This window comes from Aedes albopictus, chromosome 1 (genome assembly GCF_035046485.1).
Source record: "Aedes albopictus strain Foshan chromosome 1, AalbF5, whole genome shotgun sequence".
Classification (NCBI taxonomy): Eukaryota; Metazoa; Arthropoda; class Insecta; order Diptera; family Culicidae; genus Aedes; species Aedes albopictus.
This window is the reverse complement of record NC_085136.1, coordinates 39,665,894-39,737,982: the sequence shown is the minus strand read 5'-3', so window position 1 is coordinate 39,737,982 and position 72,089 is coordinate 39,665,894. Positions and strand designations below refer to the sequence as shown.

Below are 72,089 nucleotides of genomic sequence, written 5' to 3'. Positions count from 1 at the left end.
GCTGATGGGCTGGGGTGTGGAGAACGGCATGAAGTACTGGCTGGTGGCCAACTCCTGGGGTGAGGACTGGGGAGACAATGGTTTCTTCAAGATCGTCCGAGGGGAAAATCACTGCGGAATTGAGAAGGACGTCCACGCTGGTCTGCCGAGCTTCAACAAACACTTGGAGTTTGAGGGAATCCATTTCTAGGTGTGTGAAATCTAAGATGACAATAAAAACGTATCTTTGAAAGCTCTTTTAGTGTGTACAGCTATTAATTTGTTGATGACAAAAAGCAGGTGCACACGTATTCCGATAAACTTGGTTCATGAGGGCTCAAATAACATTCTGATGTCGAATGGACTGGAGCTGGATGAGGTCACGAGAATCATAATCATAAATCTGAAATGATATTGATTAAATGTTATGGAGGTTCTCAAAACCTTCACGAATTTGAAAAATTCTCTGGTATATTTCCTTAACGGCTTTCAAAGCCGTGCTCTTTGAAAGCGGCCTCCTAAAAATTTGATTTTCATCGATACTTATCCAGCTAAAAGGATTGACTCCAAATTACTGATAAACCAGTCATCTCATTTACAGTAACTACGCAACAACTACCCCATCGGATTCAATTTTACGTCACTTTTATGATGGAACCAATGAGCCGAATAAAACAAAACTCAAACAATCACCTTAAGGGCATTTTTGTTGCCTCCGAAAATAAAGGACCGGCTCTGGGTAGTAAAATCCGAAATAAGAAAATGGCAAATAAAAATGATGTAAAAATTTCCTAATCCCCTCTTCTTGACAGCAAAAGTTGTGACCACTCCCGTGTCCCATGTCCGCCGAAGCTGTTGTTGCTGTTGCTGCACCCTAACATAGAGGATCTTCGTCTTTCCTGTGCTGCACCCGTGTGCAAATGAAAATAAACAGTTTCATAATCGTAATAACCTATAAAAAGGAAACCTTTTTTTCTGTGCCTTCAACGGCGGTACCGCGGCGAAACAAAAGGCCTCCTGTCGCGAAAGGAAATTGGATCATTCCTATGCCCAGCAACAGCGGTGTGACATCAAAGTTTCTTTCCATTCTCCTCCAGTGGAATAAAGTGTTAATTTTGATTTTGCGACGTCGTCCTCGGCCGGTAACCCTTCAGCTTTTTGAAGGTTTTACGATCGGAAAAATGCTTCGTTTATGATAATATTTGCTTTATTAAGAAAGAAAAGTTCTTTAGGCTCGGTTGTTGATGTCATTATCGTCAAAGTCCTCCGTGGATGAATGGAAAAATGCAAATGATCCAATAAAAACGAATCCGTACCGATTTTTAGCATGACCAGCAGGCTGAAAAATAAGTAAATTTCAAATGCGTTTTATTAAAACCGAGGTGCGGTGGTGGTGACACCAACGTTAAAGGAAGTCGATTTCATCAACTTCAGAAAGGCCGAAAAACCAATTTTTGGAAAGTGAAATCCCATAATGACACGTTTCACCTCCTAGCAGTTCTCCTAGAACAACCGGGTCATCAACTCCGGAAACCGCAACGAATCTAGTTCGGTACCGCCCCCTCCTAGCGCATACGGTAAATTCAGCTGCAACTGTCGAACAATTTAGCTTTCAATTGCCACCTCCGCGTCCTCCAGAGATCCTGGAACAGAGATATCAAACCGCACGCTCACCTGTGCTGAAACCTGTAATCAATCATGGACGGGAGCTGGAGACCCACGTGTCAGGCTTCCACGCGCGCCGTGGCGGTGGACACTGCACTGCTAACCTGTAATTTGGTGGCCGAAAATTGTTGCACCTTTCGGGAATTGACCACACGCCGCATCGAAAAAGCTGATTGTTGACCGACATCAGGCACACAGTTTCCAAGATGGTCATGTCACGGAACATTGATTTCAAGGATGGATAGAGCTCCTACCATAGCAGCAAGCAGCTCAGAATTGATGACTACTCTGCAGTTCTATGCATAGTTATCCCATGTTAGAAACTACAGGGTGCGGCAGGAAAAAATGCGAAAAGTTCAAGGCACTATTACACGCTAAATATGGGATATATATGACTATTTTTTCATGACAGTGTATCAGTCAATGTCTATATTCTAGCACTGAAAAATAAAAATGAACACATTTGATGTTTAACATGTGATAATGTAAGCCTAATAAACGGATATCAATAAACTGCGCGCCCAATGGTCATTAAACAAAACGACTATAACAGTAACAAAATTAGCTCAAATTCGATGAACAACCAGACCACACTGATCCAGAGCCATGTAGTTTCACATACCAGATGAAATAAGTACATATATTTGATGATATTGTAGAGAAAATCAAAATTTTTGTTTTATCAGATGCGAAATTTAGCGACCTGTGCGATTTTCTGCGGTTTGAAAATTCTGGTTGTCTTCATCTTCAGGCGCCGCCCTGTAAAGGTTAGTGACCAAAATGGGAAATTTTTTAATTTACTTTTCAGAAAACTAGCCTATTATAGATCATGGAACGTTGAAACATAGATTGGTTAATGTCAAATGGACGAAAATGAGGTTTGAAGTTGAAAAACACTTTCGCATTTTTTCCTGCCGCATACTGTAGAATCTGAGATAAACGCAATCAAAGTTTTAATACGTTGTTTGTTCTCAATAAGTTCTCAATAAATTCTCTATAGATTCGCGCCGAACCCACCTTGTTCTAGTACTGCAATTGAGTGCTAGATGGTAGTAGTAGTACTTGAAAAGAGTAGCATATATTGAATACTTGAAAGTAGTAGTAAGTAGCTAGCTTTCCTAGAATTATAAATTATAAAATAAAATCATTCCAAGTTGAAATCCCAACGAATAAAGTGGTCCAAAATTGTATCCAACGTAATCTCCAAAGTGAAATAAAGTAACAGTTAAAGCTCCAGAAGTTTCCGTTATCCAAGAAGAAAATCTCCTAGTGGCGGTTAGTTGAACTTTGTGGACAGTGAAATAGTGCTTTAGCCGATAACACCACCTCCACACGGTGTAAGGCTACCCAACAGCCAGTGTCCGATTTTCATTCCGAAGCAATTTCTCCGGAAATCACGAACCTGCCCCAACATATTTGGTGCCGTGACCAGGATTCGGTTTCCGTTTCGTCATTGTGTCCGTGATCCGAGTGACCTTCAACCGCCATCGCGAGAAGACATCGCTATTGAAATTCCGCCATCATTTTCTACCGATCAACCGCCATTCCTCCGAAGAAGATTCCCGAGTGTTCCAGAAGATTAATACAAGGCCTATTGAAATTAGGCACACGGTACGTGTGATTCCACAGTGCGCAGTTATTATCCGCGGGTGCCTTGAGATTTTTCGATTTTCTTTCCACGCTTTCAACATCCGGCCATCGAGAATTCCCGCCAGTGAACGCAAGAGTTTTGCCCGTTTCCGGCCCACTCCCGCCGGTGAATAGAAGTGCCGTTTCCCGTTTCCCGCCCTCGAGAGTGCTACCGAATACCCAGAGGCCATTCCGTCGCCATTTCCGCCAATCCAGCCAACCCTCCATCGCCGAGAATCCGCAGTATCCAGAGGTGTTTTATAAGAAATACAAGGCATTATCCTAGCCTTGAAGAGGTTAGTAGTATTCCAAAATCCCCCACGCCATTTGTCCGGCTCTACCGGGTCTCTTTTGTGTGCATCCCCATCTAGAACCGCCATTTTGTTACGCCGTACCCCAACCGTTCCGTCATGGAGGAACAACGCCAGCTTCAGCTAACCAACCGCCGCACGACCCTCATGGCTTCACTGGGGAGAGCCGAGCAGTTTGTGTCCAAATATCAAGCCGACCGTGATCAAGCCCAAGTGCCGCTACGCATCGAGAACATCGACAACGTGTGGATGGGACTGGAGGATGTTCAAACGCAACTTGAAGAACTGGAGATCACCGAAGAAGGTAGGGAACAGAACAATCAAATCCGTTCCAAATTCGAATCCGTTTACTTCAAAGTGAAGGCTGCTCTAAATTCCCTCTTACCCGCTAATCCAATCCAAACTCCAAGCGCAATCCCTAACCCTCCCGCCAATTTGCTTTCTGGCATCAAGCTTCCGACCATTTCGTTGCCAGAGTTCGATGGCGACTATAATCAATGGCTGGCTTTTCATGACACGTTTGTTGCCCTGATACACTCTAACGCTGACGTCCCCGACGTGCAAAAATTCCATTATCTCCGCGCCGCCTTGAAAGGTGAAGCGGCTCAGCTGATCGAGTCGATCGCAATTAGCTCTGCCAATTATACAGTCGCCTGGCAGACGCTGACTACCCGCTACGCCAACGACTACCTGCTCAAAAAGCGCCATTTGCAAGCCCTCCTAGATTGTCCCCGCATGAAAAGAGAATCCGCCGAAGCCCTGCATAGTCTTGTCGATGAGTACCAACGCCACACCAAAATTCTCCGCCAACTCCAAGAACCCGTTGATCATTGGAGTACGATGCTTGAACATCTGCTCTGCATCCGCCTTGACGATGGCACCCTGAAGGCCTGGGAGGATCATGCTACTACCGTCGCTAACCCAAACTACACCTGTCTCGTAGATTTCCTACAGCGTAGGATCCGTGTTCTTGAATCGATGTCCGTCAACCACCAGTCGCATAACTCGCAAACGCCCGTCAATCAAGTCCCTCTCCACCGAAAGTCGATATTCCACAAAGTTGCCACCCACACCGTCGCCGAGGATCAGCCCAAATGCTATGCCTGCAATGAGTATCACGTTCTCATTAAATGTCCCCGCTTCGAGAAAATGAACGTGTCAGACCGCATGAGACTAATCGACAACAATCGTCTTTGTCAGAATTGTTTCCGCCACGATCACTTTGCTCGAAACTGCCAATCAAAATATTCCTGCCGACACTGCCAAAGAAGACACCACACCCTATTGCACACCACCCACAGCTTCAATGAGTCCACTCCTCAAGCACCATCATCGCGATTCGCCAATCAACCCATTCATTCAACCAAGCCGTCGTCGAATCGAAACAATGCTCCATCCACTACCTACACATGCGCGAGCTCCACCTCGCACGCAAACGATCCCGCACCGATCTCGAATTCCAACGTTTTGCTTTCCACCGTCGTTCTATTGATTATCGATTCGAATGGTGATGCTCATCCTGCACGAGCATTGTTGGATAGCGGCTCTCAATCTAACATAATGAGCGAGAGACTGTGCCAAATGTTGAAATTGAAGCGACATGTCGTAAACATCCCCGTCCATGGTGTAGGTGAATCAGCTTCTAATGTGAAGCACAGCGTCCACTCTTCCATTCGCTCCAGAAAGAACGACTTCCAGATCGACCTCGATTTTCTGGTCCTCCCTCGTGTCACAATAGACCTGCCCGCTGTGACATTCCCAGCCAGCAACTGGCGAATTCCAAGCGATTTGTTCCTAGCCGACCCCAGCTTCAACAAAACCGGAGCAATTGATTTGCTTCTGGGAGCGGAACATTTCTATAATTTTGTCAACCCTGGGACAAAAATCGAACAGGATCAGAAGCATCTGCTTGTCGAGAGTGTCTTTGGATGGATTGTCGTCGGAAGAAACCAATTTGCGTCCGCCCCACAGCCCACCGTATGCCATGTGTCCATATCAGATCCCCTCCATGACGCCGTTGAACGTTTCTGGAAAATTGAGGAAATTAGTAACACGCCCAACTACTCCGTCGAAGAGCAACAATGTGAGTCGCATTTCTCCGAAAATGTCACCCGCACCACCGAAGGTCGATACATGGTTCGCCTTCCACGTCACCCCGATTTTGATCACCTGCTCGGTGACACAAAGCAAGTCGCCATGCACCAGTATCTTTCACTCGAGAGACGATTAGAACGAGATCCCGATCTGCAGCAGGAGTACCAGAATTTCCTCTCCGAGTATAAATCCTTGGGTCACCTACGCATTGTTCCTTCAAACGAACCCGAACCTCCGCAGTCCTCCTACATTCCCCATCATCCAGTGGTGAAGGAATCAAGTACCACTACAAAGGTCCGAGTGGTATTCAATGGATCGATACACTCCACTACTGGCTACTCTCTAAATGATGCCCTACAGGTGGGACCAGTCGTGCAAGATGAATTGCTCACTCTCGTTCTCCGCTTCCGCAAGTACCCGATCGCACTTGTCGCCGATATCGAGAAAATGTACCGGCAGGTACTAGTTGACCCAAGAGACACTCCATTGCAAAGGATCTTCTGGCGATTTCACCCTGATGGCCCCATCGAAACCTGTGAGCTAATGACTGTGACGTATGGTTTGGCCCCGTCATCTTTCCTGGCCACTCGTACCCTGAAGCAACTACACCAAGATGAAGGAGAAAACTACCCGCTCGGAGGTCCAGCCCTGGTGAAGAGTTTTTACGTCGACGATTATATAGGAGGCGCCCAATCCGTCGGTGAAGCAATCCAAACACGGCAGGAGTTGGATGAGCTGTTATCCAAAGGAGGATTCAAGCTGCGAAAATGGTCATCGAATGATCCACGGGTGCTTGAAGACCTCGATCCATCCCAAATCGAAACCCAATCATTCCTGAAACTCGACGCCGACAAACCGATCAAAGCACTTGGAGTAGGTTGGGAACCCCTGACTGACAAGCTTCGCTTCGACACAGCCTCCGTCGAAATTAATGGTCCATCAACCAAGAGAGCGATTTTGTCCGGCGTGTCCAAGCACTTTGACCCTCTCGGCATTACCGCTCCAGTCGTTATTCGAGCCAAAATGCTGCTGCAGGAACTGTGGCTACAACCATGTGGGTGGGATGACGAAGTTCCCGATGTCATCGACGAGAAATGGAAGTCCTACTGCTCCGACCTGGTAAAACTGTCCACCTACACTGTTGATCGCTACGTTTTCCGTCCAAACTCCACAGTAGAACTCCACACGTTTGCCGACGCTTCCGAGCAAGCATACGGAGCTTGCACCTACGCAAGATCCACCGATCCCAATGGCCAAGTTCACGTCCAACTAATAGCGGCCAAATCAAGAGTTGCCCCACTCAAACGCCTTTCAATTCCACGCTTGGAACTATCAGCCGCCGTGCTTGCTGCTCGACTACACGCTAAAATCCTCGAAGCACTCGACATGTCCATCGATTCTTCCTACTTTTGGTCCGACTCGTCAGTCACACTCGAATGGCTGCGCTCCCCTCCACATGTTTGGAAAACATTCATCGCCAATCGAGTATCGGAAATCCAAACTACGACCAAAGGATCGGAATGGAACCATGTTGCAGGAATCCACAACCCGGCAGACCTAATTACGAGAGGAATGAAGGTGGAGGAGTTTCTGAGCAGTGATCTGTGGCACTACGGTCCATCCTGGCTGCGTCTTCGAAGAGAACAGTGGCCAATGTCATCAAAAACGGGCAACCTTCCTGACGACATTCTGGAGAGGCGAGTAACGGTGGCGGCCGTCCAAACCAGGCCAACAGTCAACGAAATTTTCCTTCGAACATCATCCTACCTGCGACTGCAACGGGTAACTGCCTATTGCCTACGGTTCATCAACGCTTGCAGACGACGAAGGTCATCCGATCAACCAGAAGGAAGCACCGTACTCACCGTGGAGGAACTGGCGCAATCTCGCCTAAAGCTGGTAAAGCTAGCCCAAGAGGATTCGTTCGCGGAGGAATTTAGGGATTTGGGTAAAGGGAAGCCAGTTTCTAAACGGTCCAATTTGCGCTTGTTGAGTCCATTTCTTGATTCTGACGGAATCATTCGAGTCGGGGGAAGACTAAACCTTTCAGAGCAGCCATACCACACCAAGCATCCAATCCTACTCCCCAGTTCCCATCCATTCACACGTTCTGTTGCTACCTACTATCACCTCAAACTGCTGCACGGTGGCGGCCGTGTAGCATTGGCAACAATGCGGCAAGAATACTGGCCTATCCAAGGGCGACGACTGCTCAACACCATCCTGCGACGCTGCTTTCGATGCACACGCGCATCTCCAACACCGGCAACGCAGCAAACAGGGCAACTACCACAGCGGAGAATAACACCGAGCAGACCATTCACCGTGACTGGCGTCGACTACGCTGGTCCACTGTACCTGAAGCCACCACACAAGCGAGCATCCACGATCAAGGCCTACGTTAGCATATTTGTTTGCTTTGCGACGAAAGCGGTACATATCGAGCTGGTTAGCAATCTCTCCACCGCTGCTTTCATTGCCGCTCTTCGCCGATTTGTGTCTCGCCGTGGTCGCCCAGCGCACATATACTCCGATAACGGCAAGAATTTTGAAGGAGCACGGAATGAACTGCAACTACTACATCAGATGTTGCACCGCGACCAATCAGCAGAAGAGATCGCCACTGTCTGCGCGACCGATGGAATCCAGTGGCATATGATACCACCGAAAGCCCCTCACTTCGGAGGGCTATGGGAAGCTGCGGTTAAAACGGCGAAGAAGCACCTTCACCGGCAGCTAGGCAACATCACCCTATCCTACGAGGACATGTCAACGATCCTGACGCAGATCGAGGCCTGCATGAACTCAAGGCCTCTCACACCGATGACCGAGAACCCGGACGATCTGGCGATCCTTACACCAGCACACTTCCTCGTCGGCTCTTCGCTCTCCACACTACCAGAAACTGACGTCACGACAATTCCACTCCACCGGCTGGACCACTACCAGAAGCTCCAGGAGAGAGTGCAACGATTCTGGCATCTGTGGCAGACGGACTACCTGCAGGAACTACAGAAGGAGGCCAAGCGAACAACACCAAACAACGCTTTCCAGACGGGAAGAATGGTTATTCTCGTCGATGAATCACTGCAACCTGTAAGATGGCCGCTAGCGAGGATCATCGAAGCACATCCAGGGAGCGACGGATTGATTCGCGTCGTAACACTGCAAACCAATAGAGGGACCATCCGAAGACCTATCACGAAAGTGTGCCTACTACCCTACGATGTTTGTGAACCTGAAAGCGAAGAAAATTGTTAAAAAATGTAGAAAATTTTGCTAAAATTGCATGCACGCTGTCGTGAGTTGAGATGACCAGACAATTGAATTGTTTTGACAGTACAAAAGTCAGAAATGAAATTAGAAATTTCAGGTGGCGGCGATGTTTGTTCTCAATAAGTTCTCAATAAATTCTCTATAGATTCGCGCCGAACCCACCTTGTTCTAGTACTGCAATTGAGTGCTAGATGGTAGTAGTAGTACTTGAAAAGAGTAGCATATATTGAATACTTGAAAGTAGTAGTAAGTAGCTAGCTTTCCTAGAATTATAAATTATAAAATAAAATCATTCCAAGTTGAAATCCCAACGAATAAAGTGGTCCAAAATTGTATCCAACGTAATCTCCAAAGTGAAATAAAGTAACAGTTAAAGCTCCAGAAGTTTCCGTTATCCAAGAAGAAAATCTCCTAGTGGCGGTTAGTTGAACTTTGTGGACAGTGAAATAGTGCTTTAGCCGATAACACCACCTCCGCACGGTGTAAGGCTACCCAACAGCCAGTGTCCGATTTTCATTCCGAAGCAATTTCTCCGGAAATCACGAACCTGCTCCAACATACGTTTTTTGCTTTTTTTCGACAAAGTGGTACTACGAATTGTGATTGAGTTTTCATAATACTGTGAGAAATCATTTTTTCATATTTATGCCCGATGTATTTTGAATAAAACATTTATACTTATATTGTATTTTTTTCTCGGACTGTTATGCCTACAAATGTGGTTCTGAATGCGAAATTTCTTATAAGGATAGTGAGTGGGTTAGTGTGTGTGAGATGCCCCAAGATTGAGTGAGTGAATCAGTTATAAAGCTTAGATCAGAGAGCTATTCCGTGAATTTGAGTATGTTAGTAAGAGAACATGTGAATTAGTGAGCAAGTGTGTATGAAATAGCGAGGAAATGAGTTAGTGAGTCAATGAGTGGAGCAGTGAGTTAGTGAGTTGATTAGTTCATAAACATATGAGATCTGTCGTTGGAGTAAGTTTATTGCTGAGTAAATAAGAGAGTTAGCCAGAAAGTGAGTTGTCAAAAGATTGATGAGCGGGCTTGTAAATGAAGGAGTTGATGAGTGAGAGAGTGTGTTAGTTTCAAAAAATGAGTTAAATAATATCTCAATGAGAGAGTGGGTTAATGAGTGAGTGAAAGAAAAAAAAAGTAATCTAGTAAATTAGAGAGTAAGTGATTTAAAGTGGGGGGTTTAGTGAATTAGTAATGAATAAATACGTATAAGATTAAGTGAGCGAGTGATATAGTGAGTTAGTGAATTAGTGAATAAGTGAGCTTGTTAGTGAGTAAAATGTGTGAAGCTTGTGAGAAAGTTAGTGAATCTGTTAAAAAATGAGCCTGCGATCGAGTTAGCATAATAGAAAATAAATGAGTGAGTTAGTGAGCCTGTTAGTGAGTAAATAATTAAGAAACCTAGTACCGCGGGCTCGCCTAACATTGGTCTAATATAAGACTAACTTGTGAGACTGTTATGGTAACTTTTTGACTTACTGATGTTGTTTCTCGAGTTCTTTCCTTGTCAAATATTTTACCCTTTGTACTTCAGGCCTATGTTAGGCATTTTTTGCTTTGAACTGTTAGACGCCTGTCAGGAATTGTGATAGAGCATGGTTTAATTTTCACTACGACAACTTTACTTCCATCATGAACGGGAACTACAGGGGGTGGCCAAAATGTTTGGGATAGGCAATTTTTATTCTCTCACAGAAAAGTTCAACATGATGTAACTTTTCATAGAGTGCATCGAATATTCTCAAACTTTGACTGTTTATTGACCTATTATATGTGCATCAGTGGTAGAATTTTGAGCTTGATTGGTTCATCTTTTGCGAAGTTATAACTGATCTGGTAAAACACTATTTTTAAGACTATCAATTTTTGAACTGTCATGTCTCGAAGACCAGTAAACCGAACCGAATAAAATTTTGAGCGATTATCAACAATATAATAATGCTTGAAAATTTATCAGAACATAGATACTTTTTAAACTTTGAAAAAAGTTATGATGGTTTGACATTTTCACCCATTTAGAGGAAAATAAGTAAAATTCACTATACTGCACAAAAATTACTAAATGTGTTCTTCCTTTAATCCAAATAGGCTCTAATATATCTTTTTATAGATATCTTATGAACAGAAGTAGAAAATCTTTGGATATTAAAAACAAAATTTTATGACATAGATGTTTAAAAAATGCATTTTTTCGAAAAAGATCCAAAAAATGTCAATCCATCATAACTTTTTTCAACGTTTTAAAAGCACCCATGTTTTAAGTGATTTTCAAGCATTAATAAATATATTGTGGATAAAAGTTCAAAATTTCATTCAATTTGATTCACTGGTCTCCGCGATATGACAGCTAAAAAATTAGTAGTCTCAAAAATTGTGTTTTACGAGAACATTTGTAACTTCGCGAAAGATTAACCAATCAAGCTCAAATTTGTACCAATGATGCACATATAATAGGTTGACAAACAGTCAAAATTTGAGAATTTTTGATGCACTCTATGAAAAGTTACAGCATGTTGAACTTTTTTATGAGAGAAAAAAAGTTGCCTATCCCAAACATTTTGGCCATCCCCTGTAGATGTGAGAAAATCAGCATAAAATAATCCGCAACCGGCTTCTATCAGTTCAAAGCTAAAAATACCTAACGATGAACAAGTTGCCAAAGTAAATAATAAAAAAATAATATCTATAAACAAATATTTCTCAAGACATGCCTTTGGGATGCCTAGAAAGATTTTTTGTTCCTGCCTACAGAGAATCATAAAAAAAAACTCACTGCAGAGTCTCTCAGGAATTTCTTCCGGGATTATTTAAAAAAATTCCTTTAAGAGATTTTGAACAAAAACATTTCTTCTCCTTCAAATATGTCATCGAAAATGTATTCATAGGTTCTTTTTGCATTTTCTTTGCAGATTTTTTTTTCCAAAGATTCTTTAGTTGATTCTTCCGTATCAAAATGTACCAAAAGGTATCAAAATGAAGTCCTAAAAATCCCAAAAAAACAACAGTGACTTAGAAAAAGGTGCTTTCGAATAAACTAAAAAAATCAACAACTTTTTGAAAATTTAATACTTCAATAGTTCAATAGTTTTGGTTTTCCTTACAGAGACTTAAGGAATTGTTTCAAGATTCTTTCTAAATTTTATTCATAGATTATGTCAAAATTCGGAAATTTCTCTGGAAAACTAGTAGAGATTGCTTCAAGAATTCCTCCAGAGATTTCTTAAAAAATTTCTCCACAAGTTCTTCTCAGAATTCTTCCTAAAATTCTTTGTTCATTCCTCCAGATATTCCATAGGGATTCCAACAGGAAATAATTCTGCAAATTCATTCAAAAATTGCTGCAGAAGTTCCGTAGAAAATAACTCCAAAAATTCCTACAAATTATTGAAAAATTCGCTCACAAATTCTTAAAAAAAAACAACAACTTATCTCGTTCTCTCCTACAGATATTCTTACAAAAATATTCCCGGATTTTTTTTTCAAAAATGTGTTCACCAATTTCTTTGAAATTTTTTACACCAATTCCTTTGTTTTATTCCTCCACTTCGGAGATTCCTAAGAAAATCACCCAGAGTTTCCAACGAAGATCATTTCCAAAAAATCGCCCACAAACTCCTTCTGGAATTAAATTGTACATTCTTCCTGATGCTAATTTGGATTTTTCTTTTAATATTCCTTAAAAACTTTTTTTTTTAATTCTTTTGAGATTTCCTGCACAGATTTTACATCACCAGAAATTCATACGGGAACCTCTTAGGAGAGTTTGTTTATTCCAAAAAATCTCAAGATTCTTAAATTTTGGAGAATTTTAAGAATTTCGATGCGTTCCTCCACAAATAACATGTTCATGCCATTAAGGGATAATCATAGGAGTTTATGGAGGAAATCATTAAGACATATGTGGAGGAATATTTAGAAGAGTCTCCGTGGGAATGAACAAAGGGATTTTGGGAATGTCCCAATATTTTTCCACATAATTGCTTGGAAAATTTCCCTACAGACATTTTCGTTCATTTTTTCGTCCACATATTTAAACAAAAATTTTTTCAGAGATTAGTTTTAGAATTTGCTTTACATATTTTTCAGATATTTCTACGAATTTTTCTAGAGATTTCTGAGAGAATTTCAGAGATTAATACTTCCAGTGAATCTTTTGAAAATTACAGAATGATTTTTTCAGTAAATTTATCAAAATATATTTTTGAAAATTCCTCTTGAGATTATTTCTAAAATTAGTCCACAGATTACACTAGGAACTTTCCCACAAGTTCCCTCTATATTTCCCCCGAAGATTATTTTAAAAAAATCTTTCAAAATTTAATTCAGAGGTTTTTTTAGGTTTTGCCCTGCGACATTTCCGGAATAGCTATTATTAAGGTAAATACTTCAGAAAAATGTGTAGGATTTACTCCTTAGAATATATTTTGTAAAAAAAAATCACAAATTATATTATATTTCTTCAAGAGTTTATTCCTCAGGAAATTCTATCGAGCACTTGTCCAGAAATTTCTTCGAAATTCATTCGCAAGTTTCTTTAAGAATTTCATTGTTCACTCCTTCAAAAATTTTGTCGAGAATCTCTCCAGAGAGAATTTCCCAAAAGGTTTCTTCCAAAAATTCCTTCAGCTCCATATATTTCTAAGCAAATTACTCCATAAACTGGAATTATCTCAAATGTTCATTCACGGATTTATTTAAGACTTTTTGTCACAAATAACCTCGTTCTTTTTCCATTGATTGTTAATGGAATTTTCTCGCAGAATATTAAAAAAAGTGCTCATATTCGGGCAACAATATTTTTCCACAAATTCCTTCGTTTATTTCTGCTGAGATAGCTCTGGGAATGCCTTCAAATATAACATATAATATTATTTATAGGTTCTTCCGGAGTTACTTTCAGGCAAGTTTGGAGATTCCTTCATACATTTAGAAAATTCTGGGAATTCTTCAATATATTGATAAGGCAATAAGAGATTTCTTCTGAAATTCTTCAGAGATTTCTTCTGAAATTCTACATATGTGTATTACATAAATCTTAAGGAACAACTCCAGAACTTTCGAAGAATTTCTGAAAAGATTTCGTTCGTCCTCTGGAGACTATTTCTTAAATCCATTCTCAGATTCCATATGGATTTTTCCACCCATTGTTTCTTTAATTCATCCTGAGATTATTTTAAGAATTATTTAAAAAAAAACTTTGAATTTTTTTAGAGGTTAGTTCGAGATTTCTCCCTGAGCTATGTCTGGAATTATTTCACAAATTTCACAAGAGGAAACCTACGGGGATAACCCCTTGGATTACCGACATACATGTATCAGAAATTCACCCTCAAGAATGTTACCACAAATTATTTTGTTTGTTTTTTATACCTGAGCATATTTCTCCACACATTCTGTCGAGGATTTCTACAGAGTTTGCCTTGTTAATTCTTCCAGAGATTTCTTCGAAAATTTGTACACAAGTTCCTTCAAGAATTTTTCTTCAAATTCCTTTGTTCAGTCCTGCAGAGAATATATTTTCAAAAACTGCTAAGGGAATTTCTCTAGATATTCCTTTCTGAATTTCTCCAGTTATTCGTTAGAAAATTACAAAGAGCCTTAGACATTATTTCAACAATTCATTCATATATTTTCTTAAGAATGTTTAAATAAATCATCTTGATCATCACTTTAGAGGTTATTTTTGGGATTGCAGCAAATATTATATGGAAAATTTATTCAATATTGCTCTTGATCATCACTTTAGAGGTTATTTTTGGGATTGCAGCAAATATTATATGGAAAATTTATTCAATATTGCTCCACAGATTTCTTGAAGAATTTTCTCAACAACTTTTTCAATTTTCCAGAAATTGAACATACCGAGAATTCTGAGACAGTTACTCCAAAGTTTCCTTCGTTCACTCTTCCAGTGATTCTTTTAAAAATTTTCCAGGGTTTTTCGAGAATATCTCAACAGATTATTTTGAAAGCTCGTTCACAAACTCCTTAGTTTATTTCTCCAGGGATTTTTTGGGAATTCTTTCAAAAATTCCGAAGAAAAATATTCAATGGTGTAAGGGGATTCTCTTAAAAAAAATCGAGAATTATTCCATAAATTCAGGTATTTATCAGAATATTATGACAGGAATTTATTTGAGAATTACCGCGAAATTTTTTCGGTGATTTCCTGTGGATTTTTTTATTCCTCAGGAGCTCATTTCTAAAATTGATTCGTCTAGAATTTTCCTACAAATTACTGGATTCACTCCGCAAATTCCTCGAGAATCTCTAATTGGAATTTGCATAAAACATTCTTTGAAAAATTACTCCTGTTTGATCTTGAAAAACTTTCCACAAATTCTTTTGTTTTTGTTTGCGAGATTTTCTAAAGTAATCCATTTCACTGGAATAATCATTCGTAAAATTTCGGCGAAATAGAGAGAGGAATTTCTGAAAGAATTCTCGAAAGAAAATTTCTAAATGTATCCTTGAAAGGTTTTTGGCAAAGGAACTCCTAAGGGATTTTTTGGGGGAATCTTGAAGAGATATTCGAAGCAATTTGTGGAGAGAAATTCCTCCACGAATTGCTTCGAATATCTCTTCAAGATTCAAGAAAAACAAAACGCATTTGTTATGCAGAAATTTGAAAAAAAATTTAAAAAAATCGGGAAATTTGTGAATTTAATAAAAAATCAGTATTTTCTTGAATATTCTTTTGCATTTTGATTTCATAAAGACAGATAACCTTTAATATTTCTTTCTTAGAATTGATTCTTGCTAAATAATCTAAAGATTTCTCCGTAATTCTTTGTTAGTTTTCAAAATTTTCTCCGAAACTGTCAAGAAGGTTATTAATGGCAAATTCATAGAAGATGCTGCTATAATTACCATGGAATATCCAATGGATGAGCTCTTAATATAATTCCTAGGTGAATTATTGTCAAAATTGCGAAGGAAGCTCAAGTTAATTGTGAATAAAATTTTGAAAGAATTTTCAAAACTAAAGTACTGCGGTAAATTCTGTATGGAGTACAATTAAACATTCTGAAAGAAGGTTGTTGGAAATACTAAAAAAAAGTCAGAGAAGAAATTGTCGAATTGTATAGTATTAAAGAATTCTTCTCGGAATATCTTGTTCCCTTCGATATATAGAAGCAGTAAGTGCAAGCTTTTCAAGAGATACAAAGTTCTCCTAGGCGAACTTTACCCAAACCGTTAATAAACGTTAAAACAACTCAATGATTCGTCACCGTCCAGATTTTCACCTAAACCAATTCGTTACAACTGCTATTCCTCTTTTTTTGCCATTCCCTCCAGATTTCCAAAGCCCATTGCCTCGCCCACCAAGTGTATCAACTCTCCGTCCCATATTGACACCACATTGGCTTTCCCGTTCCAATTGTCCTGTGCGAGTCGAATCGCACTTCATAAAACGAGGTCGGAACATTGTTTTAAAAACACCACCCTGGAAACAAGACATCAGTCAACATCGGAACGGAACCGGCGATAACAGTTTTATGGCACCCTACCGGAGAAACCACCCTCGAAGTCGTCTACCTGAACGTCGTCGGTAATCAGTTGCAGTCAGTGACCAGCAATGGAAATGTTGTGTCGGGTCTTGAAAACAAAAACGGCGACAGCCGGCATTGGCTAATTGATGCTTGGTCACTTCGGGGAGGTCCTACCGGGTTGTCTCAATATTTGCCGTTCGATGCAGCTTGAAAACAAAGTAGAGTGAGGTGCCACCCAAAAGAAGGAAAGCGGTCGGTGAAATGACAAAGGACGAAGCCGTTTCGATAAATACAGTCACCGTGTCCTTTCCGGCACATTAGGCACGCAAACTAATCGGAGCATGAATGTTCGATTTAGTTCTTGTTTTTTTTCTTTCTGTTGAGAAACTGTGGACCTCCCAAATGTGAGTCAGAATAGATATGGCAGCTCAATCAATTGACAAGTCAAATCATTGAATAGAATCCTTTCTTACAACGGGTGTAATCAGTGAGAAATGATTTATGGTGATTAAAAAGTCGAGTTTTCGAGGGGTCTAACACTAACAATTGATTGATTTTAAAGTTTCTTATCTTATCAAATATTTGATTTCTGTGTTGAATTACTTCGATGTCGAAAGAACTTCGGAAAGAAAATAGAAGTTATGTAGCCTATTTCAGCAGACATCTGTAGACCCCTTGTTTGAAAGATTCGCCGCGATCGCTTCGACACTGTCATAAATAATTCCCGCAAATCGAATCATTTGTCATTCAATCGATTTATTTCCCAGGACTGCCGTCTGTCCGTGTTGCCTCCAATAATGTACCACTATATTTGCCAATAACATCACCCAACATCATTGGTAATGCCATTCTGAAGCTAATGATGGTGAATTTTAAAATTGAAGATTCGCTTTTAGCTGTTCTCTTTGAGCTGTTTCTAAGGAACAGAGGAGGGTTGCTTTCATGATCCTTTTTACCCTTGCCAGTGAGCCAGTGAGTAAGCGAACCTTCCTGTGTCTGCGGTGAGCACTAAAAAGGGGCACTCTGCATCGTTTTAATGGGATTTTACGGGTGCAAACATTGTCGTCAAAGTGTCAAACGAACCTTCAAAAATGCGATAAGTCCCCAATGAGGAAGTTTATTGGTGGCAGTTGTCTTGAAACCAACGCTGAGCTGAGAACGCTCATTTGGAAGCAAACTAATTAACAACTAGAAGAGGAAATTCTCCAAAGCAAGCCAACGGTGACAGATGGACGTGATAACCTGTAAATACTGTTTGAACACGAGCCTAATGACTCTAAACACCTTTCCTGACCTGAAAATAATTTACACCTTTTCAGAAACAGTCGCGCACTTCTAACGCTACAACAAGATCCAATCGTAGATCTACATACATACATTTCCACCTCCAAAAGCTATAATTTATTACCCATTACCACCTGCTTAAATTTACGCCTGCCCTCTAAAATCGGACACTAGACTTCATAGGTAGCTACTGGAATAGATCCAACAACAACCGGACAAGAAACCTGATCCTTTGTTTTACTGTGTGGTGGTTCGTGACGAAATATGTACAAACATATGTCAAGCGACAAATTACTACAATTTCTTTGCACCGAAAACATTCGTGATTTGAGATAATTTATTTTGGGACCGAGTGAGGCAATTAGGAGCACAACTATTTTGGACGGCACCTATCACACTATGTAAACTACAAGGATTTGGTTGGTGTTTATCAACGTGGGCGTGGCAGTTAGTCAAACCAAAACATAGAGGTGTAACGTGAATTAGTGTATAAATGGTGACACATTGTTTGACATTTATGGCGAAGAACACCTTCCATGAAACTCAGAATAATATACGGAATTTAATTTTCTCAAACAGTTTTGAGACCCGATACACCTCAATTTCCTGTCATATTCACAAATATATCAAAGTATATAAACAGGCTTATTCTGCGCGGCGTGTGAGGTGAGACGAGTCGAATGAGGTGACAAAAGTCGACTCGCCCCATTTGATTTACATTAGTCGTCTCACGTGACGTGACCGTCCGTCTCACCTCACACGCCGCGCAGAATAAGCCTGAAAATCTACCATGAGGTCATCCACAAAGTACGTCACAGAACGCTTAAGCTTTGAATGCAGAATTTGGTCCCACCCTTGCGTGGAGTATGACCGTTAGCGTGGGACACGAAAAGACATTTTACTCCTGTACACTTTTTGAGTTCCATTTTGGCCCCATATCAACTGCGCAAAATTTCAGCTCGATCGGAGAAACTATATTTTAGCGCCAACCGTTTAAAGTTTTCATACGATTTACTATGGGGAAAATCACTTTTTCAAAGAAAAATCGCCACAGGTTGCCCTTTAACCACTAAAAATATATCGATGGATGATTTCTGTTGGAAATTTTGCGAGGAACAAACCCTCTGAAGACCGCAAAGCGATCTAAGGCATGTGGAAAAAAATAGTGACTGAAAACCGAATGACATGCCAACGCTGTTTAACATGTAAGGAATAACAATAAACAATAAAATCTCGTCATTTTATCAATCGGATAAGACCTAATAACTTTTTCCACGAATGTCGCATCGCTTTGAAGTCTTCGGAGGTCTGATTCCTCGTGAAGTTATCTAAAGAAATCATTCAACGATTTATTTTTAGAGATCAATGGGTGACCTCAAGCGATTTTTTTTGAAGAAGTAAATTTTCCCCATAGTAAATCGTTTGTAAAACTAAAAATTGGAGGCGCTAAAATATAGTTTCTTCGATCGATCTAAAATTTTGCACAGTTGATATGGGACCAAAATGGAACTCAAAAAGTATACAGGAGTTAGAGTTTTTCTATTTTTTTATATTTTCCCACATAAACCGTGTACCAGGCTAATGACCGTCCTACCTTCACTTCTCTTTTTGAATTTCTATTGCTATCGGCTTTTGATGACATCAACGATAGAGCTCAGTGTTGGAGATCCAGTTGTAAGACCACCATGTACAAATCACAAACTGCAGGCGTTAATGAAGATCTGCAATCGTGCACCAGGTTTCACTGGCGAACAGTAGAACACATTTCAAGCTTGGTTTGATCATTCTGATTTTGGTATATCTCCAGCGTAAAGTCTAAAATGGACACGTCCACCGAACACCGAATCCAGGATGGAACCTTGCGGGACTCCTGAGGTTATGTGAAAGCACTACCGACCCACCTCTGTGTCGTCTCGATTGTGGAAGTAGCTTCCGAGAATCTTGTACAGGTACCCGGGTATCCCCAGATGCAGCAGCGTATTGGCAATAGCCGACCAACTGGTGCATTCCTTACTTACATCCAGAGTCTCTACCGCACAGTAATCAATCCCACTTCTCTTACGCAGGAGCACTATCCCGGTGGTTTTTGTAACCGACAGGATAGCGGTCGACCTCCTCTTCCGGAAGCCGCATTGGCTACTCGAGAGACCATTTACATACTCGATGTACCTCAACATTCTATTGAGGATGATTTTTTTTCGAGCACCTTCCCCGCCGTGGTCTCCGACAGGTCTCCGGGTAGTACCTTTGGCAGTAGAACCAGGCGCTGCCTCTTCCATGCTTCTGGGAAAACTCCCTCGTCCAGGCATTTTTGCATATCAGACCTGAACATCTCCGGCAGCATCTGCAATAGCTACTTTTAAGGTCAAGTTCGGAACACCGACCGGACCCTGGGCCTTAACTACGCTAAGGAACTTTGTTATCTCCGCAAGTTCCACATCGGTGACCCTCTCCTCATCGCTAGCGCCAGTTCTCGGATATCCTACGAAAGGAGGCCAAGGACTAGGATCATGACACGGGAAAAGCCCCTCGATGATCCCCTTCAACACCTCTGGAGATTACAGCTCTCGTCTTGGCCATCACGATCCTGAAGGCATCACCCCACGGATTCGCATTGGCACTCTGACAGAGACCCTCGAAGCAGGCCTTTTTGCCTTTCTCGTACACCAAAGTGTACTGAAAGGCTATTACGTTCACTCAAAAACGAATTTTCGATAGAAGGCTCGGAGGGTCAAGTCACATATACCGATCAACTCAGCTCGACGAATTGAGGTGATGTCTCTATGTGTGTATGTATGTCTGTGTACAAAAAAGGTCACTCACTTTTAAGGCACTTCCCATTGGCCGATTTTTCGGATTATAGCTCGAATCGAACCGGAATTTTATCACATTGTTTCCTTTAGAAAATGGTTCGGATCGGTCCAGCTGTTCCGGAGTTATGGCCATTTAGGTGTTCCGGACCGGTACCCTTGGGAGGGGCCAGACATGAAAATGCAACAAACCCATACATGCGGCACATCAAACAGCGGCATTTCCGATAACATAATGAAAGGTTAGCAGGAAAACAGTATCAGACCATATCTGAACCGGTAGTGTTCCGGAACCGGTTCCGGGAGTCCCGCCGGAAGTGGCCACATATAAAAGTGAACCGAACCCACGCATGCGACATATCAAATCAAGGCTTTTCCAATACCCTGATGGCCGGTTATTAAGGAAGTAGGCTTAGACCACATTGGAGACTGCCAGTTGTATTGCGGAACCAGTTACGGGTGTCTCGTCGGAAATCGCCTTATATAAAAGTGAACCAAACCCATGCATACGGCACATCAAAGCGCGGCTTTTTTGATAACTTAATGAAAGGTTAGCAAGAAACTAGTCTCCGACCATATCTGAACCGGTAGTGTTCCGGAACCGGTTCCGGATGTCCCACCGGAAGTGTCTAAATATAATAGTGAACCAAACCCATGCATGTGACACATCAAACAGCAGCTTTTTCGGTAACCTGATGAACGGTTAGCAAAAAAGTAGTCGCAGACCAAATTTGGGACAACAGGTCCTGTCCGGGAATCGATTTTGGGTGTCTCGTCATAAGTGGTAAAATATAAAAGTGAACCGAATCTATGCATGCGACACACCAAATCGCGGCTTTTTCATTAACCTAATTGACAGTTTGTCAGCAAAAAGTCTCAGACGCAGACCTGTTGAAGAACAGGTAACGAGTGCCCCACCGAAAATGGTTAAATATAGAAGTAAACCAAAATCATGCATGACGCCATCCATTAAGTACGTCACGATCCTACGGGGAGAGGAGGTTGTTAAAGTGACATGCTATTTTACCCTCGAGCAGTCGCGTCTTCAGCCACCCTCAGCGGCACTACGCACACGCTTTGTACTACAAGTGAGCTTTTTTCATGGTGCGTATACTCAGTACACTACGCGACCGCTCCTGGGTTAAGTATAGGAAAAACCCCGTACGAAGAGGGAAGGGGGAGCTTCGAAAATTCCCAATTTCAGCGTGACGTACTCAATGGATGCTCCCCATGTAACACATCGATTCGCGGCTTTTTAGGCAGCCTGATAACCAGTTAACAAGAAAATAGCCATATACAATATTTGGGACAACCAGTAGTGTCATGGAATCGGTTCCAGGTGTCTGCCGGAAATGGTCAAACGTAAAATTGAACCAAACTCAAGCATGCGGCACTTCAAATAGTGGAATTATGAAAGAAAACAAAACCAATGTTAGCAATAAATCAAATCGTGGCTTTTTTGATAGCCTGGTAAACGTTGGGTAAGATTAAAACTGAAGAAGTAGTCAAAGTCTTCATATGTGCACAAGGGAATAAAATCGTAACCAAAGTAATCTCATCAAACCACACCATTTAAAATTCCTGTATAAAGTAGGATGGAAATTATAATTTGATCGCATCTACACTGAATAAAGTTTTTGCAATCTTCTTTTGCGTTTAAAACTACTGTGCACATTTTGGTTCATAAGGAGGTCAAATTTTACATGAATCTTATTAAGCGTATAAGTGTTCTCAGGATCGGCTTATGTCGACGTAAAGATCATGAGTACATATTCAACGAGAAAGGCACTATCACCACTAGGTGGATTAATCTGGGTTTTGGTTGCCTTCATCTCGGTCGTCAGTGCAGCTTTTGCAGCGGCAAACGTCACCCGCCATTCGTTTCGTTCTTTCTCAGATCGAGCTTGCTGCATCCGCCGCTTAGCCCGAAGGCATGCGTGGCGCTGGTCCGCAATTGCTTGAGTCCACAAGTAAGCTGGTGATCTCCCATTTCTAGGGTGGACTCGCCTAGGCATGGTCGATTCCGCACCGTTCCGACTAAAGGTACTCTTGGTACCGATATTAGCCATCTGGTATGGCCAGTAGTGTTTCTAGCGGGATCTGACCCCGCTGGTTCGTTGAACGGCTTCTTCATTCCACAGCCCAGGCTTTAAAATCACCCGCTATTACCACCGGCCTTCACCCTGTTAGCACGGTCGTCATACAGTCCAGCAACTGCGTGAGCTGCTTGATTGGCCACCGCTGAGGCACAAAACATCTACAGAAGAAGACTTCGTTCACTTTGGCGGCCACGAAGCACTTATAAGTCCATATTGCCGCCATTTTTTCGGACCCATCCGCGACCCAATTTCCGTTACTGGCAGGTACACGGTATTAGTCGGCTATGATGGCGATATCCATTCCCCACTCAGAAACCGCCTGGTAAAGCTGTTGCTGAGCTGGTTCAGGTACAGCTGCATTACCTGCACTGTGGCTTTCTTGAAGGTCAGGCACCTTGGACCACCCTGAGCAGAAAGGAATACCTTACAAATATCATGCATAGGACAAACTGTGCTCTAAGACCTGAAATTGTTATTGGTGTGTTTTTAGACAAAATGTTACGGGAACATCACAATAACAATTGGAAGTATTTGAGCAGAATTTGGAATTCATGCGGTATTTGTTGATTTAGCAGTGAAAATAACAGAATAACAAGTTTTGCTATTACAGCATGGAACTATTGAAAAAATGTACATTTTTATAAATAACAGTTGTTATTAGTTAGTTATTCAATACCTCTTGAATAACAAGTAAAGCACTCAAAAATCTTGGTATGCATTTGTTATTGGAATAACAAAACTTGATATTTTCTTGGTGTTATTCATACAAAATTATGGTACCGTCGTGCGGGGTTACTTTTGAAATGCGGGGCTACTTTGGACACTTTCGAATTTGGATTTTTCGAATTTGAAATATGGTTCAAATCTGTTTGATGTCTTTGGGACTATTACGAAGCAATAGTTTTCCCTCCATTTGGTTGAAATTGTTTTTCAAACAGACCGTTTATTGCTTGACAGGACGCGAAAATACATCGAATAAATCAATAAAATATACATAACGTATCAGAACATTTGGTCTGTAAGCATTGTTTCTACAGTTCATAAATTTCAAAGGGTTGATCAATTCATTCAAAATATATCAACGTAGCATATACAATCGAATGATTGTATCGTTATACATTATAAATGACCATTTCACCCAAATAAAGGATTGATGGTCCTTTTTTTCAGGCTATTTATATAGCAATATCACGCTGCTCATAATACCAAAGGTAGCACGGAACCATCTTCAAACGCATAAATTTATTGAAATCATGTCTGATATAGTATACTACAGTATTGGTACAAAGTAGTTTTCTAAATAAACCTGGAATTTGAAATGCAATTTTGTTTTAGATAAAAATGTCCAAAGTAGCCCCCATCTGGTTCTATATGAGATGTGTCCGATTGGTGTATGAACAACTTTTTTGTTTATTGATGGATTTAGTTCAAATTTTGCATACATCCTACATACATACTCACAATTATTATGTGTAAAAATTGTGGAAATCCATTCACTACTCTGGGAGTTATAATGTCATAAAGTTGAAAAATCATGAAAAGTGTAAAAAGAAGCCCCGCACGACGGTATCCGTTTTCTTTATATTGCCTCTTATTACCACTTAATGAAGGGCCTGTCAAGGTATGAGAGTATTTAAGATTAATACCTTGATATGTTATTCACTTGCTATTCTTTTCTGTTCGGGACCCGTTGAATGCCTGTAGTTCACGGATTTCCCGGTAGAAATCAGACAAATGGGTGGACTCGTGCAGCCTTGCGACATATGGCCTTCCGCGCCGCATCTCCTGTGTAACTCGGCAGCTCATGGGATAGGGATCTACAGGGTCGTTTAACACATTCCTTTCCCACTGTACACTGGCCACAAATGAGAGAATCAAGCAGGACAGGATAATTTACGAATATCCTTTCCACAAACGGTTAAACAAACAAGGACGGACAAACATAACTGGGCAACGTCTGTAAATGTATTGAGACCTGGAATCCCAGAACGGCGAGGCTTGGAAGTTTCGTTATGAACTCGGTAAAACGGGGCAAAGTGGTGGAAGAGTTTCACTTTCAGGGTTGCACTTTCTACTAATAAGCTACCACGGAAGCTAATTACAATTTACAATCATTTATTGGTGACGTCAAAAGGGGTCTATACTTGCATGCTATTTCGATTCTCGACGTGGATCCGGATCCTGGTTGATGAGGTAGCTGGGGGTAGCCGGTCGAAGACCAGCGACATTACTGGTGGATGCTTGTCCAGGTGTGCGGACGGGTTGCCAGACATTCACCGAGAGTTGTTACGGCGTGTTTCGCAGATATCTTCCCAATTGACTTTTGGAAGATGGCGGTCGAATAGTACACCACCGATGACTGGCATATACTCGGAGTCGACACAATGGCGGTTTCTGGATAGCCTGTCGATCGTCTACAATGGGCACAACGTTCACTTCATTCCCGCAGCCTCTTCACAACTTCGTGCGGGTTCTTCCGTGAACTACCCCGCCGTGGTAGAGAACTGGCTGTTTTAGAAAAAAAGGCACAAAAGAAAAAGGCCCCTTGCATGGACCTGACCACCAAGTATTAATGCCCTGCGACGTCACTGTATCTAACCTCACAATTTTGTTCTAGCCTTATAGTTACCTTTTTCATATCTTTTTAATTTGTTTGTCCTCGTTGGTATTTTTGTGTTCGTAGAATTACATACTTTTAGCTACAATTTTAATTCAAATTAGGTTTTTAGGATACGATTTTTACCAATTAACACATTAACACACTAACCATACTAACACAGTTTCTTTTTTACTAAACATTCACTAATCTTACTAACACATTTTGTTGTACGGATACTTGTTTTATAACGATCCTTTGTACTCGACCCTAAACAAAGATACAACACACAAATTATAAAACTTCACACCACAAAAGAGGTTTTTTTTTCTAACCTCGACTAATTACAATAACCGCGCGCACTACGATTCCGTTCGAGGATCAAAGTCACAAAGAGAGCTCTTTTGTCGATCATGGCCGCTTTTATAACATCTATTACACATAAATTTAATGTTAAGGGCCATGTTTGTCCACCCTTTACGTTGTATCGCCATCTGTGGATTGGACACTAAACCACTAGGTCTGTGAGCTATTATGTTTTTCCATGTTCAAACTGCTCGAATCAATCGATTCGTCATAGCGTGGTAAATCTCGAGAAAGGGGGACGCTCACTCACTTGCCGCTGGTGTTGTCAACCCGTGAGTGTGTCTCCCCCAGTGTGTACGTTTCTGTAGGGGAGAATTGGGCAAAAGGATTGATGGTGGAGCCAACAAGTTAATATTAGAACCGAACGGTTACACCTGCACAGTTTGCGCTTGTCAGGACCTTTGCAGTCTCATGACTTGCGTCCTGGTTCCAGACACCTAAAGCAAACCACCAGTGGCTCGTGGAGCGTCAGATGACATACGCACCAGCCTACCTCAATCCTCCCAACTTTAACAGGCGTTTTTACGTCCGCCGTAGAAAGCTGAACCAAAGCTACCTATGTCCCTGCCGGACCCTTCCGTAGCATAACGGCTGCGGCGGCCATCTGCATTTCGCAATGTTACCGCAGTACCGTGACGAGCTCTTCCACTTCGGTGGCTTCGTCTGGCTTTTTTCCCTTCAGAGTCGCCTCTTGTGTAAGAGCCCTCACCTCTACTCCTTCGCCAAGGACCTCTTCTGCCAAACTTTTGTAGGTGGCACCCTTGCGCTTCTTATCGCGCTTCAGCTCCAGGATAATCTCGATCGTACGAGTACCTACGTCTGATACTGCGCAGGTCGGCTCCCAGATCCACGAGCTTGGCGTTGTTTCGTATCGCCCTTAAGACGTCCGAGTACTTAGACTGTTCGGTCTTGACGACGAGCGCGTCGCCTTTCTCGCGCTTGGCACCTACTCTTTTACGTCTTCTTGGATTGGCGTTCCTGTTCTCCTGGGCATGCGGCTTCTTCTTCTTCCTCTTCCGCACGCTTTTCGTCCAAGGGGGTCCTTCGCTTGGTTCACCCTACTCTGTGGTTGCTGAAAGCCTAACAACGATCGCAGCCCCTTGTTCCCTTACAATCCAAGGACCAGCATTTTCAGGCCCACCCTTCCCAGATTTCCAGGAGCCCTGGCTGGGGCCCGACTTGCCGGCATTACTACCGACCTTCAGGGTTAGTATCTTAATAGCCTTGCGGGGACCTCCAGACAGCTCCTCACCTGCTGGCTGCCTCACCCGCTTCTGCGAGTACTTAGCACAAGCAGTCGCATCCGCCATAGCTTTTGGACTTCCTGCGAAGGCGAAGCGAAGTCCTCCGTCTGGGTAGACTTCGTTACCTTAACTTTCACCGGTTACGCCGCTGTTGCAGTCTTCACGAGTCTCGCGTGACCCTGCTTGGCATCGTCCATCGACTTACGAAGTCGCAACTGGGCCGTAATCAGGTCCTTACTTATGTTGGATTTCGTGGATGGAGATTCGATGATCTTGCCAAGCTGCTGCTCAGTCATCAAACACTTGGGTGGACTCGTGTGGAAATGTGCCTTGTGGCGCTCCCCGCCACATCTCCTGCACAGTTTGCTCCCGTCAGGGCCTTTACAGGCCCATGGCCTGGTTAACCTCGCCACTACCACAATTTCTACTTTGTTTTTGATTATTATTACTGTCATACTCAATTCCTCGAATAGCAAGAGAAAAGAGGTCCACCACGTCAGAACCCTGCCTTAACGCGGTAGGGGACAAAATACTCTGTGGGGGGTGCCCAGGTACCCCACAGGCTCCGTCAACGATCGAGCTTCTTTTTCACACCCTGGATCACTCATTTCTCGGCACGAGTTCCGTGATACCTTGAATTGGGATTACCCCGTTTGGGGGACCGATATGGGGATATTACCGGAACAGGACATCCGCAGTGCTATTTTAAGCCGGCCACTACACGGTTCACTAGCAGAAGTTAGGAAGGGGGGGGGGGCGTATGAGGTGTCAAAAGTAGCCCTTGCCTTCTTAATCTGAGCACCTATGCCCTATGTTGTGGCTGCCATTTGGCTACCATGGTATTGGAAGCTTTCTTCATTCTCCACTGCTCGCCCAGCTATCGTAATTTTTTGAAGGTTAACTGTATTTACATCCAACGATTTGGTTCTGTTTTGGTTTTGGTTCTGTTACTATAATTATCACAAATACAACAATTGAGCATTTTAAATGAAAGAAACAGAGATTCAGAAACCCTTGAACCCCACCGTCAGTTACGCATTACAAACAATCGCATTCGCTCAATTCAAATAGAACATTTTAATTTGAATTTATTTGTCGACCACTCGACTATTCATCTTCCTTCGGTCAGCTGCAAACGGCTGCCGTCCACAACCCCTCAACGCATTGTTATTTTTTCCTAACACTACACCGTGTAGCGAGGATTTGAATATCTCATTCACCAATTTACCCACGCGTCGCTTCATTGCAATTTTGCACCATTTAGTGGACAATTAATGTTCCATTCGGCAATCATAAATATTAATCAAATTAAGTCCACAACTGTTCGGGTGAAACGGAAAAATGCGCGCGTGGTCCGGTCATCTACAGAGGACCCAATCCGCCCGACAACTCATGTGGAAATGATGATTTATCCCTCGGACGGTTTTTTTTCTCTCCCACATTTCCCCGTTACGCCACGCCACGGAAAGGACAACAATTTTTTCACACTCAATCTTGTGCGACGATTTCAATACGACGACGACTTCAACCACCGCAATCCGAGATTTGATTGATTCGAGCGAATGGTGTGTTCCGGTGAATTACAATACAGAGCCGGAAAGTGTCATCAATTTTGTGTTTGGCGTTCTCGCTCCGTTCCGGCCTGAGAGGATGCGCCTCAACGGATGCAATCTATAATAATGTCCAGAAGTCGGGGTTCTTCGGCGAGAGGCACGCGTAGGAGTCCACTGCCGTGGATTCGCCGTTGCCCGGAACGGATGGCGGGACGACGACGGGACGCTCGCTATTTTACTTTCAATTTTTTCCGTTGCAATCTTTCTCTGGTGATGTGGCGCTGTTCTACTACTCTTTGATTTAGAAATCGTTCTGTTCGGCTGTCAACCGAGAACCGATGCCTCAATGATGGATCGAAAAATGAAAATTGTTGCAAATTGTAGTGGATTTGAGTTGAAACGTCCAAAAGGCGGATCGCTTTTCTAAGGAAAAGATTGATTGATCTGATTCGAATTGCCATTGTCTCGAAGTAGAGTCACTTAAATGTTGAATTGAATAGATTTGTTCAACTGTATGACTGAATATATGTCATGCAATTAGATCAATAATTCACTAAGGAAGCATTATTACAAGTTTTATTTTTTGTTACATATCCCACTCTAATCTGTAAGCATCTCCTCAATTTTAATGCACATTTATAGCGCTCTGGTGTCTTAAAGCCTAATGAGATTTCAGAAGGTTCGCTTATGTGGCCTACTTTCAGGTTATTTCGAGCGAAAATAATCTGTAATATACGAGAATCGCTCCCTAACAGGGACATCAGAATTTAGACGTCTCGTTTTAATACATTTTAATGAGATTCAGTATGCCCCCTTAGGGTTAGAAATTCCTAGACAAAACTCAAGCTATGAAAGCAAAGAATGTTGCGAACAAAAGGCAACCTGCCAGAGAAAATACGATTACAGGATTGACTGATGGACCAACAACATTTATGAAACCTCGTCATCCTGTCATTGGAAACTGTTATCCAATAGGGTAACAGGGCAAAATATCTGTTCTATGTTGTGTTTGGCCAAATGTGATGTCATAATTGATAACGCATTTATAAGGTTCCACTATCTAATGCCATATTTTAATATGCATTTGTAGTGCTCCATTATTTTTCCGTAATAGCATCTCAACAGCAGCCATAACTTCCGGTTGAGAGTACAGTCATAGCACATTCATGGGTCACCCACAATTATAGACCAATTCCATTTGAATTGCATGGTGAACTGATTATTTCGGCTGAAGACAATTTTGAGCTATCTCCTTCATGAGTTGAGATATCGGCATAATAGTGATAACACAATCAATGAAAAAATCGGATTTTCTTATGTTATTTGTTTTTGTTCACTAGTTTCTATGGCTACCATGCAAAAAAAAAGCAAATAACAAGTGTTTGACATGTTATGTTATGTAACTACACATTTTTGAAGATTTTCAGAAAAAAATTAGGTTAATTTGATAATTTTACATTGATTGTGTTTACTGATTCAAAGAAAGACTCAAGAAGTGACTCGTTGCGAAATTTTAATAATATAAGTGATCGCAAGTCAGACAATCAAATCCCATGTGTGAAGTTCTATGATATATTTTGAGTGATGTGTAGATCGCTCAACAATGTTTACCTTTTTAAAAAAGGTGTTGGTACTCTTGTTAAGCTAAAATATAGGTTCTTTCTAGTTATACCAGAACTACTGCTCTAACATTGAAAACCACTAAAATGCAAGGGTGTTTTCGATCACCTGGCAATCATTTGACTCATTTATCCATAACTCAGTTCAGAAGCATAATAGTGAAATGAGATGTAAATGCAGGAGTTTTTACGAATAGCTCAAAACTGTTTTCAGCCGAAATAATCTACACAAAATTTGCTATAAAATAAGGGAAACGCAAATCACAGGAAAAATTTCAAAATCCTTATAAATTGAGCATTTTTGAAAAATTTGGTGAAAAAAATCTCGATTTCTTGATATTTTAACCTTTGCCAAATATATAAAATCAGCTTTGTCGACCTAAACTCCCTCCAAACTTTGTTTGCGGGACCTAGAACTATGATTTACTTTGATTGATGACTTTTATTTCTTTTATTTTTCAACTCATATTAGCATTTTTTTGGTGAAAATACCAAAAATCGTCCATTTTTCATAAAATCGATGCGTGCAACCTCTAAATATTTTTTGATTGAGTTTTCATGTATGGAACTGTTGTTTCTTAGACCCTAATCTATCATTCTAAGGGTGAGCAAGTTAACTTTTTGACACTTTTTCTATTTTGGGACACCCTATTAAGCATGTTTTAAATAGTTTCCTTATATGTATCGTTTAGTATAGGATTCCTACATCACGATACTTGGAAGGAAACTGTATAGATTATGCTTTAAATAACTGAAAAACGTCTGATCAATTTCGACCCGGAGATCAATTTGACCCCGGTTTACGGTACTTCATAATCTCCACCCAAGACAAACGCTCGCAAGCGAAAATACTGTACTTTTTGTTTAACTATTTCAGTATTCTTCATTATTTCAATTTTATACTAATTTCGGCTCCGTTATGCTTCAGTGGCGCTTGAGCTTTCCAAAGATGCGAAGAAAAAAATGTATAAGCAACGAACTCTAGATTTGATAAATGTGTGAAAACAAAGTCCAGTTTTAAATATTTCTCTACGAGTCTGGGAACGATTCTTTAGATTCCAAGAGGTTCATTAAACCTGGGCTTTTGGTCGTTACTAATTTCATCGGAAGTAAAACTGTTTATATCCTGGATCCAACATTAGGAGTGGCTGGCTGGGAGATATGGAGTGGGTCATGCGGGGTACAGGTACAGGTGTAATCCAATGCTCGTCCGTAAGACTGGAAGCTCACAAAGTAATTGACCGCTACGCAGATGTTTGGTCTCGACGTAACCATCATTAGGCAACCGATCAGCTTATTTTACGACTTCTTCGTGAACCGTTTCGGATCTTCACACTTGAGTAGCTTCAGATGAGGATCCTTCGGTAGCAGAAGGTCGACAATCTGACATCTCGAACCGCTGCAGAATGTTCAGCACTTACTGCTACTGATTGACTGTCATAAGGATAACGCCCTTCGTTCTATTCCGGTTGTTGTTCAGTCCAAGGAAATATTTTACTTGATCCAGGTCCTTCATCAAGAACTCTCGGAGCAAACGTTTCTTCAAACCAAGGTAGTCATCTTTGCCACTGGTGAATATGTCTCCGAGTAGTCGAAATATTCTATTGGGTAAAACCCTTCGCAATTAGTCGAGCTTTATAACGATCGATTTTACCTTTACCGTCGCGCTTCTTAGTGTGCAGAGATAAGAACGGAGGCCTCTTGGCGGACGGACGTGAGGTGATCGAAAGGTGGAAGCAGCACTTCGATCAGCACCTGAATGGCATGGAGAACGTAGGAACGGGAGACCACGGCAAGGGAGGAAACGACGACGCCAGTGCAGCGGAGGACGGAAATGAACCAACTCCCACGCTGAGGGGAGTTAAGGATGCCATTCACCAGCTCAAAACCAACAAAGCAGCTGGTTAGGATGGTATCGCAGCTGAACTCATCAAGATGGGCCCAGAAAAGTTGGCCACCTGTCTGCATTGGCTGATAGTCAGGATCTGGGAAACCGAGCTACAGGAGAGCTACCGGAGGAGTGGAAGGAAGGGGTAATCTGCCCCATTCACAAGAAAGGCGACCATTTGGAATGTGAGAACTTCAGGGCGATCACTATTTTGAATGCTGCCTACAAAGTGCTATCCCAGATAATCTTCCGTCGTCTGTCACCTAAAACGAATGAGTTCGTGGGAAGTTATCAGGCTGGCTTCATCGGCGGCCGGTCGACAACGGACCAGATCTTCACCGTACGATAAATCCTCTAGAAAGGCCGTGAATACCAGGTCCCAACGCATCACCTGTTCATCGACTACAAGGCGGCATACGGCAGTATCGACCGCGCATAGCTATGGAGAATCATGGACGAAAACGGCTTTCCTGGGAAGTTGACTAGACTGATTAAAGCAACGATGGACGGTGTGCAAAACTGCGTAAGGGTTTCGGGTGAACTATCCAGTTCATTCGAATCTCGGGGGGACTGCGACAAGGTGATGGACTTTCATGCCTACTCTTCAACATCGCTCTGGAAGGTGTGATGCGACGAGCCGGGCTCAACAGCCGGGGAACGATTTTCACAAAATACGGTCAATTTGTGTGCTTTGCGGATGACATGGACATTATTGCCAGAAGATTTGGAACGGTGGCAGAGCTGTACACCCGCCTGAAACGCGAAGCAGCAAAGGTCGGACTGGTGTTGAATGGCTCAAAAACAAAGTACATGCTGGTAGGCGGAACCGAACACGACCGGATCCGTCTGGGTAGTAATGTTACGATAGACGGGGATACTTTCGAGGTAGCGGAGGAATCCGTCTACCTCGGATCCTTACTGACGGCTGACAACAACGTGAGTCGTGAAATTCAGTGGCGCATCATCAGCGGAATTCGAGCCTACTACGGGCTCCAGAAGAAACTGCGGTCGAAAAAGATTCACCCACACACCAAATGCACCATGTACAAAACGTTAATAAGACCGGTGGTCCTCTACGGGCACGAGACATGGACCATGCTCGAGGAGGACCTGCAAGCACTCTGAGTTTTCGAGCGACGTGTGCTAAGGACGATCTTTGGCGGTGTGCAGGAGAACGGTGTGTGGCGGAGAAGGATGAACCACGAGCTCGCTGCACTTTACGGCGAACCCAGCATCCAGAAGGTGGCCAAAGCCGGAAGGATACGGTGGGCAGGGCATGTTGCAAGAATGCCGGACAACAACCCTGCAAAGTTGGTGTTTGCTAACCATCTAGTTGGTACAAGAAGGCGTGGAGCACAGAGAGCACGATGGGCGGACCAGGTGGAGCGTGATCTGGCGAGTGTTGGGCGTGACCGAGGTTGGAGAGCTGCAGCCACAAATCGAGTATTATGGCGACCAATTGTTGATTCAGTTTTATCATGAATTTGATGTTATCTAAATAAATGAAATGAAATGAAAAGAGGGAAATTTACTCAGAGCCAATAGTGTGCATAAGCACTCCGGGGTATAGGGGAAAGCAAAAAGAGGTTGCAGCGGCGTTTCAGGAGGTCACAAGGGGTTTCAGCGGTGTACCAGGAGGTTTTAAGTGGGGGAGGATTCTATAGCATTGTAGAGAGTTTCAGAGGACTTTCGACGGGTTTTGGTGGTGTTACAAGTTAGAGGATTAGGTTAAGAGCATTTTAGGCTGATTTCAGAGGCGTTACGGAAGCGTTTTCGGGGGTTTCGGAGAGTCTCAGGTGCATTACAAGGGGTCCGTGGAGGTTTTAGGGGGATTTTTGAAGCATATCTGGGAGTTTCAGAGCTGTTTCAGCGAGATGCAGAGGCGTTACGGAGGAATTTTCGGAGGTTTCGGACCATCTCAGGTGCGTTACATAGGGTCCGAGGGGGTTTTAGGGGGATTTCGGAGGCATTTCAGGAAGTCTCAGAGTATTTTCAGCGGGATTCAGAGACGTTACGCAGACGTTTTCGGGGGTTTCGGAGGGTCTCGGATGCGTTACATGGGGTCCAAGGGGTTTCAGGGGAAATTTGGAGACATTTCAGAAAGTTTAAGAGTTTGTTTTGTTGGATTCAGAGACGTTACGGAGTGTCTCAGTTGCGCTAGACTGGGTTCATGCGAGTTTTAGGTTGATTTCGGATGCATTTCAGGGAGTTTCATATGATTTTCAGAGACCCCATCATAATATCTTTTAAAACGTCCCTGAAATTACCATTGATTTAAGGGCGTTCCTGAAGCCCCCTTGCATGAAATGCCTCGAAGCGCATCTGAAACCTCCCTGAAAATCCCATTGAAACGCCTTTGAAATACCATAATTTATTTGAAATGACTCTGAAACCCCTTAATAGGCTCCAGAAATCCCCTGAAACGCACCTGAAACCCCTTGAAAAACTCGTGAAATGCTATCAAATACCCCCAAAACCTCTTGGAACGCCCTTATGTTCTTAAATCCCCTAAAACTCTTTGACATTACTCCAAAATGCCTTGAAACGCCCTATAAACCCCTTATAACACCTTATAACGCCTTTTAGAGACCCCTCAAAACGTCCCTGAATACCTCTTAATATGTACTATTGAAATGTCCCTGAATTTCCCGTATTCCCATAAAAGCATCAATAAAACCTGAAAGAACGCCCTTAAAAAGTTCCTTAAATTCGTGAAACAACCCCTTGAAGCCTCTTGCAACTCCCTATTCTGGGCTCTCTAGGAACTTTCTGGAAACCTCCTTGGCCCTACCTGAAATTCCCAGGAGCAAGGCCTGTCCTTGCAAACTAGATTCCCTCATTAACCCTTCAGGACGCACGGGGGTGAAGTGAAATGTTGAAGATTCTCTCTGGCTCTTTGCATCACGGGTGTCGAAATTTGCCTGGGGCTCTTTCGGTTAGATGCACTTCCAAAGTCAGGGCACGACTAGCTTATTTCCTCCACTACTGACGGATTCACTTCAACACACGAAAGATGAAACCACGCATCACATTCGCCGCACTGCACTATTAAGTAATCACAGGCCCGGATTAAGTATTGTGGGGGCCCGGGGCCGGAGCGAATGTGGAGGCCCCTTGGAGGTACAAAAGCGATGTGCAAAAACTGTTTCGGAGTTTTCTAAGTGTGTAGCAACCAAAAAAGTTTTTTGTTGGGGCTCCTAAAATGTGGAGGCCGGGCCCCCCCCCCGTACATTCGGCCCTGGGTAATCATTACAAACGGATCGTTACGAATGGTGACATAGACTTACTTTCGTTTGCTTTTGTTCTTTGTGGCAGTTTTGCCTTTGGAATGGTTCTTTCGCCGGTACTCACCGTTCTGCGAGCTATGAGGCAGGGCTGCGCTGACCGTCGACTCGTTTGACATGTTCGTGAAATTGTTCACCCCTGATCAAGAAAAATAGCACCCACACACCGATCTCACACTTCTGCCGATTCACATCATAATGTAATCTGTTTGTAATTCATTATTTCTAACAATTCACATAATGGAAATAAATAGATTGTAACTTTTATTCACAACGTATTAAGGTGACATTTCTAGAAGAGAACAACGTGAAACGATCCCTCAATTCCAGGTCAACGCCAGGAGAAGTGTGTCACGCTTGGATCATATTTACAAACATCCAAGGTAAACAGCGAGATGTGACCTGGATTAACATCAAATGAGCGCAGCCTACAACAACCAGACCCGTATTCCACCGGTGATACAGATTCATGCTGATAAGACTAGGAAGCAATCGTTGTTACAATTTTGCAAGCCCTTGTAACAAAAGATTTCGAAAAGTATAAAAGAAGACCGTTCATCAACGTTGTCAATTACAAAACATCCCACCATCAAAATGATTCACATCATCCTATCAACTTTAGCGCTCACTGCAGCAGTTCACGGTAAAATCCTCCTCAACAGCACAACATCCTCGTTTGCGTGGCTTCTGGACATCCCAGGAATACCTCTGGAAAAACTGAAAGAAACTCGCCTTCATCCGGCCATCAACATTTTGCCCCAGGATGTGCTGCTTCCCAAATCGTTTGACGCCCGGGAAAGGTGGCCCGAGTGCCCCAGTCTGCAGGAGATCCGCACCCAGGGCTGTTGTGGATCGTGCGCGTACGTTTCGGGAGCTTCGGCCATGACCGACCGGTGGTGCATCCACTCCAAGGGCGAGAAGCAGTTCGTGTTCGGGGCGTTCGATTTGCTGTCTTGCTGTTACGAATGCGGCGGTGGATGCAGTGGCGGAGGCTTTCCCGGGCCGATTTGGTCCTATTGGGTGAAGCAGGGCGTTTCGAGTGGAGGGCCGTACGGCTCCAAACAAGGATGTCATCCGTACCCGATGCCGCCGCATTGTCCGACCACGGGAGAGCATCCGGATGAACCGAACTGCAACAGTAAGTGCAACGCGGGTTACAACGTGACCGATTGCTTGCGGGATAGGAGGTTTGGCCGGGTGGCGTATTCGGTTCCAGCTGATGAGCAGAAGATCATGGAGGAAATTTTCATCAATGGACCGGTGCAGGCGGTGATCCAGCAATATGCTGACCTGGTACCCCATTCGGGTGGAGTTTACCGGCACAAAACAGGACGCCTGAATGGAGGACATGCGATTAAGTTGATCGGATGGGGCGTTGAAGAGGGAACCAAGTATTGGCTGGTGGCCAATACGTGGGGAAAGGTTTGGGGTGACTGTGGGTTCTTCAAGATTGTGAGGGGTGAAAACCATTGTGGCATCGAGGAAAATGTTCACGCTGGATTGCCCAGCTATGTGGAATTTTGATAAGATTATGATGTAATCTACTGTGTTGTTTTAAATAAGTTGAAATAAAAAAAGATTATTTTTTTCTCTTCTTTCTTGAGTTCGGTTCTGTTCGATTGCCTTTTTTCTCAACCTCAACGTAGTGCTATTATCAAAAGACTAACAATGGGCTTATCTAAAAAACACGCTAGTCGTTGTTGTCAACGTGCTACCCAAAGGTCCCAGCCCGGCAGAAGTGCAAAAATTCATTCGCGATCAATTGAAACTGTGTAGCATACCACTACTGTGCCACAACATTGAGGACCAACTGTAGCGAACCAATCATACCCACACCGAAAAAAAAAACAAACAAATGCGAAAACGCACTGTTATGCAATATGAACATTGAACACAACATATCGAAGTCATAACCCACTCGTGGTTCGTTCTATCGACTCTCTCTCCACTTCTACTTGTAAGGTGCGAGGGCCGATAGCATGCGGCGTGGAAGGACGCTCGTAAGATCTCCAGAAACCTCTGAAGACCCCCTGCAACGCCCTGAGGCCTCCTGAGATCCCATCAGACCACTTGAGATCTCATGAAACGCTTCTGAGATCCTCTGAAATGCTCCGCAGGTCCTTTAACGCCCTGAGGCCTCCTGAGACCTCCTTAGACTTTCTGAAACTGTAAAGAGCTAGCATAAATTAAAACGCACTATAACAAAAGATAAAAAACTTCCTTAACCCTAGAGCGGTCGCGCTGTTGTATTTTGTACAACACGCTGAAAATATCTCGCTTTTTGTACTCAGCATTAGCGTGGTGCTGACGGTGGTGGCCAACCACGCGAGTTACGGAAGGTTAAACGCTTCTGGTGCCCACTTGGCCCTCATTGGAAGCCCTCGCAGGCCTCATGAGGCCTCTCGAAACGTTTCTTGAAACTTTTCAGACCCTCTGACATGCTCTTGAGACCCCATGAAATGCCCCTTAAACCCCCTCCGGACCCATTGAACTTCTTTTGAGATCCTCCGAGTTAATCCAGAAAAAGCTAGTGGTCTCAGAAAAATATAAGGATGCTGGGAAGAAGTGGTACACAAAAAATGCTCCGAAAAAGATCAGGTTTTATCTGAAAAGAAAAACCTAAGGTTTTCGGAAGACGGGGGTTTCAGTATGTCAAAATTCATAGAATTGCGAGTGTTAACTAATGAATTCATGAGATGCTGGATAAAGATTCCTTAAGGTGTTTCTCTATCTTTCTAAAAGCTTCTTGAACTTCACAGTTTCAAGATTATCTCCAAGTGTTTCTTGGAAGAGTCGTTCAAATGTTGCTTGAAAAAACTCCAATGTTTCAAGAGCTTCACGAAAGTTCCTCCAGTAGATGCTCGGAAATTCTACCAGGAGTTCTTAAGGAATATATCCATACGTTGACCGGGAACATGTCCAGTAGCTCATCGGGAATTCCTGCATGAATTCCTCCAAAACCTACCCGGTAATATCGCCAGGTGTTCCTCGGAAATACCTCCAGAAATATCACGGAAGTGCCTTCAGGACTTTCTCGGCCACTTCTCCAGGAGTTCTTCTGGAATTCCTTCAGAGTTTCATGGGAATTCCTTCCGAAATTTTCCAGCGAATTCCTACAGAACTTTCTTGGGAATTCCAGGAGTTCCTTGAAACATTTTACAGGAGATCTTCAGGAATTTTCCTGCGAGTTGAGAAATTCTCCTTTTTAAATTCCTTGGGAGGACTCTACAAGGAGTGCCTGAGAATTCCGCAACAGTTCTTTCAGCAGTTTCTAGACAATTCTTCCACGGGATCATTGGGAATTTCTCCTGCAGCTCATCGATTTGTTTTCCCACGAGTTCCCCGAGAAATCCTTCGAGACCTGCTTGTTTTCAGAAGCTCCTTTGCATTTTATGCTAATGGAATTTCTCTTAGGTTAATCCACTAGGAGTTCTTCCAGAAGTGCTTCATCAAATTCTCAAGTTCCTCAGGACATCCTGCAGAGGTTCCACGGGAATTTCTCCAGGGGTTCATCGATAATTCCTCCAGCAGTAACTGGGATATTTCCCCCGGAGTTCCTCAAGAATACCTTCAGAATTCCTCGAAAATCAGCCCACGAGTTCTTAAGAAAGTCACGAGGGCATTCATCCATAGGTTCACTTAGAGTTCCTCGGAAATCCCACGAAGAGCCTAACTAATAATTTCACATTCAACAAGCACCTTCATGATGATTTAATTCAGCGTGATGCTGAATAACATTTGGATCATTTTCAGTCATAACCTTTGTTCGGGTTTTGTTCATCCAAATTTGAAGAAATTATAAAGCATAGTTTTGTGTACCAACTGAACTGTGTGTTGTTCAAAGCGTTTTAGAATTATATAGTAAAGCTGTTATTCAGCTTTAGCAAAAATGATTAAAAATAAATAAAATTCAAAAAATTTCAATTTCTACGAGAGTTTGTGAATGGCACTTATGCTATGAACAACTATTTATAAATAATAACAACACATAAATATTCCTTAATCATTATCTGAACTCGAGACCCGTCGATTGCCAGTCGCATGTTTTCCTATCTGCGTCATCCTAGAGATGATGAATTGATGCGCTCAAATCAAAACATAAACTTCCCGTGGTTTAATAATGATCACACTTCGACTCTTACTCAGCAGTGGTGAATAAGCACAGAAGATTATGTTTAACATCTGAACGACCCATTAGTTCAGCTGCTGTTCAGTAAAAAACACGTGTTTTTATCCTGTTCTCTGAGTCGAAGTCTGATGAAACAAAAGCGCTTATTCAACTTGTGAAAACACACATTATACAGATACATGTGCTAGTTTGTACATTTCCTTAACAAGAAGCAGAAAAACGTCTTATTAAACTATATTGTAAAGAAATTACTGCAAGTCGAATAGAAAACTTATTTAAGTGTTTTAAATCATCATTGTTAATACGATACGGAAGGTTGAACATTGGCTACTTTTTCAATTGAAAAAACATTTGTACAGTAGAGTGTACAGCCTAATTTAAGTTCAGCTATCATTACAATTATAAAGCAATAATTCAGCATGCTTGCTTGTATGTGGCTTGTGATTGCTGGTTGGGAGTTTCTCGAAAGAGTTCCTTGGGGAATCATCTGGGAATCCCTCAATAAGTTCCCTGGAAATTCTACCTGAAATTTGAAAATAATTCCTTCAGTAGTTCCTCAGAAATTCCTTCAGGAGTTCTTCGGTAATATCTCATGAAGTTTCCCAGGAATTTTGACAAAATTCTCCGGGGAATTACTTCAGTTGCCCTTTGGGTATTCTTTCATCAGTTTCCTGGGAATCCTTCAAAGCTTTCTTGGAAATTCTTTCAAGAGCCCCTCGGTAATTTTTCTACGAGATTCCCGGTAATTTTTAAGAGTTTCCCTGGAATGTCTGCAGAAGTTCTTCTAGGAGTTCAGCTAAAATTGCTTCAGAACATCCTCGGGAATTTCCTCAGAAGTTCTTCCCAGGAGATCGCTGGTTGTTTTTTTTTTCAAGAGTTCCCTGAGTATTTCGGCAGAAGTTCCCGGAGAACTGCTTCAGAAGTACCTTGAGAGTTTGCCCAGGAGTTTTCTGAGAATTTCTCTTGAAGTTTCACGGGAATATCTCCAGGAGTTGATTTTTATCCCGATGTGTTGCTCGGCATTTTTCCCAGGAGAACCCTGGCAATTTTTGAAGGAGTTCCCCATCAATTTTTGGAGAAGTTTCCCTTGAATTGCACTTGGAGTTCCTCAAGAACTCCTCCAGGAATTCTTCCTCCAGTAATTCTTAGGGAATTCCTCCAGGAGTTCAATGTGAATTCTTCAATGTGTTGCTTAGAAATTTCTTAAGAAATTTCTCGGGAAAATCACAGAAGTTTCACGGAGTTCCGTGGCAATTTATCCAGGAGTTCCTCGGAAGGTCTTCCAGAAGTTCATTGATAATTCCTTTAGGAGTTTCTCCCGGAGTGCCTCGGGAATTCCTCCAAGAATTTTGGCTGGAGTTTCTTGGGGATTCCTGTAGGAGTTCCACGGGAATACCCCTAAGAGTTCCCCTTGAATTTGTTGGAAATTCCTCCAGGACTTCCTCAGAAATTTTCTTCACGAACTCCTCGGCAATATTCCAAAGAAATCCCCGGCAATTGTTCCAGGTTCTCGACAATTAATGCGTAGAACGGCAGTGAATGAAATCCCGGGAAAGTGCAGGAGGATATTCTGGAAAACTCCTATGAAAACTCCTGCAGGAATTCCCAGGGAGCTCATGCTGTAGTAATTTCCCGGAAACTCCTAGAGGAATTCTTGGGGAACTTTTAGAAAATTTCCTGAATAACTCTTGGAGGAATTCCTGGATCCCTCTTGGAAGAATTCCAGGGAAACTTCTAGAGGAAATTCTGGAAAACTCCTGGAGGAATTCCCAGGGATCTCTTGAGAAATTTATAAATAAATCCTGAATTAATTATTGGGGAATTCCTGGAGAAATTACCGTGGAATTCCTGGAACTTTTGAAAGAAGTCTTAAATAACTCCTGGAGGAATTTCTAGGAAACTCCTGAAATAATTTTCCTGGGTGATTCCTGGAAAAATTCCTGGAAAACTCCAGGAGGCAATTCCTGAGAACTCCAGAACGAATTCCTGAATAACTCCTGCAGAAAGAACCGGAGAATTCCTAGAGGAATTATCGGGGAATACCTGAAGGAATTACGAGTGAATTCCTGAAAAAAAAAAATCCGGGAGATTCCTGGATGAAATCCTGGGGAATTTTCCAGGGGAACTGCTGGAAGAATTTTCGCAGAACTGCTGGAGGAATTTCTCAGGAAACTCCTGGAGAAATTCCAGGGGAACTCATGCAGGAATATTCCGGAAACTCCTGGAGAAATTAATGATAAAATTTTGGTAGGATTCCTGAATAACTCCTGAAAGAATTCCTTGGAAACTCCAGGAGGAATTCCCTGGGAACTCCTGGAAGAATTACCGGGGAATTCCTGGAGATATCACGGGGAATTTCCTGGGAAGAATTTTTAAAAAGCTCCTGTAGAAATTTCCCCAGAACTCCTGAAAGCATTTCCTACGAACTCCTGGAGGAACTCCATGAGAAACTTTTAGAAGAATTCCTGAATAACTCCGGGAGGAATTCTTGAATAAATCCTGGAGAAGTTGCCGGGGAATTCCTGGATAAATCGCCGGGGATTTCCTGGGTAAATCTTCGGAGAACTCTTGGAGTAATTCTTGAAAATACTCCTGGAGGAATTTCTGGGAAACTCCCGAAAGAATTCCCAGGGAACTCCAGGTGGAATTCCTGGAGGAATACCTTTGAACTCCTGCAGGAATTTCTCAGGAACTTCTTGAGGAATTATTGGGGAACTCCTGGAGTAATTTCCGGAAATTTTTTTGAGGAATTCCCGGGAAACTCCATGAGAAATTCCAGGGGAACTGCTGGAGGTATTCCTGGGAACTTCTGTAGAAATTTTACGGGAATTCCTGGAGAAATTCATTGGGAACTTTTGGAAGAATTTCGGGGTAGCTTCTGGAAAAATTCCAGGGAAACTCCAGAAGGAATTCCCGAATAGCTCCTGGATGAATTTCCAGGGATCTCTTGGAAGAATTTTCAAATAACTCCTGGAGGAACTTCTGCTGATGGAATGCCTGGCAAATCCTGTAGAATACCTTAGAATCCTGGAGAATTCCAATTCATGGGGAACTTTTGGACGAATTCCTGTAAAAATTTCTGGGTTACTCCTGGAAGAATTTCTAGGAAACTCCAGGAAAAAATCCCTGGAAACTCCTGGAGAAATTGCCATGGAACCCCAGAATAACTACTGGAGGAATTACCGGGGAATTCGTGGAGGAATTCCCGATTAATTCCCGGAGAAGATCCCGAGGATTTCCTGGAGTAATTTCCGAATAAATTTTGGAGAAATTCTTGGGTTACTCCAAGAGAAATAACTTGAACTCTTGAAGAAATTCCTCTGTAACTCCTGGAGGAATTCCCAAAAAACTCTTGGAGTAATTCCCATAGATCTGATGGAGGAATTCAAGGCGAACTCCTGAACGGATTTCCGGAGGAAATTCCCGAGGAATTTCCGGAAAGCTCTTTAAGGAATTCCCTGTGAACTCCTGTAGGTACTTCCTGTACTTCCGGAGAATGTATGGATAAATTTCCGAGGAACCCCTAGAGGTATTCACGGAGAACTCCGGAGATTCATGCATAATTATTACAGGACTTCTTGACGAAATCTTGGAGGAATTCTCGGTGAGCTGCTGAAATAAATTTTGTGGAAATCCTAAAAAGAATATTAGGATTATTTATGGACGAATTTTCGTGAAGAAATTCTCAGGAGCACCTTGGAGGGTTTTTTTTATCAAAAATAATGGAAAAATTCTTGGAGAATTTCCAGAAAAAAAAATGAATTCTTGGAAGTATTTCTGGGGTAGCCATGGAAGTATTCCCGGGGGCTCCTGTAGGAATTTTCTCAGATTTCCCCAAGAAATTCTCGTGGAATTCCTGAAGAACTTTCCGGGGTACTTCTGGAAGAGGTTCTGTGTAAATTCTGAGGAAATTGTCAGGGTTAAAATGGATGAATTGTTGTAGAAATCCCTAAAGGAACGAATAGAGGAGTTCCAGCAGGTACAGAAAAATCTCGCTTTTCGTACTTAGCATAAGCGAGTGCTGGCAGTGGTGGCCAACCGCGCGACTAAGGCAACTTTGAATGTATGAGTGTGCAGCAACGTAGTTGCATTTCTTCACAATTTAATCCGGATAAGAGTTTCGCTCATTGAATTTTGATTGGAATATTGCTGATTACAACTTTCAAATCCCTCCGCTCAATCCCCGCAGGATCTTGTAAACAATGATGCATTATAGATAATCCACTTTGGGCTGATTAATTGATGCAACTCATTGTGCATGGCGAAGCATCACTCGTGGCACTTTAATGAAAGCATAATTCAATTACCATTTTACAAAATGCATCCCCCGCTTCTGGTTTGTCAAATGTCGAAAAGATTGCAGCTCTGATTGCACACAGAAATCTGAGTTCACATCTCACAAAACTGCTTCGTCGTCACGTGGTACCACCACCACCAGCGACAAAATGCATCTCTCACTTTGGTCCTGCTTGCAATGATGGGCAAAGCTAATTTCATTACGTGAAACAATCCTTTCGTCGCGTTGTCGGTTCGGGCAGGGAACCGGGAGCCAAAAGCTATTTTCCACATTATCATTATTCAAATCTAAGAATGAATTTTTAATCAAATTTCATCGGAATTGCATGGTTGTGGGATTATTCCCCAGAGTGCTAACCGGCAGCAGCATCATCGTTGCAATTAATGCAGCATGCAGCAGCAGTGGAATGGAATGAAAAATGCGAAAAAATTGCAAACCGGGATGGTTCATGTGCACTAGTGCATCGTCTCTCTACGATGGTTCCTGCTGACAATAATGCTGGTACAAAAGTCAATTAATTAGTAATTTATATTGCGGTGCATTGTGTGCTTTTCGAGGAGGGATGTTTTCCTCCAGAGTGGGGCCAGGCAAGTCATAAATTTTTAATTTTCATTTTTTAATTACACCAGCTTGTGGCTGTTGATGGATGTGTTCATGATTGATGATTGCATGCCGGATTTTCCCGACATTTGCATGGTAGAGAGAACTTTTCCTACTTAGTATCCTCACAATCGGATGTCTAGCCGGATCCCATAAAGAAGTGGAACTATTTCGGAAGTTTTTGGAAACTGAGGACAAAACTAAACAAGTGCAATGCAAACAAAGTGTGCTCAAGTCAGCAGCAGCAGCAGCAGAAAAAAAAGGAAGCACAATCAAAGGACGAAAGCCGTTTGGTTACTGTGGCTTAAGTACACACCTCAAATAGAGACAGAGCTCAGTGTATGCATGCGGGATCCATTTCCATTTTTCCTTCTGAAAGAGTTTCTAAATTGTATCCTTTTTTGTCGAGCGAGTCGAAACTGTAAGCGTCCCGGCAATGCTACGGGGAGAGGGTTTGACAAGCTTGACTGTGCTGCTCAAGTGGCATAAATGGAACTATATTTGAAGAAGGGTGACTGGGGTGGTACTAACATCACAGAAAATAGAGAGTTACAGACGGATGAGAGAAGAAAAGAAGACAAAATATTAAAAGAGATAAATGAAGAGGAGAAAGAGAAAAGAAGAAATGAAAAAAGAAAACAAAAGGAAAGGAAAAGAAAAGAAAAGAAAAGGATAGTAAAGTAAAGTAAAGAGAAGAAAAGAAAGGAAAAGAAAAAAAGAAAGGGAAGTCTAGTCTAGTCTAGTCTAGTCTAGTCTAGTCTAGTCTAGTCTAGTCTAGTCTAGTCTAGTCTAGTCTAGTCTAGTCTAGTCTAGTCTAGTCTAGTCTAGTCTAGTCTAGTCTAGTCTAGTCTAGTCTAGTCTAGTCTAGTCTAGTCTAGTCTAGTCTAGTCTAGTCTAGTCTAGTCTAGTCTAGTCTAGTCTAGTCTAGTCTAGTCTAGTCTAGTCTAGTCTAGTCTAGTCTAGTCTAGTCTAGTCTAGTCTAGTCTAGTCTAGTCTAGTCTAGTCTAGTCTAGTCTAGTCTAGTCTAGTCTAGTCTAGTCTAGTCTAGTCTAGTCTAGTCTAGTCTAGTCTAGTCTAGTCTAGTCTAGTCTAGTCTAGTCTAGTCTAGTCTAGTCTAGTCTAGTCTAGTCTAGTCTAGTCTAGTCTAGTCTAGTCTAGTCTAGTCTAGTCTAGTCTAGTCTAGTCTAGTCTAGTCTAGTCTAGTCTAGTCTAGTCTAGTCTAGTCTAGTCTAGTCTAGTCTAGTCTAGTCTAGTCTAGTCTAGTCTAGTCTAGTCTAGTCTAGTCTAGTCTAGTCTAGTCTAGTCTAGTCTAGTCTAGTCTAGTCTAGTCTAGTCTAGTCTAGTCTAGTCTAGTCTAGTCTAGTCTAGTCTAGTCTAGTCTAGTCTAGTCTAGTCTAGTCTAGTCTAGTCTAGTCTAGTCTAGTCTAGTCTAGTCTAGTCTAGTCTAGTCTAGTCTAGTCTAGTCTAGTCTAGTCTAGTCTACGCACCACCCTAAAACAACTCTTTGTCGAACAGAATCCAACTTTGAATGCAAGCAGGTAGATGCAAAAAGGAAATATCAGCTAAACCTATTCCCGGAGGGAAAAGTCAACTCGGCAATAAGACTTGAAAGAGAACGAGAACTCATTCAGATAACTTTCGTAACGTAAGTAGATTTTACACATGCATGCACTTCCTATGTACAATTCTCGAGTCTACAATCGTACCGTCGTCGTTGGCCGTCGCCGTCGCCATCGTACTCGAACCCTGACTTGGCTTGCAATTACTTATCATTGATGCAAAGTGAGTGGAAGACTTTCCCAACGTTTGGTCTTGGGAGTTTTCTTTATCACCTCTCTTCCGGGAGGATCTCGAGGAGATTTGCTTCCATTTGCCATAAACAAGAATCTTGGTTCCGATTTGCTGACTGTTCCGCAACGTAAAGTCATTGCAAATTACCTACCCCATCCAGCCCAGTCAGTCAGCGACGGTTCATTTCGTTTGGCAAATGAATAATGAAAATATTTTCCTTTTGTCTGCTTTGGCTGGCAGGCTTTCATCTTTTCGGTAGTCATGGGATAAATCACACATGTGACGGGGGTTGCGAAGGGATTGGGATCAAGCGAATCAACAGAGGGATATGCAGATTTTTGTTTTGTTATTTTCATTTTGGTTCATTCCTTCCCTCACCATCGGTCCTGCTTGAAGAATGGTGATGGATTGCCCCGGGCCGGAAGTTTCATTTTTTCTCGGATCTTCAAACTCGTATTTTTGCGTAATCAGCGAAATGTCATACACGGGGATAATAGGATGGATAAATTGGATGAGTGATGCCGGAGGAATTTGCATACCGAAATTGCTCGGAAATTGGTTCAATTCGGTATGTGCTGGTAGTGCAGGAGGTGATAGAGTTGCAATGTTTCATTTTCAGCAAATGATATCTACGATGATGATGAAGATCTGGTAATTGAAGTAGACATATTTTTAACATAATAGACCATGAGACAGAAATTCCAAAACAAATGACAAGAAGACAAGAAGTCAAAAAGACAAAAAGACAAGAGAACAGAGAAGACAGAGAAAACAGAGAAGACTAAGAACACAGAGAAGACAGAGAAGACTGAGAAGACATAGAAGACGACAGAGAAGACGACAGAAAAGAAGACAGAGAAGACGACAGAGAAGACGACAGAGAAGACGACAGAGAAGACGACAGAGAAGACGACAGAGAAGACGACAGAGAAGACGACAGAGAAGACGACAGAGAAGACGACAGAGAAGACGACAGAGAAGACGACAGAGACGACGACAGAGAAGACGACAGAGAAAACGACAGAGATGATGACAGAGTAGACGGCAGAGAAGACGACAGAGAAGACGACAGAGAAGACGACAGAGAAGACGACAGAAAAGAAGACAGAGAAGCCAGAGAAGACAGAGAAGACAGAAAAGACAGAGAAGATAGAGAAGATAGAGAAGATAGAGAAAATAGAGAAGATAGAGAAGATAGAGAAGATAGAGAAGACAGAGAAGATAGAGAAGATAGAGAAGACAGAGAAGACAGAGAAGACAGAGAAGACAGAGAAGACAGAGAAGACAGAGAAGACAGAGAAGTCCGAGAAGACCGAGAAGATAGAGAAGACAGAGAAGACAGAGAAGACAGAGAAGACAGAGAAGACAGAGAAGACAGAGAAGACAGAGAAGACAGAGAAGACAGAGAAGACAGAGAAGACAGAGAAGACAGAGAAGACAGAGAAGACAGAGAAGACAGAGAAGACAGAGAAGACAGAGAAGACAGAGAAGACAGAGAAGACAGAGAAGACAGAGAAGACAGAGAAGACAGAGAAGACAGAGAAGACAGAGAAGACAAAGAAGACAGAGAAGACAGAGAAGACAGAGAAGACAGAGAAGACAGAGAAGACAGAGAAGACAGAGAAGACAGAGAAGACAGAGAAGACAGAGAAGACAGAGAAGACAGAGAAGACAGAGAAGACAGAGAAGACAGAGAAGACAGAGAAGACAGAGAAGACAGAGAAGACAGAGAAGACAGAGAAGACAGAGAAGACAGAGAAGACAGAGAAGACAGAGAAGACAGAGAAGACAGAGAAGACAGAGAAGACAGAGAAGACAGAGAAGACAGAGAAGACAGAGAAGACAGAGAAGACAGAGAAGACAGAGAAGACAGAGAAGACAGAGAAGACAGAGAAGACAGAGAAGACAGAGAAGACAGAGAAGACAGAGAAGACAGAGAAGACAGAGAAGACAGAGAAGACAGAGAAGACAGAGAAGACAGAGAAGACAGAGAAGACAGAGAAGACAGAGAAGACAGAGAAGACAGAGAAGACAGAGAAGACAGAGAAGACAGAGAAGACAGAGAAGACAGAGAAGACAGAGAAGACAGAGAAGACAGAGAAGACGACAGAGAAGACAGAAAAGACTGAGAAGACTTAGAGGACAGAGAACACATAGCAGACGACAGAGAAGACGACAAAGCAGACGACAGAGAAGGCGACAGAGAAGACGACAGAGAAGAAAACAGAGAAGACGACAGAGAAGATGTCAGAGAAGACGACAGAGAAGACGACAGAGAAGACGACAGAGAAGACGACAGAGAAGACGACAGAGAAGACGACAGAGAAGACTACAGAGAAGACGACAGAGAAGACGACAGAGAAGACGACAGAGAAGACGACAGAGAAGACGACAGAGAAGACGACAGAGAAGACGACAGAGAAGACGACAGAGAAGACGACAGAGAAGACGACAGAGAAGACGACAGAGAAGACGACAGAGAAGACGACAGAGAAGACGACAGAGAAGACGACAGAGAAGACGACAGAGAAGACGACAGAGAAGACGACAGAGAAGACAACAGAGAAGACGACAGAGAAGACGACAGAGAAGACGACAGAGAAAACGACAGAGAAGACGACAGAGAAGACGACAGAGAAGACGACAAAGAAGACGACAAAGAAGACGACAGAGAAGACGACAGAGAAGACGACAGAGAAGACGACAGAGAAGACGACAGAGAAGACGTCAGAGAAGACGAAAGAGAAGACAACAGAGAAGACGACAGAGAAGACGACAAAGAAGACGTCAGAGAAGACGAAAGAGAAGACGACAGAGAAGACGACAGAGCAGACGACAGAGAAGACGACAGAGAAGACGACAGAGAAGACGACAGAGAAGACGACAGAGAAGACGACAGAGAAGACGTCAGAGAAGACGACAGAGTAGACAACAGAGAAGACGACAGAGAAGACGACAGAGAAAACGACAGAGAAGACGACAGGGAAGACGACAAAGAAGACGACAGAGAAGACGTCAGAGAAGACGAAAGAGAAGACAACAGAGAAGACGACAGAGAAGACGACAAAGAAGACGACAAAGAAGACGTCAGAGAAGACGAAAGAGAAGACAACAGAGAAGACGACAGAGAAGACGACAAAGAAGACGTCAGAGAAGACGTCAGAGAAGACGACAGAGAAGACGACAGAGAAGACGACAGAGAAGACGACAAAAAAGACGACAGAAAAGACGACAGAGAAGACGACAGAGAAGACGACAGAGAGGACGACAGAGAGGACGACAGAGAGGACGACAGAGAAGACGACAGAGAAGATGACAGAGAAGACGACAGAGAAGACGACAGAGAAGACGACAGAGAAGACGACAGAGAAGACGACAGAGAAGACGACAGAGAAGACGACAGAGAAGACGACGGAGAAAACGACAAAGAAGACGACAGAGAAGACGACAGAGAAGACGACAGAGAAGACAGAGAAGGCGGAGAAGACAGAGACGACAGAGAAGACAAAGAAAACAGAGAAGACGGAGAATACAGAGAAGACAGGGAAGACAGAGAAGACAGAGAAGACAGAGAAGACAGAGAAGACAGAGAAGACAGAGAAGACAGAGAAGACAGAGAAGACAGAGAAGACAGAGAAGACAGAGAAGACAGAGAAGACAGAGAAGACAGAGAAGACAGAGAAGACAGAGAAGACAGAGAAGACAGAGAAGACAGAGAAGACAGAGAAGACAGAGAAGACAGAGAAGACAGAGAAGACAGAGAAGACAGAGAAGACAGAGAAGACAGAGAAGACAGAGAAGACAGAGAAGACAGAGAAGACAGAGAAGACAGAGAAGACAGAGAAGACAGAGAAGACAGAGAAGACAGAGAAGACAGAGAAGACAGAGAAGACAGAGAAGACAGAGAAGACAGAGAAGACAGAGAAGACAGAGAAGACAGAGAAGACAGAGAAGACAGAGAAGACAGAGAAGACAGAGAAGACAGAGAAGACAGAGAAGACAGAGAAGACAGAGAAGACAGAGAAGACAGAGAAGACAGAGAAGACAGAGAAGACAGAGAAGACAGAGAAGACAGAGAAGACAGAGAAGACAGAGAAGACAGAGAAGACAGAGAAGACAGAGAAGACAGAGAAGACAGAGAAGACAGAGAAGACAGAGAAGACAAAGAAGACAGAGAAGACAGAGAAGACAGAGAAGCCAGAGAAGACAGAGAAGACAGAGAAGACAGAGAAGACAGAGAAGACAGAGAAGACAGAGAAGACAGAGAAGACAGAGAAGACAGAGAAGACAGAGAAGACAGAGAAGACAGAGAAGACAGAGAAGACAGAGAAGACAGAGAAGACAGAGAAGACAGAGAAGACAGAGAAGACAGAGAAGACAGAGAAGACAGAGAAGACAGAGAAGACAGAGAAGACAGAGAAGACAGAGAAGACAGAGAAGACAGAGAAGACAGAGAAGACAGAGAAGACAGAGAAGACAGAGAAGACAGAGAAGACAGAGAAGACAGAGAAGACAGAGAAGACAGAGAAGACAGAGAAGACAGAGAAGACAGAGAAGACAGAGAAGACAGAGAAGACAGAGAAGACAGAGAAGACAGAGAAGACAGAGAAGACAGAGAAGACAGAGAAGACAGAGAAGACAGAGAAGACAGAGAAGACAGAGAAGACAGAGAAGACAGAGAAGACAGAGAAGACAGAGAAGACAGAGAAGACAGAGAAGACAGAGAAGACAGAGAAGACAGAGAAGACAGAGAAGACAGAGAAGACAGAGAAGACAGAGAAGACAGAGAAGACAGAGAAGACAGAGAAGACAGAGAAGACAGAGAAGACAGAGAAGACAGAGAAGACAGAGAATACAGAGAATACAGAGAAGACAGAGAAGACAGAGAAGACAGAGAAGACAGAGAAGACAGAGAAGACAGAGAAGACAGAGAAGACAGAGAAGACAGAGAAGACAGAGAAGACAGAGAAGACAGAGAAGACAGAGAAGACAGAGAAGACAGAGAAGACAGAGAAGACAGAGAAGACAGAGAAGACAGAGAAGACAGAGAAGACAGAGAAGACAGAGAAGACAGAGAAGACAGAGAAGACAGAGAAGACAGAGAAGACAGAGAAGACAGAGAAGACAGAGAAGACAGAGAAGACAGAGAAGACAGAGAAGACAGAGAAGACAGAGAAGACAGAGAAGACAGAGAAGACAGAGAAGACAGAGAAGACAGAGAAGACAGAGAAGACAGAGAAGACAGAGAAGACAGAGAAGACAGAGAAGACAGAGAAGACAGAGAAGACAGAGAAGACAGAGAAGACAGAGAAGACAGAGAAGACAGAGAAGACAGAGAAGACAGAGAAGACAGAGAAGACAGAGAAGACAGAGAAGACAGAGAAGACAGAGAAGACAGAGAAGACAGAGAAGACAGAGAAGACAGAGAAGACAGAGAAGACAGAGAAGACAGAGAAGACAGAGAAGACAGAGAAGACAGAGAAGACAGAGAAGACAGAGAAGACAGAGAAGACAGAGAAGACAGAGAAGACAGAGAAGACAGAGAAGACAGAGAAGACAGAGAAGACAGAGAAGACAGAGAAGACAGAGAAGACAGAGAAGACAGAGAAGACAGAGAAGACAGAGAAGACAGAGAAGACAGAGAAGACAGAGAAGACAGAGAAGACAGAGAAGACAGAGAAGACAGAGAAGACAGAGAAGACAGAGAGACAGAGAAGACAGAGAGACAGAGAAGACAGAGAAGACAGAGAAGACAGAGAAGACAGAGAAGACAGAGAAGACAGAGAAGACAGAGAAGACAGAGAAGACAGAGAAGACAGAGAAGACAGAGAAGACAGAGAAGACAGAGAAGACAGAGAAGACAGAGAAGACAGAGAAGACAGAGAAGACAGAGAAGACAGAGAAGACAGAGAAGACAGAGAAGACAGAGAAGACAGAGAAGACAGAGAAGACAGAGAAGACAGAGAAGACAGAGAAGACAGAGAAGACAGAGAAGACAGAGAAGACAGAGAAGACAGAGAAGACAGAGAAGACAGAGAAGACAGAGAAGACAGAGAAGACAGAGAAGACAGAGAAGACAGAGAAGACAGAGAAGACAGAGAAGACAGAGAAGATAGAGAAGACAGAGAAGACAGAGAAGACAGAGAAGACAAAAAATCGGAAGGTCATCTGTGTTTACTTTAACATTGCAAAAGGTACATCGTGATTATGTAGCGTATGTTTTATTTATACGCATAGCATATGCGTATGTTTAACTTATAGCTGTCCCACAATGATGAGCATTTAGAAGTAAGGCATAAGCAATGAAGAGTGAAAATATTAAATGTGAACTAACCAGTGAAGAGTGACAAGTTGGAGCACACTGTGAGAAGTGATCAGTGAAGAGTGTGAGATAGTGGCGAGTGAGCAGCGTGATAAGTGAGAAGTTTGGAATGAGTACTGTGGAGTAAGCTGTGATAAATTAGGGATGAGTTTTAAATAGTTAAGAGTGGGAAGTGTGTAGCAGTGAGAAGTGAGTAGCAAAGAATTAAAAGTGAATAGAAGTGAACAGTGCTCACTGAGTATTGAACTGTGAAGAATAAAGAATAAGAAGCGAGCAGTGTGTCGTGAAAAGGGAGAAATGAAAATGAGGAGTGATAAGTATGTAATGAGGAATGAGCTGCGAAAAGTGAGAAGTGAGATGCTAACTGTTTGGAGTGAGAAGTAAGCAGTTAGATATGAGCCGTATGTAGTATAAAGCATTGAAAAGGGAGTACTGGAGAGGGAGAACTGAGAGATGATAAATAAGACAGAAGAAGTAGCAGAGATGAATAAACTGCAATGAGTGAGAGATGAGGAGGATGGGACACGTAAGCAGCAAAAAGTAAGCATTAAAAAGTGAAGAGTGAGGAGTCAGAATCAGTGAGGAATAACAAGTGAGAACTCAACAGCAAAGAGTCAGAAGTGAGATGAGGAATGAAACTAGTAGCTAGTCTCAAGCCCAACTTATTGATCCGCTGTGAAATTTTGATTGTCTAAAATCACGGAGCATCGACTGCAAATTGTACGGTCATCTCTGCTCATGCTCAAGATATTCCTGAAGATTGTAGAAAAAAAAACTACGAAAATGTAGACAAGTTGGATTACAAAAAGAAAAACGATGAAAGGTCAAATGAATATTCAATTCGACTTCAATCGGATTGCTTCTGTAATCGCTTTTTTCTATTTTAAATAATTACTTCCTGTAACAGCATTCACGTTCGTCAGGAATCACCCAAGAAAAGCTCCAAGCACACAGAGAATGCGAAATTAATCTCCGCGAAGAGCAAACTGCATCTGGTGGATTTCCAGTCGTACGATCTTTTTTTCTACAGCGGAGCACTCACCACTTTCCGGAACTGTATCGTCTGATGATGTTCTCTGTTTGTTCTCCGAAACCGAAGTAGGTAGTGGGCACGCGGTATCCACCACCATGTAGATTAAAAGAATTTCCCGGATTACAACATATCGTCCGTCTGGTCGTTGTCAATTTGTCAACTCGGTTTTTTTTCGCCGCGCTCTCTCATCTTCCTTGTCCCCAAAAGGACTTAATCTTGTGCTTTCAATCTAATGAACGTTTGCCATTTTTTGTTTTGTAGCACTTCATTGCCAACGAAACCAACCGAGTCGACTTCCACTCGGTTCGGAAGCGTAATGCAGGGATCAACATTTTAAACACTTTGTAGCCGAATCGGTCAAGTATAGCCAGAAGCAAGCGCTTTTACATGACGACTTGAAACATAGTGTTTCGCTTACCGTCGTTCGTCCGTCCTTCCATCCGCACCTCTGACAACAATCTGTTTGTTGAGCGAAAAACTTTCGAAAGCGCAGTTCTACTTCCGGTTACGAGTGCATTCCGTTCAAGTGGCGGTAGAGAGCTATGTAGCAGTAATCTAGCAAGAATTGTTGAAAAATCCATCACAATTTTACGGTGCCAATTTTATTTGGGGCAATCATTTTATAGTGATTTTTATGGTATTTTCCGCACGAGGAATACGTTTCCGATTGTGAGATGGAGGCGGGTTCAATCACATTGTGTTGTTCAAGGGTTTAAGAGTAAATCACGTACGGGTCGTAAATATTGCAAGCGAGTACTGTTTCGAAAAGGTGCGGAAACACAGGAGAAAGCCATAAACCGATGTAAAAACTACGAAGAACATAACTTACAAACTAAATGGCACAAAGGATCGCATCAGATGAATGGTTCTCATTACACAATCCAGCAACGTATTGTTGAATTATAATCATAAAAGAACTTGATGACTTCCGAGTGAAAGTAATTCGTCCAAACGTAATTATATGAATTGTTGCGCTCCCAGTTCAGCCTCCAAAAGGGTTAACACATCGGGTGCCGCTGTTCCGTCCACCATCAAGCAGCCACGTGGCACATTTATCTACTGGGGCGTGGTGGTGAGTCAATCGCATTCTGGAAAGCGCCAAATCTGGGGTGCAACGTGTCATTTTCCGTTTTGAATTTTACCTGCCACCGAACTAAATTTGAAGTAAGTTTTGATAAACTAATGAGAAAACATTAACTCAACCTATTGTTTTTTGATGAGTTGTACCGGTTGTGTTACAACAATGTCTCGCTAGGATGCTCGGATGAAACTGCTAGAGGATTCCAGAAACAATTTGCTATAGGATTCCTCGGAAATAGTTGCAGGAATATTCCCTAATACGAATAGCTGAAGATACCTCAGAAGGAATTGCAGAAAGATTCCTGCTACATGTTATTTTTTTTCGGAATGGATTGCTAGATTGCATCCTCATTGCTCGCCAGGATTGATGGTGGGTACCCTGGTCAGGAAGATTCCCTATAATAGAAAGTTGGAGAATTCTCCGATGGAATTGTCGGAGTATTTCGTGTAAGGATTAGAATAATTAGCCACAGAAGTCCAATGTCCCGACTGTTCGTGTGAATAACATCTAGTTTGCTAAGCCCTTACAGCGTCAGTAGTGGTACTAGAAGTGTAAAATACATTTTGTGTACCAAAACAAAAGATGCTCTATAAGATAGACACTTAAAAATAGACAGAAATTACTTTTAAAGTTATTTAATTAATTAAATAAGAAAAGTGACTACAGCGCCATTGGAGTTCTAGTGTATTTCTATTGTGTAAGGTATTTGTGATGAAAAAAAAATGCCAGAGCAATCTTGGATGAAACGGCTGAAGAGAGGTCTAAAGGATTGCTAGGATGGAAATTGTAAACTATTTGGGAAAGTCTTGCTGGAGTTCATCTGGAGAAGTCCCCAAGAGTTCTGAGTTCTGTGTTCCTCCAGGTGTCCCTTTCTGGGGATTCCTGTAGGAGTTACTTCTGGGTGTGAAGAGCTGGCATTACCCCCCTTCTAGGAATATCTCCTCAATTTCGTTCCAGAAGCTTCTTCTGGGGATATCACCATGAGTTCTTTGAAGGGATTTTCTTGGAGTTTTTAAAGAAGTTTTTACTGGGAATTCCTCCAGAACTTCATTCTGAAGATTGCTTCCAGAGTTCCATCTATCTTGGGATATCTTTGGGAATTCCTCCGAGAGTTCCTTCTAGAGATTTCCTAGGAGTCGCCCCTAGAGATTCCTTAAGGAGTTCTTCCTGTGGATTCCAGTACACTCAAACCTCCATTAAAGTAATGAGTCGGGGAAACTTAAAAGGATCCTTTACTTAAATGGATTCAATTATTGACTTAAATAGAGCTCTTGCTTTTCCATTGTAGTTTATGTCAAAATACATACAATATCATCAAAATAAGCCAATAGATTGTTAGGCCGAAAACGCCGAAAGGGCAATAAATTATTTGACTGAATATACACTTCAATGTAACAATATTTTTCGGTTAAACACACCATTTTTTTCCGACGATATAACGTTTTATCGACCTCGTGACCTTTTTGATAAGGGTATGCGGTATACCGAAAAGTTTCGTTAAATGCAACTCGAAACGAAATTCCGCGGAATTCCACGGAATTCCACCAGGCAAAATTTATGATTTTGAATTTCGTTTCGTTTCGTCAAATTCTAAAAATTTCGTCTTCAAAAAATAGATTTTGACAAAATTAAACGGAATTCCGCGGAATGTCTAATAAATTTCGAAAACAAGTTCATTGTGTAAATGCCCTTTTTGAAAGAGTTTAATTTTTTAGTGGAACTCTTAAATGGGATTTACCATTACATCTGTATGACCAGGGCTGGATGTACGGGTGGGATGGGGGTGGCCGGGAGTGGTTATTCGTGCTCGGGCCCCCACATTTTAGGCCCCCTTACAAAGACCTTTTTTTAGTTATTACACATCAACTTTATGTTTCATTTTGCTCAAATACTGTTTGAAAACAAAGAAGTTTTTGTATGCTCATCACCAAGGGACCTTCGCATCCGCTCGGGCCTCGGGCAATCCTTGATCCGGGCCTGTCTATGACGAAACCCTATTCACGGTTAAGCTCTTATTAAAAGACACGAACACGTTTAATGCTTCCAGTGAGCTATTTGCTCTTTGAAGGAAGCAGACACTAGACAACGGACTAGCATGCAACGCCCAGTGGCACAGCCGAAAACTTTTCCTGACAGCTGCGGCGGGAATCGAACCCGCGCTCCTTAGCACGATGCGACTAAAGGCATGGTGACCTTAGCCGCACGACCACGAAGCCACATTAATAAGAAATCCCGTAGAATTTTATGGCCAAATTATACATGTACGTTTCATAAAGCTATAACCCTAGGCTAGTCCCGAATCAAATGACCTGAAGGTAGAAAACACTTTTTAAATTTTTTTGGGAGTGGTTTTTTGATCACAGGTCCTCGGTGAGAAGGGCATGCACATCAACCATAACATCAGGTCCGCTTAACATGTAAAATATTGAGTCCAGTTTTATCTGGTAGAATTTTTGGCCTAATATCTAGAGATGATTGTATTTATATTTTTAGAATTTGCGGATTGAGGATTGCAGATCGAGTTTGCGGATGCTTCAATGATTACCGCATATATTTCGTAAGCAATCTCTGTGAGTTTTACAGGGTATTGTCTGATAAATTTAATCATCTATCGATTCTTTAGCTTTATTTCTTTTTTTCTTTTTTAGCAAGCTTTCTTTAGCTTGATTGGTAAACATCTAGTAGTTGATGTTTCCACATCATATGTTTCATGTTTCTGATAAACAATCGATATTAGAGCATCTTACAGTGGAGGTGTGCGCCGATTTGAAATGTGTCGGCGGCGGCGTTTGGCGCTTTTTAATTCGGCGGCGGCGTAATCGGCGTGACGCCGAGAGCACTTTCGGCGGCGTCGGCGTGAATCGGCGTGGCCATAATTTTGACTTCTTTATCAATTTGATCTTCGCAAATCAATACTAGTTTTTTATTTTTTATTAACTTACCTCAATCTTTGAAGATTCAACGAAATTTTTATAATTAATGTTTAAATTTATTTAGATTTTCCTCTGTCTTTTTAAACTTATTTTAACCCTTTCCTTCCCAAGACTTTGAACGGCTATTCCTATGCCAAGAAAGCGTTTCCGAAAAAAGTGTTTTAACAAAAGTTATTGCAAATTGGCCAAATTTTTCAAAATCAACGAAAAATAGTATTTTGATTGTTTATTAGCAGTTACACTTTTGAAACAAGTAGTTAGGATTTGGCTTTACCCAATGAGATAAGAATCATATTCTAAAAAGTATTGCATCAATTTTATCTAATTCCGCTTGTCTGAAGTTCGTCGAAAATTGATGGTGCTCTAGAGCAATCGTGGGAAGTAGAGGGGAAATAATCATGAATAAGCTGCACGAGAAATGAATCCAAAAGTTTTTTTTTTAATTTTTTTGTGTATTTAAGATATTGTTTGAGTTAAGATACCCAAGATATCTATTTAAGTTTTTATCTCCAAACTCCATTAGGATTTTTACTTCAAATTCCCACTATATTCTACTTAGATTCCACTAGCAAGTTGCTCCAAATCTTGAATACTCATTGAAAAACAAACATTCGTACAAATGACTTGATTTTTTTACGCAGTGAGATGTGCAAAACTCCAAGTTAATTGCTACGATATTGGCTGACTTACTCAAAGTGGTCAAAGTGGTCAGAATCGGTCCAGGGCCCAAATGATCCTCCACCCTTGTTAGGCAAAGTTGGGTACTTATCTGAAATGTTTAGACATATCAAAATATATTTAATCACCCCTAGTCATTAATTCTGCATAAAATGCATGCGAATAGGAATTCAATTGTTAGTTTTGTGAGGAGGTGTTTCCTAATTAGATCACCGAATTTGTGAGTACATAGTTCTATTTTTCATGTGTATGTTGGTTCTAATAAATGTATTATTTAGCATTTTAGCTTACCGAAGACAAATCCAATGTCGGGTTTGATGTGAGAAACGGTAGAAAAACGGCAGCCCCAGCAACAAACCTATAAATGGAACTATAGCAAATGAAGTCTTGAAGATGAGACTAAACTGAAATACCGCCACGCCAACGCTAGAAAAAAAATGCAAATACACAGCATCCATTTCCTGATCAATTTAATATACATAACTGCAAAAATCCGCGGAACTTTTTCGAAAATTTCGTTTCGTTTCGAAAAATACCAAGTGAATTCGGATTTTGTATCGATCTCACGAAACATTTTTGAATTTCGTTTCGCTTCGTACCGCATTGCGTCAGAAATTTCACATATCGTTTCGTTTCGTTTCGCTTTGAAAAAATCTCATACCGCATACCCTTACTTTTTGATCTAACAACTTTTTCGGCCTGAAGACCTTTTCGGCCTAAAACCCTTTGCGGCAGTGGTGTCATTGAGGTTACTCCAAGCTTCTCAATGAGTAACCAGCACTTGAGATAAAAAATCCCACCAGTATGAGCACACATGTATTACTTTACAAAATTCCCCGGCAATAACTCTACGTGATCTTAAAAAAAACCTGTCAAATATTCATGCCTATGTTTCATTATAAGTTTATTATTTTTACATCGAATAAATCAGATATGCCATTTCTCCAAAATTTCTCAAGAGGTTATTTTAGAAAATTTTGCAAGGATTGCTTCAGAAATTCATTCACTAATTTCTTAGGAAATCTTTCAATGCTTTCTTCAGAAGTTCTCTGAGAGATTTCTCCAGAAATTTATCAATGGATGCATTTGGAAAACAGTTCATATCTTCAGGCATTGCTGATTCTGTAAAAATCCTTCAAAAAATCCCAAAGCGATTTCATCAGAATATTTTTCAGAGAATTTAATAAAAAAAATCTTCCAGGAATGAAATTGCTCCATGGATTCCTTCCGGAGTTGCTCCATTGACGCCTTAAGAAAATCTTCTAAAAAATGTCTTCAAATGTCACTGACACGTTCTGTACATCCAGTGAGCTTTTTCGCTCTATGAAGAACGCACGACACTAGACAACGAACAAACATGCAACGCTCAGTAGCACATCCGAAAACTTTTCCTGACATCTGCGACAGGAATTGAACCCGCGCTCCTCAGCACGATGCGACTAAGAGATTGGTGACACTAGTCGCACGACCACGGAGCCGCAAACAATTTCTTCAGAAATTGCTCTTGAATTTCATTTAGAATGGAATCTTGAGGATACTCTAAAAAAAACCAAAACCTTTTATGGGTTTTCTCAGAAATTCTTCAATCAATTCCATCAAACTCGGTATGAGAATTCTTTTAGGAAATCATCCTTGGATTGCTTCAGAAATTGCTTCAGAAAGAATTCCTCCATACATTTACCCACGGATTTCTCTAGAAAATCTTTCGCAGACTCCCTTAGGAACAATTCAAAAGTTTTTTCTCAAAAATTCTTCACTGGAAATTTTTCAGAAATTTTTTATGAGATACTTTCATAAACTTGTCCAAGGATTCTATCAATAAATCATCGAGGATTGCTTTTGGAATTGTTCCATGGATGTTTTCAGAAGATTTCCTTCGGAAATTCCATTGAGAATTTCTGCAGCTACTTTTATGTCAATTTTCATGAGTTTCCCTTGAAACTCTACCAGGGATTACTTCAGTTTTTTTTTTGAGAATCGTTTAGGAAACCCTCTACAAATTTCTATAGGTATTATTTCAGAAATTCTTTAAATAATTATTTCGTATACTCTTCCAGTAGTTTCTTTGAAAAATCTTCCAGCGATTTATGCAGAAAATCGTTGAGTAAGTACACAATAGATTTGTTCAGGAAATGCTCTAAGAATTCCATAGGAAACTCCCGCCAGATTGTATCCAGGAACTTCAACAGGAATTCAACCAAAAATTCTGCATTTTCAGGAGTTTATACAGAGATTCCTTCAGGATTTCCTCAAGCTGTTTCCCCATAAATTCCGCCGACACTTGTTTAAAAGATAACTCTTACAATTTCTATGCAAAGGAAAAATTTATAAAGAAATATTTCCTCAGAATTTCTACAGGATTTCTTCAAGGCGTATCCCGAGTTTTTTCAAAGGATCTTTGCAGAAGCTTATCTAGGCGTTTTTTTTTATCAAGTGATTCTATACCATTGCTTCAGAAATAAGTTCATAAATCACTACAGAGAAATTTATAAAAAATTCTTTCAGCGATTTCTTCATTGAGGCGAATCTGGAAGCATTTTCTCACTTTTTGGTTTCTGATTTTTTATTAAATAACGAAGCGATATTTTCAAAATCGGTTTTCGTACACAGTAAGAGGAAGGATCGAGCTATCTCCTGATTTTTTTTTTAGGTGGAAAATAAATAAAAAGAAAATCGTGTTAAGTTCTGTTCCTTTGAATTCCACTAAGAATTTGCATCCTTTGACAGATACGTATTTCGACCTCAACTGTAAGGTCGTCTTCAGTGTCTTGTACTTGACTCGACTCGACGGTGGAAAATGTTTTCTGTTTTAAGGAAACCATTTTTGAATGAAATTTAAAAAAATATGGTTTTTGAAAAATCGGTAAAAGTTTTACACCTGAAAAAAAATCCCGGAGATAGCTCGATGCTTCAACAAACTGTTTACGAAAACGGATTTTTAAAATATTACTTCGTTATTTAATAAAAAATTAAAAACCAAAAGTATGAGGAAATGCGTACAGTTTCGCCTTAAATCAAAAGTTCAAAATTCCACCGGAAATTTCTTCATGACTCGTTAAAGAATGTTATTGAAGTATTTATTCAGGAATTTTCTTAAAGATTACCATTCAAACTTTTCTAGAAAGGTCCACGCAAGGCTTTTCAAGGGAATTTCTCAAGATATTTCTTTTTCCAAAACTCTTTGCTGGAATTTCTACAAAAAATCACAGTTATTTTATCAGATATTACTCTGGAGATTCATTCGAAAGTTTTTTCTGAGATTTTAACAGAAATTTTACTGGAGATTTCTCTGAAGAAATTTTAAAATTTCCCGCTCTGATTTCCTCTGATATTCCGTCAGGGATTCGTTAAAAAAATCTCCAGAGACTTCTTCAGAATATAAGGAATTCCTTCAGGAATTGCAGTGCGGGATTTCTTCAACAGTTCTTCCATGGAGTTTAACAGAAATTATTCAAAAAATTTCTATGAAAAACTACAGACATAATTTCGAAAGTTTTTCCAAGGGTTTCTTCAAGAAATCCTTCTGGGATTCCTCAAGAAATTCCTACGCGGTTTTGTTTTGGAAATTGCTCCTGTGAATGGAATTGCACAAAAATGCCTGGAAGAATTCTTGAAAGAATCACTGCAGAAAATTCTAAAAAAATCCCTGGATGATTGTCTGAAAGAATCCCTTCTTATTATAACTTTTGAGATTCCTAGAAGAAATTCTTGAACACTTTCTGGACCGATTCTTGGACAAAAATTCCTGGGAACATGCTTGAATAAATTTCAGAAAATTGCAGACAAAAGCACGGGTGGAATTCTTGTATAAATCCACCAATAACTTTCTGAGGGTTCCCAGAAGGAATTTTTGAAGGAATGCTAAAAAAAAGTCCTGGTAATAGCTCTAGAGGAATTCATAGAAGGATTTTTTATGCATTTTTTTTCAGGGATAATTGCGTAAAATTCGCTGAGGAAAAATTCCAGCAGGAAATCTTGAAGAAACAAAACACATAATGGAAAATATAGAGAGCTTCTGAATGTTTATTTTTTTTAATGAAGAATCTTTAAAAGAACACCTGGAAGAACAGGAGAGCTCCTGCAGGTACAAATAAAAGGATTCATTGATAAATTCTTTGTAAAATCTCAAAGAACAGATTCTGGAATTATTTTAGTGGCAATTACTGAAAGAATCTTTGGAGAAATTTCTCAAACATCTCCGGAAAAAAAGGAAAAAATACCTGAAGTAAGGTCTCAATAAGCTCTAAGCAATCTCTGGAGGAGTACCTGGAGGAATTTCTGGCGAAACTTCCTGAGAATTTTCTAGTGAAAATTCTAAATTAATTGTTGAGGAAATCTCTGAATATGTGGAATAAGACTTCAGTATATTTTGGAGAAATCTCAACATTGGTTCCTGAAAGAGTTTATGGAAAAAATCTGCATTTTGAAACGAAACCTCTAGAGGAATTTTGAATGAATCTTAAAAATAATCTTTCTATCCTGGAATTGCGTCTGTTGAAACAATCTTTGTAAGAACTTCTTGGAGAAATTTCTTGTATTCTTGAGAGGTTTCCACAAGAATTTCCTAAATAATCGCATATAGAACTTTGCTTGAATGACTTAAGGAACTACTGCGAGAATCTTCCTGAATTTTTTGATAAATCTTGAAAAAATCCTACTGGTATTTCTGGTGGTATCCCTGCAGGTAATCATTGATCAGTACGGGGAAATGAATAAATTATAAATTCTAAAATACTTTTTGGTGGGGCACTAGGGGCGCTGAGATTGGGAAATCCTGAGTAACTAGCTCTGATTTTACCATGACAACACTGCTTTTCGGCCTAACAATTTTTGCGGGTCAATGACGTATTCAGCCTAATGAACTATTCGGCCTATTGACCTGTTCGGCCTAATGACGTATTCAGCCGCATGATGGCATGACCTTTTCGGCCCAATGATCTACATACCCGGCCTAATGTCCTTTTCGAAGAACATATGTTTTCGAAACCGTGGCATATGCACATTTGTTTTGCTGTAAATACAGTCAATTTCCATTTAAGATGCGTTACTTAAATGGAGGGACTTTAATGGATTTTACTTTAATGGATTCGACTTCAATGGAGGTTTGAGTGTAGTTTCCTCAAGGGATTCCTCCAGAAATTCCCATTAACGATTCCTTCAGGGGTTCCCTCAAGAGATTCTTCCAGTAGTGCCATTTGGGATTCTTCCAGGAGCTCTTTCTAGCGATTCTTCCAGAAATTCCAGCTAGGGATTCCTCCAAGAGTTCCCTCTGGTGATTACCCCAGCAGTGCCTTTTGGTATTCTTCCAGGAGTTCCCTCTGGAGATTCCAGCTGAAATTCCCGCTATGGATTCCTCCAAGAATTCCTTCTGGGGATTCCTCCAGGAGTTCCTCTGTAGTTTCCTCCAGGAGTTCCTTCTAGCGATTCGTCCAGAAACTTCGGCTAGGGATTCCTTCAAGAGCTCTCTGTATATTTCTTCAGATTCTCTGTGGTGGTTCCTTCAGCAGTTCCTCTGTGGATTCCTCCAGCAGTTTCCTCTGGAGATTGCTCAAGGAGTGAATTGTGAAGATTCTTCCATTAGATCCCTAGGTTTCCCTAGGAGTTTCTCTTAGATTCTCTTCTGTAGATTTCTCAAGGAATTTTCTCCGCGTATTACTTCAGAAGTTCCTTCAAAAGATTGCTTCAGGTATTCCCCCTGGGGATTCTTCCAGGAGTTCCTTGTGATGATCTTCCAGGGGTTCCTTTTCGGGATTCCTTCATGGGTTACCTTAAAAATATATCCATGCACTCATCCAAGGATTCTTTCAGAAATTCCTCCAGAGATTCCTCCAGAGATATCTCCAAGAACTTTTCCAAGGATTCCTCTCAGAATTCCTCACAGAATTCCTTCGTAAATTACTCAGAAAATTGATCCACGGAAATTTTACCAATTTTACTGTTCCCTCCGGGGATTTCTAAACAGGAATTCCTCCAGTGATTTCATGAGGGATTCCTCCGGGGAATTCTCCAGGAGTTCCTCCGAAGATTATCCCATAAATTTCTCTGGGAATTCCGGCAGGAACTTCTCCGGAGGATCTCCCAAACATTCCTAAAGGGATATCTCCAGGATTTTTTTCCGGGGATTCCTCCAAAAAATCTTCCGGAGATTAATCCAGGCATTCCTCTGACGGGTACCCTCTACGGATTTCTCCAGGGGTTCCATCTAGGGATTGCTCCAGGGCTCTGAAGATTCTTCCAGGGCTTTCCTCTAGGGAATCCTTAAAATGTTCCTCCTATAGATTCCTTGAGGGATTCCCTCTGGGGATTCTTCCTGGAGTTACCTATTGGGATTTCTCCAGGAGTTAATTCTAGGGATTCTTGCAAGAGTTCCTTCTGGAGATTCCTCCAGAAGTTCCCTCTGACGATTCCTCTAAAGGCTGCATCTAAGGATTCCTCCAAGGGTTAGCTAGAAAAATCGGCTTAAAGTCCTTCATGGACTACCCCAGGGATACTTTCTGAAATTCCTCCAGGGATTCAACCCGGGATTATGCAGAGAATGCATTCAAAGATTCCTCCAGAGATTGATTCGGGAATTTCTCCGGAGGATTCTACGAGGGTTTCTCATGGAATTCCTCCGAGGATATCTGCAGCAATGTTTCCGGGGATTTCTCCAGGAATGCTTCTGGGGAGATTCCCTCAGAAATTCCTTTCAGGATTTCCTTAGGAATTAATGAGGATTAATCCAGGGATTCTTCTAGGAGTTCTCTCTGGGATGTTCTCCAGGGAATCCCTCTGAGGATTTTTCCAAGGGTTTCCTCTGGGAATATCTCCAGTGGTCACCTAAATGCCCTACTAACTCCTCCAGGCAATCCTTCAGAATTTTCTCCTGAAATTAGCCCAAGATTTCCTCCAGGGATTCCTCCAAAAAAAATTTTCTGAGGATTCCTCTGCGGATTGTTCAGTAATTCCTCCGGAAATTTCCGATTCCGGTTCCAGTAAAATTTCTCGGATCCCTGGACATAGTGTATCATTGTGCTTGCCTCACAATGTACATAATTTATGTAATGGCAGGAACAGAACGGGCTTTAATTAATAACTGTGGAAGTGCTCAAAGAACACAAAGTGGAAGCGAGGCAGGCCAGGTCACAGTGGGGACGTAGAGCCATAAACAATAAAGAAGAAGAAGAAGGACCCACTGCTGAAGTGGTATCACACCCTATCTGGCGGAATTGGTTAATTAGTTGGAAAGTTATACACTAAAACCTCTTTTTATGCATGTTGTTTTTTAATGCACTTTAATGTATGCACCTTTTTTATACCCTGCATAAAAAGAGGGAATGCTACTGAGAACCAATATTGTGGATAAGAATTTTTAATAATGACGGAAACTATTGCAACGGCGGCCAAAGGGTGTTTACAGAGGAGAGCAAAGGAAGGTTACAGGTTCGTTTTTGGGTGTTTCCGAAGGTCTCATGTGTGTTACATGGGGTCCGAAAGGGTCTTAAGGGTGTTTCGGAGTCAATGCAGGAAGTCTAAGAGCATTTTAGGCTGGTTTCAGAGGCGTTACGGAGGCGTTTTTAGGGGTTTTGGTTTAGGAGAATTTCTTGGGTCATTTTAGGAAGTTTTGAAGGTATTTCAGGATGTTTCACAGCATTTTCTGCGGGATTAGGAGGCGTTATGAAAGCGTTACGAACTAGGTTACGGATGAGTTTTCGGCGAGTTTGGGGCCTCTCAGGTGCGTTACATGGGGTCCGAGGGGATTTAAGGGCGATTTTGGAGGCATTTCAGGAAGTTTCAGAGCAGACTTTGAAATACCTTAAACGCCCCTCAAACCTCTTGCAATGCCCTTGAAAGGTTCCTTAGATACCTTGAATTGCCCATAAAGGCCCTTGGAATGCCCTTGAAACCCACTTAATACTAAAGAAATACCCCAGAATTCCCCGTAATCCCATGAAGCACCAAAAAATCTTAACAGAACACCCTTGAAAGGTTCCTCAAGTCCCCCGAAACAATCCCTTAAAACGCCCCTGAAGCCCCTTGGAACCCCTTTTTTGGGCTTACTGGGAACTTTCTTAGCCGTACTTCAAATGCCCAGGAGCAAGACCTGTTCTCGCAAACTTGATTCTCTAATTGAAGCCCAAACTTAATTTATGCATAAATTTCCCTCTTTTTATGCCTTTTTTAATTTATGCACATTTTTAATTTATGCAGTCCCAGCCATGTGCAAAAAAGAGGTTCCAGTGTATTGAGTAAGTGAGTAAAACGATCAGTTAGTCAATATGTGATTGTGAGTTGTCATCATGATGTGTTTATGAATGGTTCAAAATATTGATTAACAAATGAATCTATCTGATATTTACTCACGAAATAATTCCCCGAAGCTTACTTAGGTACTTTCTTAACACACAATAAGTCTGACAACTAGTCGCACGGACTTAGATACCCAGCTAAGAATAAAAAAAAATCTAATTTGAAATAGAGCAGCTATCAATGTATATCAGTTCTCAAAAAAAAAAACGTTCCCCGAGGATATCTTAATACCAGTTTAAGTGCCTTGTTAGTTCTTTGTTCCTAAAGGCAAACAACGACACCGAACCAATGACGATTATGATCCTCACAATGATGATGGGCCTTATGATGCGTTCCAAACAATTGAGAGAATATTAGTAGATGGGGGGACGCTTTTACTGCCTTCTTCTACGACGAAAAAGATTTTACAAATATTTGCTTTCTATTAGCGAGCATCTTAGAAAAGGGAAACCAGGCGTAGGAGATTTCTTTTTATGGCACTGTATTTATGACAGTTGAGCTCCTTTTAGTGGAAAATTGGTTGAGCAGTGAAGCGATTTCCGACGCGCAATCATCCAAATGGTTGTTGCTGTATAAATATCACTTTTATGAGTGAAGGACAACTGGGAAGGAGGACTTGTGGCAAAGGGAAGATAGTCCGATGATTCGCTGACATATGGCGGTGGGTAGCAGCAGCAATTGATCGCGCCCCGAGGCATAATTGCGTGAAGCCGCAGTGAACCAGTTGAAAAACAATGCGTAACATAACCATACAGCAATTTCCCTGCGCCGTCGTCGTCGTTGCCACATGGTAATTCATTCGGAGCAGGACCTGTTTATTTTTTAGAAGGGGGAAACTACTATGAATGGTCGTCTCTCCGGACCATATGACGCTGGAAGCATGAAGGAAGAAGCGACAAGTAATTGCTACCGACGATGAAGACGCATCATCATCATAAAAGGGAAAACCAAAGAAGGATAACTAATATGCTGGTGGGTCCTTGAGCCGTTTCTCACTTGAACGCGTCAGTGCGTGATCGAGTGCGTCTGCTCTGTGGTGGAATTCGGTGCTCACGGATCAATATGACCAACCGATACCGATTGACGATCAATTCCTCCCCCTCTTCTAATTCAATTGTTTTGAAAAAAAAAAAACAGGGTACGAGATGGCCCGATATGGCACTCATAAATTCTCCCAAAATCGTAGGTGTCCTAAAATTTTATGACCCGCTTGCGGGCTTCGATGGTCATCGCGATCAATTTGTGGCGATAAGCGCACGGGCTGGTGGATAATTTATACTTTTTATTGTCCGACCTCTATCGTTGAGATTAGATCTCTTTGAACGAAGTGGGATCATCATCAAAGGGCAGTCACTAATTAAGTGCCGTTTAAGGGAAGTAGGACAGCTGAACAATATGGGGATTCGTTAAATACGGGGTGACTTCAGTCTGCGGTGGAGGGTCGTCATTAAAAATAGTTTAAAACGTGTGAAGTTAATCTATAGGGTCGATTTGATAAATGAGAACCATCATTGAATTCAAATCGTCCAAACAAATAACCTCTTCAAAACTTTCCCACACTCTTCAAACAAAACTCCTTTCCAATTCGGATCCTAATTATCCATCAATAAATCCACATGTTTTGACAGGCTCGAGCACCTCTTGTCCGTTTCGTTCCACCGCAATAAACAAATTTGAGATCCCGAAAATTTCGGCGGGGAAGCCAAAGAAAGCCTATTCCTTCCATTCATTCACGGCTCATTACTAGAACGCAACAACAACGTGAGAAACCCCCTAATAGCCATGACTCATTAGAAAACCTAACCACTTGAAAAACTAGGCGAAAAAAGTTATGCGTAAACGAAGGAGTACTTCACCCTCCCGAAAGAGTCCTGGCGACTGCCTCGTCGCCACCGCCGCCGTAGTCCGAAATGTGCGTGCCTAAATGTAATTTTCTGCCGCGGGAACTCTTTGTCGGGTCGAGCTCGTCTTTCGCCACACATAGGACCCGCATTGAAATTTGAATTCTTTTTTTTTTTGTTTTTCAAGGGCCTAGTTCTACGTTGTCGTCTAATCCTATTACAACAACGTCAAGGAAAGGTAAAATCAAGCAAAGGGAAAACATATGATTTCGTATAACCGTGGTAATCTCGCCGTGTTTCAGAAAACTTGCCAGCATATTTGGTAGTTATATTACATTGTTTTTCTAACATAACTTTGGGAAAAAATCATATGCAAATCTTGGGCATGTCCTTTTGAATCCACATTGTCACAATGTCAGCACGTTCTGATTGATGCACGGCACTTCTCCGACATGATCAACGTCAGGACCCATCAGGAACATCGACTCCAACTACTATCTAGTGATGGCCAAACTACGACCAAAACTTTCCGTCATCGACAATGTACGGTACCGGCGACCGCCACGATACAGCCTACAGCGACTGAAGCAACCGGATGTTGCCTCAGCATACGTGCAGAATCTCGAGGCAGCGTTGCCAGACGAAGTCGAGTTCGATGTGGCCCCTCTAGATAACTCCTGGAAAACATTAGAAACAGCCATCAACGACGCAGCCAGAACTGCATCGGGTACGTGAAACGGCATCGACGGAATGGTTCGACGAAGAGTGCAAAACGGTATTGGAGGAGAAGAACGTAGCTAGGGCGGTAATGCTGCAGCAAGGGAATCGACAGAACATGGAACGTTACAAACAGAAGCGGAAACAGCAGACCCGCCTCTTTCGGGAGAATAAGCGCTGCCTGGAAGAAGCGGAGTGCGAAGAAGTGGAATTGCTGTGCCGCTCCCGAAAAAACACGAAAGACCTACCAGAAGCTCAACGCATCCCACAACGGCTTCGTGCCGCGAGCCGACGGTAGCCTCTTGACGGACGGACGTGAGGTGATTGAAAGGTGGAAGCAGCACTTCGATCAGCACTTGAACAGCGTGGAGAACGTAGGCACGGGAGACCCCGGCAACGGAGGAAATGACGGTACCAGTGCTGCGGGGACGGAAATGAACCTACTCCCACGCTGAGGGAAGTTAAGAATGCCATTCGCCAGCTCAAAACCAACAAAGCAGCTGGTAAGGATGGTATCGCAGCTGAACTCATCAAGTGGGCCCAGAAAAGTTGACCACCTGTCTGCACCAGCTGATAGTCAGGATCTGGGAAACCGAACAGCTACCGGAGGAGTGGAAGAAAGGCGACCATTTGGAATGTGAGAACTTCACAGCGATCACTATTTCGAATGCTGCCTATAAAGTGCTATCCCAGATCATCTTCCGCCGTCTGTCACCTAAAACGAACGAGTTCGTGGGAAGCTATCAAGCCGGCTTCATCGAAGGCTGATCGACATCGGATCAGATCTTCACCCTAAGGCAAATCCTCCAGAAATGCCGTGAATACCATGTTCCAACCCATTACCTGTTTAGTTCATTTGAATTTCGGGGACAGCGACAAGGTGAAGAACTCTCATGCCTACTCTTCAACATCGCTCTGGAAGGTGTGATGCGACGAGCCGGGCTCAACAGCCGGGGAATGATTTTTACAAAATCCGGTTAATTTGTGTGCTTTGCGGACGACATGGATATTATCGCTAGAACACTTTGAATGGTGGCAGAGCTGTACACCCGCCTGAAACGCGAAGCAGCAAAGATCAGACTGGTGGTAGAAGCTCCAAAAAAACAAAGTACATGCTGGTAGGCAGAGCCGAACACGACCGGATCCTTTTGGGTATTAATATTACTATAGGCGGGGATACCTTCGAGGTGGTGAATTCGTCTACCTCGGATCCTTACTGATGGCTGAAAACAACGTGAGTCGTGAAATTTGAAGGCGCATCATCAGCGGAAGTTGGGCCTACTACGGGCTCTAGAAGAAGCTGCGGTCTAAAAAGATTCACCCACGCACTAAATGCTCGATGCACAAAACGTAATAAGACCGGTGGTCCTCTACGGACGAGAGACATGGACGGACAATGCTCGGGGAGGATCTGCAAGCACTCGGAGTTTTCGAGCGACGCGTGCTAAGGATGATATTCGGAGATGTGCAGAAGAACGGTGTGTGGTGGAGAAGGATGAACCACGAGCTCGCTGCACTTTACGGCTAACCCAGCATCCAGAAGGTGGCCAAGGCCGGAAGGATACGGTGTTGCAAGAATGCCGGATAACAACCTTGGAAAGTTGATGTTTGCTTCTGATTCGGTTAGCACAAGAAGGCGTGGAGCGCAGAGAGTGTGACTTGGCGAGCATTGGGCGCGACCGAGGATTGAGAGCGGCAGCCACAAACCGAGTTTTGTGGCGTACTATTGTTGATGTTGTCTTGTCTTGAATGTGATGTTAAACAAATATATACATGTATGTAGGAACTCTTAAAAGAGCTTCCGGAAAAAAACGCTGACATTTTTTTTGACAATTTGTTGAATAAATTTCCATTTAATTTCTGTAGAAATTCCTGGAGATATTCTTAAACAATTCTTAGAGGAATATCTGCAAGTATCCCAATTAAATTCTTGGAAAAATTCTAGACAGAGTTGCTGAATAAGTCCTGAAGGAATTTCTGGAATCACTCTTATTGGAATTCCAGTAAGAATTTAATGAGTCATATTCGTGGAGAATTCCTTCACCAAATTTATTGGAATATTTTCTGAAAGAATTCCCTGGGGAACGCGTAAACGTAGAAATTCTTGAAAGAATGTCTGAAGAAACACTTAAATTCCTAGAAAAATCTCTTGAGAATTTGCAAAGGAAGTTTGTATAACCTTCGAGATTTTTAATGAAGAAATTTCTAGAATTTATAAAGAAGCTGAAAGAAATCTTAAAAGTTTCCTTGGAAGACATCCTGCAGGAATTTCTGATGAAATGCATGGAATAGACCAGTGCGCCGCCACGTCACGCAGCCGACATTTTTCGTCCCACGCCGACGCCGACAGAGGTATCGGCTGCGCACCATACGCCGCTGTGTGTCACGCCGCCGATTTTAGTTTTCGCGCCGGTGATCAGTGCACGAACCAGATCCTTAAGGACAAACGTCTTGAAATCCCGCTTCAATAGTGCATCAGAACTTTAGACGCATAAATCTCAAGAAGCAAGCTTCAAACAACAGTGTATTCAATTATTCTGTTCTTGCTCACTTGTAATAAGCTTAAAATAAGAAGCTCAGGTGCACTGGTTTTGTTTACGAAGAGATTTGTGCCCTCAAATTCGTGAGTAGGTACCGAAGTCGGTCATTGTAGCGGCTATTTTGGGATTCTAATAAGTCTGTACTTGAGGGATTTCTCCCGGAGTTTCATCAAGGGTTTCTACAGGAATTCCTTTTGGCATCCCTCCCGAAATTTATTAAAAAATCACTCCTAAAACTCCTTCGCGGATTCCTCTTGGAATTACTTCGAGATATTTCATGAAATTTTTTCAGCGATTCTTTCAGGAGGATTCATAAATTCTCCTGGAGATCCATTAAGAATTCTGTAAAAAGTTTCGTCCAACTCCTGCAGGAGGTCTTTAAAAATTAGTCTAGGAGTTCATGCAGGGATTCATTGTGAAGTTCCTTTAGAAATTTCTACAGGAGTTCTTACAGAAATTAGTCCAGGAGTTCCTTCAGAGATTCCTCCAGGAATTTCAGGAATCTACGCAGATGTTTCTTCAGAGATTCCTCCTGAATTTCTTCAAGGATTCCTACAGAATTCCCTTCTAAGAATACTTCAAGATAACCTTAGGGGATTCTTCGAGAAGTTCCTTTATGAATACTTTCATG

The 72,089-nt window shown here is 42.0% G+C and overlaps 2 protein-coding genes across 2 annotated transcripts in view; both read left to right on the top strand.

The window, feature by feature from the left end:
- Positions 1–190, top strand: part of LOC134284833 (cathepsin B-like) — a 1,147-nt gene extending 957 nt beyond the window's left edge. Inside the window, exon 1 of the mRNA XM_062844162.1 lies at positions 1–190. This exon is cut by the window's left edge and continues 957 nt beyond it. Coding sequence (XP_062700146.1) covers positions 1–190 — 190 coding nt within the window.
- A 35,483-nt stretch (positions 191–35,673) lies between these two features.
- On the top strand, positions 35,674–36,731 carry LOC109413169 (cathepsin B-like). Its single transcript, XM_062845394.1, has one exon. It carries the CDS (start codon positions 35,802–35,804, stop codon positions 36,729–36,731), a length of 930 nt encoding a protein of 309 aa, XP_062701378.1. The 5' UTR covers positions 35,674–35,801.
- Positions 36,732–72,089: the final 35,358 nt, after the last annotated feature.

Excerpts from the sequence above, each read along its gene's own strand:
- LOC109413169 (XM_062845394.1), top strand. The coding sequence starts at position 35,802 with ATGATTCACATCATCCTATCAACTTTAGCGCTCACTGCAGCAGTTCAC.